Here is a 60,948-nt window from a genome sequence, read left to right on the forward strand (position 1 = left end):
CACCTCCTGCTCCATACGCCCTGTTAATCTTACCAAGGTCACCTGTTTTGAGGGCGAGGCGGATCAAAAGCCAGTGATGATGGTAGCAGGGGCAGGCACTGTTCGGCCGGACCCCACAGTTGCCCGGGTGCTCCAGCAGTGAACCAGCGACACCTGACAGGGAGAAGCTGCCGTGGTTTTGAATGGAGGGAGCTGGCAGACTTTTGTCGCCAAGGGAGAAGGAGGACTCCCCTTGTTCAATGCAAGTGCTCCCCATGTGGTTGCGATTCATGCCCTGGGAGATCTCTGTCGACTTGGGATGAAGGAACCGATAGTACAGGACAAGAGAGATCGCACCTGGAAAGGACAATAAAGATGACGCAGAAGAGATCATAGTTTGAACAATACGATACTGTTTTGGGGGAAAGCAGTTTATTTTCTTTTTAACCCTGGTTGTGTATTAAAGATAATTTGAGTGTGATAGATATGTTTTAGTTAAGCATCAGACAGCCTATGATCACAGAGAAGAGCAACAAACTCTGCCTCAAGTGTGCCTTGAGCTGAAATAAATTTTTAACCTATCATGGATTTTTTTTTCCAGCTCACAGTGACAGAGGTGTTTACACTAGCAGTTAATTCAGGATCAATTTCACCTTAAAAATGCACAATGTGAAGCCTACTAATATATTCAAATGTTCAAGGTGCCGAGGTAATTTTTCACGTCATCAATTTAGTTCCCACTATTTGTCTGTAATCAGTTCCACCGAAAAGTGAAGCCGCTCAAAATCCATTCTGACCTTTGTATTTCACCCCTGTGGGTTCATCAGCCTCATGCTGCTGAAACTATTTGACAAGCCAACATCAGTCTAATTATGATCAATGAACATCAAAACATCTGAGGAGACGCCGCCTTGATACTGCAGATATGACTCACCGAGGAGAAAGCTGCACAGCACAGAGGTGGGAAGGGTCATGTTGTCCCACGATGCTTCGGTGAGGAAGTCGGAGGCGGCCAGCAGCAGAGTGGCATTTTCGATGAACATGAACTGAAGGAAGACAGAAGGTCACACCAACAGTCATCTGTAGACAGCTTTACGTCATCGCGGGCTAAGGACACAGAGGTGACAATGACATTGAAATCTATTTGCTTGTGTATGTACAGTACATCTGTGTCTGTACCTGCTGCTCGGTGATGAGGATGGATGAGACACGTAGACACATGGAATACAAACAATGCACTAAAAATGGATGGAAACGAGTACAAGAACAACATATTTAAAGTCGCATCTTACTGCATAAAAACTGGCCATGCGGAAGCGTGAAGGTCCGTCTTTGACATTGAGGAAGAGGAAGACATGGACAAGGCCCATGATGCCATTAAAGGCGCGCCAACACCAGGGCCCGGTGCATATGTCCGGCTGCTGGGATACCAGCCAAAAAGAGGCTGTGAGCCAGTGAAAACCTGGAGGTCGACATAAAAATAGACGAGAATGTTCAAGTGCAATAGAGGAGATGCATGCCGTGTACGAAGTGGATGCAGAGGAGCGACTGTAAAGTAGATCAAGAGGACATGCTGCATCACTCTGTGGATAATTACATAACTCCTTAATCAACTTCAACTTGATAAAAATCAAGTCTCCTCAATTATTCATGAATTGAGAGCCCTTAGGAATACAACATTCAGCGCTTTAAATAGCCAATAGCCTATCTGTTGTGGCTGTACGATGCTAAACTGATGACTCAATTCCACAAGTTTTCCACTATTGAAGAGTCGTGCCAAAATAACAACAGTTTGTTTTTCTTACTCACCTGCTACTCCACAGACCCACCAGTTAAAGACCCGGGCAAAGAACATAAGACATGTCACCCTGGCACCCAACATGCCGGCCCTCCACACCAGCTGGCAGAGCAAGGCTGCTGGAGGCATGGCCAGGTGACCCGGTCGTATCAGACAGCAGGCTCGACTGTACAGTACCAGGGACCAGGATATGGACAGCACACATAAGCCACAGCAGTAGGCCACTGGGGGTAAAACAGAGGTAAATCTACATGAAAACACATCATCATCTCGTTTTCAGTCAAAGCCTGCAACAATCAACATGCCACATTGTGTCACTCAGAAGCATCAATGCTTCCGCAGGTGGGCTTACCTGGTGACATGATGCCCACATCAGTAGACACCACTACATATGCCTGCAGCAGGCTCTGGGGCAGTGTGAGGACAAGAGCCTCCAGAAGCCAAAGGGCAGAAACGTCCGCCTGCTGCATGACAGCGGCTCCCAGCTCTGCCACCGAGCCCTGCATCTGCAACACAGACCTCATGCAGTCCCATAACCTGTTGGAAGAGGGCGGTAGAGGCGCACGTCAGGGCAGAAATAAAATGTAACCTCAACAAGGCTTCAATGACACAAAAACATAATGTAAATACATCTGTTGGCAGTTATTTGAAAAAGAGGTACACAATAACAGTGCATGCTCACCTGCACACTTTAATCCAACCATAACAGCATCAGATGCATCACAAAGCCATACATTCTACTCCACATGATATCTGAGGATGCTCACCTTTTAAAGATGCCGAGGTGTAGTATGTGTATGACAGAGAGGTAGCATCGCCTGTCATCACCATCGTCATAGTACCATTTCACGCTCAGCAGTTGAACTGTCGTCCCCGGTAGAAAGAGGCCGAGTGTGAGGCCTGCCCACTGTGTTTCTTCATTCCAGAGGTAGAACCCTATACAGTAGATGACTACAACAAACACAAACAACACATATAGTGATGCGATCTGAATGACATCAATGTGACTGAAAAGAAAACCCTGCATATATGTATTGTGCTCTGACAACTGCAAAGAACTGCAAAGTCCTTGAGAAATTAAAGAGCGCATACACTTGGACCGACCCTTTAATTAAATTGAAAGCTATTCTGATAAGATCATACAGGCTGCACCAAACCCCTTCTAGCATCAATTACCTGTTAGTTACATAACCTCTATACATAAGTAGCACCAGAAAGCTTGTTGTGTCATGGCATATCATTGTTTTACATTGATAATTGTGACTAGCACCTTTTCTTTTGTCCTCTCTCTGCCATGGTGGCTGAAGCGTGCAGGGCAGGCTGTTGGCCAGTATTTATATCTGCTAAAGACAAAGTCACTCTTTGTCCACATCCAGTCATCTCTCCTGTACAGTGTCCTGACCTTGCCCCATTGATCTGCTTAGTCAGGGAATCGTCACAGTGTGCTGCACCGTGTTTTCAACACCGCATGTGCCTTCAGTGGAAAGCAGCAATAATGACAACACCGGTGATATTATCCGCCTTATTATTTCATCACTATGTTAAGTGGACAGGGGGTGGTGCAGATTAAAGGTGAAAGTTAAGCATTATTCCTGTGGCTGTTGTAAATGCTTCGACAGAGTCCGAGGTTGAAACCTTGATCTTTGTGACCCCTGAAGGACTTGGAGCCCCGGTTAGAAGTGAAATATCAAAGATTTGCTGCTCTGAACTCGCAAACCAGCCGCCAGGCTCACAGGGGCGACAGCGCATCAACGCCGCTCTCATAACGGTGCTTCTACCCTGAACTCAGGCGGATCCGGCACGAAGCACCGCGGCTGTGCAACAGCACCGATTCCTCCGTTACACCTACCCGGTGGAAAAACAACCCCCGGTTCAACCGAGCGCGTTGTTGATCAAAACGCTCCGCTTCGGAGCGAAGCAGCCCGAGGGCGGCCGGGGAGTAGTAGCGTATCCCACTTACGAGCGCTCCGTTCGGCCACGATCACCAGCGCCGACACGCCGAGCAGCGCCGCCTGGCACCAGGCGACCCAGCAGCCGCTCCGCCGGGCCGCCGCCGCCGCCGGCATCCTGCGGACCGCCGCTCCGGCGGCGTTCATCATGATGGTGGTGGCGACGCTGTCCTGGGCATCCTCCAGTCCGGCTACATCCACTCCCTGCCTGCTCTCCCTCCTCTTCTTCCTCTCCTTCTTCTTCTCCCGCTGCCTGCCCCCTGTCAAAATATGTGACGTCACCGGGAGGTTTTAAAGGGGCATCTGTTACCGAGCGACCACCGTGACTGCACGCGCCTCTTCCTCCCTCCTCCTCCGCTTCCAGGTCCCTTTTGTTTAGTCTTTTTCACCCCCCCCGAGAACCAATACCCGGCCATCTCATTCCTTAACATAATGAAAAATGTAGGTAACCAATATGATTGGTGGTAAATACAACTAGTAGATGATGTGAATGCCTTTGACCTTTGAGGTATGTTCTTCCAAATGACAGTGCTTATCTAATTTACACTAGCCGTGACTGGTTTGTATATATCTGTTTTCAAATCTATATGATTTTTTTTCATTATATGTATCTGCATTTCAGAAGATGAACAGTTTGTTGACTTTGATGTTTTCAGTTATTTTTACTTGTTTTTTCTTAGCGCAATTAAAACTATTGTATTGGTTATCTCACAATTACCGTGTTATTAATCAATTACATTTTTTATCTTTATTTAAAATGTATATGAATGCATTGCATGGAAACAATTTCCTGCAGTCCAATCAGACCTCTGCAATGTTTGTAGCACTATATCGTGTAGCCTAGTACAAAACGTTACAGTGTAACAGTACCTTATATTTGTTAAGCATCTGTTTGGCTGCTAACTTTAACAGTGGTCAGTATAGTAAGTCCTTGCACCTTGGACTATACACCTGCATAGATTTCTTGCTGAATGACCTTGCTTCCAAGCAGATTATGAAACTTGGTACACCACAGTTGAGGTCCTGTCTTGACCTGAGGTGACAAAATAATTGCAAAATATTTAAACAATTAGATACTAATTTATTAATAACATTTTCATAATTATATTTGTTCATCTTGTGTTGAGAATGGGCAGTTGTTTGCATGTTAAATCCCCATACACATCCATCTGAGCATTTCAGCATTACAGAGTTTAAAAAAAACAAGCCAAAACAAAACATAAAAGCAAAGAATTAATAGGTTTTCTTTGTGCGTGCATAATTTCTGGAGAAATTTTGTTTGAATTAAATTATACTGCTGAATTAAATGCTGTGATAATAATCTAAAAAGGGGCTTAATTTACAGAATGTTAATAAAATAACTTCCTTAAAGATCCCTTTTTTGATATGATTAAAGATACTGTCACCTGGAAATCTAAATCTGCAGGTCGAATTCACAATCCAGATTATATCTGATATTTTGGTAGACTCTATACAGAGAAATTAGCAGGACCCATTTGATCATTTAATCTTTCCTTTCATTATCAGGAGAAGCTCAATATAGTAGCTGGTAAGTAACCTGTGACATAATCAGTGGCGTGTCATTAACACAGAAGCAGCTTGTTCTGTAAGTCTCTCATCAGTCAAGGAGCACTTTAAATCTATTGACACCTTTTAATTTGTGAGGAGACTATTATAGAAGGGTAGTGTATATGGGTTGTAATATACTGTATACCATATTCATTTGTTCTGTATTGGCTATCCTGTTCTTTTGGGACATTTGGGAGTATTGCTACTCAGATAAAACAATATTGATTCAAGTCAGTTTTTTTCTCCATATCTCATCGTTTAATATAGATTCACTGCTGTCAGGTGAAATACATACTCACTGATTATCTTCAAAACTGACATAACCATTTAAACTTTGAAATTTGCTGCCAGATCATATCAATATTAAATGCTGTTTTGTATTCTGCTGTTCCATTTCCAGTGAATTTTTCTGAAGGGCTGACAATTACTGGATAACTACATCATAAATTCCCCAAATCAGCAGAGTATACTCAAACAAAGGCTTATGCTGCATACAATCAGCTGTGGTTCACAGTGTTGACACTTCAGAGGTTAGCCCACTTATACTACACAGTCATGTTTGGTCAGTGATTGTCACTTTAATCAGGAGACATAAATACACATGTGTAGGCAAACAGAAACTCTCTGTCTCACACAGTGAAACCGCAAATAAAGGCTTCTATACATAATCATACGTTCACTTGCTTTTTTTGTCAAGATGTTTCATACATAGAAAAGACAACATGTTACAAAGTGTCATGTTATGCACAATATGTAAAAATGAACAAATTAATAAATAGAAAAAAATTGATACATTAAATCAAAAATAGAAAATACTGGTCCCAGGCCATGCTGGTAAAGTCTTGATTCTTCATGAGCTGTACTCTCTTTAGAGTATAAGCTAGGCAATCCATGATTGAGATAAGGCTTTACTTCAAATAGGGCAGTAACGGACAGCTGCTGAGTTGACCTGTAAGGATTATATGGATGGATTAACAAGGCTGTCTTAGGACTCTGATATGCTGCCTGACTCCAGCTTGATGCTGGTTGGATGCAGAGGTAGAGGACTGTCATGATGCTGCAGAACACCAGAACACCCTTTTTCCGATTTGTAGCTCGTCAGCTCAGTTTCTCCTCTTCCACCCTCCAGGTGGCTGGAAACATGATTTTCTATCTTCTGTATTAGTTCGATAACAATCCCATTGTCCATCTCAACCTCTGCAGCCATGGCTTCCAGCTGCTCTGCAGTTTCACTCAGGTCAAACCTTTCGATCTCTATGTTGACCCGATGCAGCTCCTCTGGTGAGTGTCTGTGGGAGGCTGAGGGAGACAACGGGCAGAAGCCCTGGAGATGCACCTGTAGGCTGCAGTAGTGGAGATAGGCAGTTGGACAGCGAGGACAGCGATGCGGTCGCTCCCCGCTATGAAGCCGTTTGTGGAGCTTCAGGTGGATGAACTGAGTGAACCGAGCTGAGCAGAGCTTGCATTGGTAAGGCCTTTCACCTGAGTGTAACCGCTGGTGGGTCTTCAAGTTGCTAGTGCTGCTGAATCGCTTATGGCACACCTGTTTGGACGTAAAGCAGAGAAGGGCATTTCTATTACTTTCCCTTAATTTCCGGTCTCGGTCAAATTTGGTTTTGACACTTAGCATTACCAGTGAATGCTGACATCAAAAGATTTTTATGCAACACTCTTAACATTTTGAACAGCTCTACCTTGCATTCATGGGGTTTCTCTCCTGTATGAACCAGGTAGTGTTTCTGCAGGTGAGCCAACTGAGTGAAGTTCTTGTTGCAAGTCTGACACCTGAAGGGACGCTCACCACTGTGTACTCGCAGATGGACCTGTGGAAAGTACATCCCAGCGCAGTGTTAATCATTTATATATTATGATGACTCCCTCACCCCCCACCCTCCACAAAGAAGAAAAACCCATTTGAAAAATGTTAGTTAAGTATAGTTTAGTAAATGTAACTCTACTAAGTGAAACTAACCTTGAGGTTGGATAGCTGCCCAAAGATCTTTCCACAGATGTTGCACTCATACCGGATCTTCCCATTCTGCCTGATGAGTGGGTAGGACAGGGTCTTGTAGCCAATGAACTGCCCTACTCGCTTGTTCTTCCTGAGGTCCATTGCATCCTGAGTATTGCTGTGTGTGGCAGAGGTAGGTTTGGATGGTTGGCAGTCCGATGAGGTGCCTATTCCCACTGGTGGTGAGCATCCTCCAGGGGCGGGAGAAGGTAGTGCTCCTTTGCGCTCTGTTACCATGGATGAGGCACAAGATATAGCAGGTACAGTGGGGTCTGCGTGAATATGACTGGCAGAAGAGTGCTTGAAATCTCTGAAGTCATGCGAGGGGATCCTGAGATAGCTTGTCCTTTTGGACATGAGGTCATTCTTGTCGTACCCACGAGTTGGTGAAAGAATAAGGTCTTGTTTGGTATTAGAAGGAGCAAGTGTCAAGTCTTTGCATCTGTTGGACAGGGGATGTAGAAAGTGTGCATAGTTGTCAAAAGGCAGCAAATGGGACGACAGGTTAAAGTGAGGTTTCAATTGATCACTATAGAATGGGTATGAATGAGGTAGAAGGCCGAGCGAGTAGGGGGGCAGGAGATAAGGATTGTGCCTCAGAGCAGGGTGAGCGTGATCAAACACAATGGGCTCTTGATAAGCTTTGGCTGTGACAGGACTTTGACTGTGCTGTAAAGTGAAGTGCAAACCAGAGGGTCCAGGGCTATTTAATGCTGGTCTCTTGGCAGCTGTGGGGCTGCAGGATGACATAGATGGCATCGGCGGACATCGAAGGCTTTGGATAGAGTCTGTGATAGGCTGGACTGGGTAGACATGAGGACACAAAGGATAAACTGCTGAGACATTGGTTTGAGACACTGGACTACTCTCTAAATGTCTCGGAATGGTAGACAGAGATTTGGAGGGCTCTTCTCTGAGGATTTCAGAAACACTGTGTCCTCGTTTTCCTGTTGTCTTCTCAGAAGCCTGTCTTTGTTCTGTGGTAGAAAAAACAAATGGAGAAAAGATATCAGACACTGAACGTTGCATGATATAGAAATAAAGTTGTTGCAATAACTGGTCTCCTGCCATAATATTAATCCTCCATGTTTGATCTTGTTCACTTTGCATCTTAGCATCTACTCTAATCAAGACCAGCTGTTTTTTTCTTTAAACATAAGAAGATAGCAAAGCATGATTCTAGCAGGTGTGTCTCTCAGTGTCTCTCAGACCCTCGATCTCCATGAAAGTGGACACCAGAAGTAAAACAATGGGTGTCTGATCAGGATACAGATAATGAGTGAGTGGATACAGTATGTTATTTGCATTAGTTGGGCTGGCCTTGTTGGATGTGTATTTTTTTATCATAAGCAGAACAGGATACACGGGATACCTGATACAAAGAACAAACTTGTAAATGGGGACTGATGTATTACGGGACAGATCATCTTGAAAGTTGCATGATCATGTACAAATCACAAACCAAAGAAATAATTGAATCCCATGCACTGGTTGTGATTATAATATCGGATCCAAAATCTTTATTCCATAGAGGGAAAACTTTCACTTCATATTCAAAAACTTTCAAGTAAGAAATTCTACTTTGCTGACTTACCTCAGATCAGACTAAGCACTCAACCTGACAAACAGCGGAAGACAAAATACAGAGGTATGCATGCACATTTCACCTACTCTGTAACACAGTTGACATCAACGGCAAACAGAGCAGTCCTTATCTTTTGTTCACTCCTCTGTTACGTTCACCCCCACTCCCGAAGGGCCAGCTCTCAGCAAACAAACAGCCAACACTCAGTGAGATATCAATCTGTCAGCAGGTCACCTTGTCAGGAAGTTCAAGTAGTCAGTCGAGCACTTCCTACCTCTCTTCCTTCTTAAGAGCCAAATAAATAAGCATTGTGGCAAAATGCCGCCAGCCCTTCCAGTGGCCGTGTGTGCATGTGTACGTGAATAATGTTCCTTCTGCTAGTATGCACACTTTTCACGAGTGAAAGCCAAAAGTTTTGTGTTCATGTGCTGCCAGCGGTATTTCTGTGAGGATTTAAAAAGGGAAACTGAAACATTGCTTAAAATCCCGAAATTGGTGTCATCTTACTTCAGTTCTGTGGCTGCACCTGGAGACAGCCCCTCTCTGCTTTCAGTACTCCACTATCCCCCTTTGTGTTCTCCTTTAACAAAGAGGCGATGGGTGTGACTGAGTAACTTCTTAAACACCCACACAAAGAACTTGTCAGTCGCCTGGCGCTTTGACTGGGAGCCTCACTTCACAATGACAGTACACATCAGATATGTCTCATTGCATGGGCACTGGGATGGTTTCTGTTTACCCCCACCTATGCTCTGCTCCTCTGTATAATGGACAGTGCCATGACACTTACCGATATTCTCGACAACCAGTTGCCCAAGCGGGGGGTAGTTACATCGGCGGGCAAATTCGGGGCAGTACCAAACCAAAAGCTCCTGGCCCGGCTGTAGTGGTTTGATTGTGTAGAAGAAAATATCCAAGCCACTCTGGCATGCTACCAGATTCTGCTCCCCCACAGCACACGCTGGGTTCACATAGCGCATCCAGTTGCTTCGATCCTCGTTCAAACCATCCAGGATATGGTGTAAGTGCCCCCCCAAGAAGACCTACAAATGGGGAAATTCAAAACATTACTGACTATATATTTAGCACCGCCTGAAGCTGAAACCCTGATGTTATACAATCGCTGATGAATTGCAAATATGGAATTGAACAACTGGTTTACCACGTATCGTATTTGTCAAGTGAAATATCCTCCCACTTTCTGAGGTTTATTAAAGTTTACTTCATGCATTCTGAAACTTTTAAAGTCTGCTGCTGCTTGAGTCATGGCTGAGCAGATTGTGTTACGGCTGTTATTGTAAGTTTTGGTTAGAGTTGCTGGTTTCAAGGTTGCTGACACTAAACTGTAGAATTACACAGAAGTGTGTATGTAATGGAAGATGCCCTGATGCTGCTGATTTGAAACATAACAGTTCTCAGGCTTAAAGCCACTTCCTTGCTTAGTCAGTGTGAGAGTTTGTGAGCATGGAGATGTGCGGACACGTGTATGCCGTATTTACTGGCAGTGATACCGCTACTGAGCGAAGCGGGCAGAAGGGAGAAACGCTGCGTCACTGAAACCGAACAGCTGTGTGTGTGTGTGACCTCAGATGAGCTGTGCACTGAGCTGACAAACATATGATGCACAAATGATTCCTGCACATTCATACAGGTGGGCCATCTTTATCAATACCCAGCCATCAACAAGGCAGATTCATAGTTTCACAGGATGTCAGACATTTGACCACAACTGCTAACTTGTGCCACTCCACCGCCACAGCAGCCTCTCTGGCTGGAGAGACAGGATGTCAGTTCTGAAAAAAAAGTTGAATTTCACATGCATATGCATAAATCCAGCCTCGTGCAAGTCACCTACCCTCCAGAAGTACTTTCTGTCAGCGTCTTGGGGCAGGGTTTCATCTGTGTAACTCTCCCCCACCAAAGGGCCAAAACGTGTGCCCTTAGGAATTAGCTCCTTGCTGGTCACACCTAGCACCTGGTAAATAGAGAAGTCACCAAATCAATTAACCAACTATTTTCGAAACTAGAGGCTTGAGCAAGAAGCCAGATATACCCTGAGTTGAAAAAGAAAATTGGATTGGACAAGATTCTTGATACTCTAGTGCTCCTCATCAGACCGTCTACCCTTCTGTCTTCTTATTAGTGGTTAACCAAAACAATTGAGTCTATTCCATGGAGAATTGTCATTTGAGAATGGGGAGGAACAGAAAAATTAGGTCCGTTGTTCTTCTCATTACTTATTTACTTTGGTGATAAATCTTCTAGAGAAAATGAGACTTTTGCAAGGCTGTGACATAACATGTTTCTTCATTCACATGCTGAATTTTTCATAAGCCAATCAACCAAGTTCTCTTCAGTTTCTCACTACCATATTAAAATTTCACCACTACTCTTGTTCTGCTACCTCCAGGTGTGAAACTCACCCCCCTGTCTCAAGCCTCCCGGGTGGGGAAGAGTGGATAAGGTGTCACGGTCACACCCTGACCAGTTGACTGCACCTTGAGTTCCGTGTTGAAAAAGCAAAAGCCCCAAAGCAATGATAATGTATTCTCTCTTTGATCTAGGTGCACACTGACTGTGTATGGAGCTCGAGAAGCCATATTTTGCTTGTCCATACAGTCTGTTTCTAGCATATCCAGCTTGTTCTGTCCTTGCGTCTATAGCCTTGCCTTATGACTGCATCTGAGGTGTCCTTGTATCAATTGTTATGTATCCTGTCCTTTAGTGTCACTGAGACTTCAAACGAGTCTTATTTGAAGGTCAAAGTGGTAATGCAAGTATTTCTAAAACAGGCAGCCAGACTGCTTCCTCTGGTCTGACCTGATTTATAGTATTCATGAAAGAGTCTTGGTTATTTTAATATTTTGTTTTGGTTTTGTTTAAAGGAAGCACAATGTTTCCTTTTCATGACTTATTTTGTGGGGTTGAGCTTTTGTATTTTTTGTAATATCTATGATATCTGAGCACTTTTTGAACTCAGTCACAATTAACCTATCCTCTAGTCTAACTGCTACACAGCTGATCCAGATTAAATTAAGCCTATAATGGATCCCAATGCCTTGATTTGCTTTATGGTGTAATATTCAGTTGGAAGGCATGGAAATCATCATAGTAATCATTGAGCATTTGAGATTGTGCTATGGTACTTGGGCCATTGTCTCTATCTTTGCTTCTACACACATATAGCAGAGAGGAAAAGCTCAAATTAGACAACAACATGTCAAGTACTTCCTGCTTAGGGATAGATGAGTGGATGGAAGGATGTTGGAGTGACGCAAGGAGTCAGAAGTTAGTAAACAACTACTGTAAATACCTACATAAATCTAAGACATTTTTGGATTTGATTATATAAATCTTCGCATAATTGTATTGCCATCATTAAAAATAAGACATTAAACAACTTCTAAAAACTTGTGTTCCTCAGAAGATCTGAATAACCGACAAGCAAAGGAAGCCTTGGGTACCTCTCTGGAGTTGTGGCAGCGTTTCAGGACCAGGTTTCTGGGTAAGGATCTCTCCGCTTGGGTCTTTCTGTGGTTTTCAGACTCTTCTTCCAGGGGTTGGTCTTTCACGATGTAAGTGCACTTCTCTTCAAAGTCTGCTTCCCTCCATGATGCCATGTCTACATCCTCTGTCCCTGGCATTGCTGCAGTGTTGAGCACTAAGCTTTGTGATGATCTTTCTGAGGTTAGCATGGTTGTGTTGCACTCAGAGGAGGAGGCCTACAGGAAAGACAGAAGAATTCAGTAATATGCTTATACACATCAAAGTATACATCTTTCCACATCTCATTATGTTACCATGTAAATGCACTATTCTGGCTACAGGGATTACTTTGAGAAACATCTTTCACTCCTTTTCTTTTTCAGACGCGAACACAGAAAACACAAACAACAGCTGAAGGAAGTAAGGCTTTGACTAAAATCACACAGTGCGTTATGGATGAAGAATCCCATCAACTGGTTGTACCGGACAAACAAACTTCAAAGGGAGACCTCTCATGTTGGCTGCCCCATTGGCCCCACTGTCCCATACATCCTGTCACTCTCCGAATCACAACCCCTCAGCTATGAGGGAGGTTCCTGTGCACGTCAGCCCAGGAGCAGGACCACTTTCACAAGGAAACCAGCGCTCCCCGTGAATCAACCAGACTTCCTCTGAACTCAATGAGACTTGGCTCTCAGCCAGATTTGAACTTTCTTTCTCTTTTTCTCTGTCTGGTCTCGACTGTCCCTTTTCTCTTCTTGCTCACAAAGTTTATTGGCAGGTAGCTTAATCCAAACAAAAGCACAATGCCTGTACTGACTGGAAGACAGTGAAAAGGAGAAGAGGTGAAAATAAGAAAATGAAACAATTGTTTTTTTTAAGGTTTCTTCCAGTTTGGTGCTAGATATTATTTGTGATGCTCTCACTTGACCTACGATCCCCTTCTGAACAGATAAAGCTAAAAAAAAAATTACTTCATGGAAGAAGAATGAAACATTTCCAAACTGCACATTTTTTGACACTTATAAAAACGGCCATCATCAGAAATATTTGAAAACCTCATGCGGCACATTGGCATGTTTCCACAATAGTGACGCCTATTCTACAGTGAAACATTATGTCAAGCCTTTTTCAGAATAAGAAAAATGCAATTAAGAGTGCACAGTGGTGAGTTTTATAAAAGATGTTTCACTCTACTTTTCTCTGAAGTGTGTCACCACAGCTGACTAGGAATGACTGTCGCAAGTGTGACAGCTCACTTCGAAACCACCAAACCCTGTGATACAGCATAAAATAGTCTTTGAGAAATCAAGAGGTGAGTCAAAAAGCCCACAGCTGAAGCTCACAAGAAAGCATGCAACTCGTTGATTCTAGAAAGCACACTCTGCCTTGATACAAATCTGATTGCAATACAGAAAATAAATTGACCGAAAACACCACTGAGTTCCATTTTTCTGTGCTCTTTGAACCAGCTCTTTAAACGAGCTCTTTAAACTAGAATAGTTACCATTTGAATGAACTGCAGGATTGATAGAGATTGCATACTTACTGTGAAGCCTAGAGAAGAGCCACACATAAGGCAGGTTGTCTATCCCCTCCTTGAGCTTGAGTGTGTATGAGCAACCAGTAGTTGTTCTCTTGGTTCTCTCTCTCTCTCTCTCTCTCTCTCTCTCTCTCTCTCTTCCTCCTCCTCCTATGTGTGCTCTCTCTCTCTCTCTCTCTCTCTCTCTCTCTGTCTCTCTCTCTCTCTCTCTCTCTCTCTCTCTCTCTCTCTCTCTCTCTCTCTCTCTCTCTCTCTCTCTCTCTCTCTCTCTCTCTCTCTCTCTCTCCCCTCCTCCTCCTCCTCCTCGTATGTGTGGCCGACTGCACAACAGTTGCATATGTGAGTTCTTCTCTTCTCTTGCCACTCAAGACACACACCTTCAGTCCTGCTATGTACAAGAGAGATACACACTATTTTGCTCTTGTACTCTCTCTCTCCTCCTCCTCCTCCTCCTCCTCCTCCTCCTCTTTGCCCCATGACTCCTCCTTGGAAAGTGTGTGTGTGTGTGTGTGTGTGTGTGTGTGTGTGTGTGTGTGTGTGTGTGTGTGTGTGTCATTCTCTTGCCCCAGGGTGTGAGTCTTTCTCCAGGGGTGCGCACTAGCTGTCACACAGCTATGTCCGGATCAGACAAATACATCTTCATTTTCTGGCAGTCGCCCTGTCTACCTGTGGGTGAGAGAGCGGAACACCTGCCTGGTGTTTAGAATCAAGGGAGCAGCACAGAGATGTGATCATTTAGTGCACATTTATTTTCAAGTAAGATCTGAAATAAGAGTTGAACAGTCCTAAAAAAAAAAAGAAAATCAACAATTTATAATGTACTGGGCAGGATAACAAATTAGATTTTGCACGATATCAAGACATATCCGGCAGCATCATTTTTTGCTACTGTATCCTTTCCACATACAAAAAAAAAATGGTAATTTAAAGCAAACATCATTGCCTGTGTTAATGAAATGTTGTTCTTCTTAATAGTAGAATGGGTAGTTTGAAATGACTTAAATACAGAAGGTAAAGAGATACTTTGTGAAAACGAAGAAATGCAATCTTCACAATCTCCAGATATTCACAGAGGCACAGCTGCAAGCAGAAATGTTTCCACTATATGTGTATGACTCTGTGAGGAAGACACCGAATCTGAGCTCCAGAAAGTTACGAAATGAGAGACATGAAAAAGGTTACAATTCATTACATTTATCAAAATACATTTATGTCACTATAAATCAAATATTTGTCTCTCTTTTGAATCAACAAAAATTGTGTTGAAAACTTTAAATAAGTCTTACCTTAGTTGTTCGGATCATTTAGATGTGTTTTTGATTGTATCATTTTGTTTGTGGTCTATATTAAATCTCAAACCGCTAATTAACTTAAATGTTTATGCCACAAAATGCTAAACATATCAACAAGAAGGTTTGGCGATGTTTATAAACTTTTATTGACAAAGATGACGATAAAAATGACGATAAAAATGACGATAAGAATGTGAATTATTAAGTGTGTGTTCCGGTGCCTGTAGACTTGTTAACAGCTGTTTCATGCAGCTCAGTGGGAGTGAGGTCCACAATATGTTGATTCTTGGGTCACACTGTGAGTCAATCTGCAGCCTGGCTTTCACCCCATCTCCTCTCCTCTTGTTCATTTCTCCAAAAGCAACATTTGACTTGGCAGGCTGCCAGCCAGCTTCAGGAATTTTTTTTTTCAGACTTTTCAGAGTTGTCATCCACGCGCTGCACACACGCCACACTCTGAACAACATGCCTGCCTCTGAGCTTATTTCCATTCAGTGGAACAATCACCACCACTCTCAGTCACTTTCTCCGGTTTAGAGACATCCATATTGCGCAGATCTATGCCGGGAGGCTCCTGCACCTCGTGGACTCCCCTTTAGTTTTGTGCTGCTTCGTCCCTCTGTTCGTGCTTCCTGTCCCATTCACCACACCTGACCAGGCTACTAATTACGACTGCTGACATGAGCCACCGTGTAATTTAAAATCCACCTCTCTCTCACTGTTTTGCTTCTTCTCTTTGCCTCGAGTCATCTCATTCATCACCTTCTATTCAGCGCTCCTCCACCTCCTCTTCTTCCTCTCTAATGCCTCTATCTAGATCTTCCCTTCACGACATCTATTATTCATTGGCACTGTGTGAGTAATTCACATGATGACAACAAGGACCTTCAGTCTGGGGTCTTTTAACAGAGATCACACCAATAACTTTAGTTACATGTGGGTGAGTGTTCCTCAGTATGATCCTGCAAAGTTCGATGAAAGATGACCCCGAGTTGCTGTTGTTCAACTAATGTTGTTGGAATAACTGAACAATGGCCATGCTTAAGAAGAAATAAAAGACAGGTTATTTGAGAATTAGTTTCAGGAAATGTCATTTGCATGAACAGGAAATACAGGATTTCTTAGTTTGTCACCTGTTTAATTTAGTCTAAATTGAGAAGTATCTGCAACAAAGGTCACGAGCACAATGTTCCCATGTCCACCGAAGCAAGATAACACGGTAACTATATGAATTAATGCATTGCAATAGATCAAAGAAAATACGTAAAAGGCAAAGGATAGCATCGACCCATACAGTTTTTTAACAGCTTACGCAATTCTCATGGGCTCTGTGCCAAACTTCCAAGAAATAAAACAAGATGTTGCCAGAGATGAGCAACACCACTCTGGAAAAACAGTGTATCTGTTTCTACCAGTGTATTTGTGTTCACCTTAGCCTCTCAATCAACAGTTGTCTTATTCACAGTTTTTTTCCCGTTGATCTACTGGAGGATCTTTACAACTCATCTGGATGCTTATGACGTAGGATCATTCAATCTTGCACTCTTCAGGAGAATCTTTTACTTACCGGTAAACATGTCGGTTTACAACATCGTAGCAAGACTAAAGTCTTATTTTGTCTTTGCATTGACAACAGTTGCATTGGCTCCAGAATGTGTAAGAAGCTTGAAAATATGATGTTTTCGTTTCCATTTTTGAGCCTCATACAAAGTCCATATGCATCTACTCTTTCAGAAGTGATAAGGAGTTCAATAGGTAGCACCATTTCAATCAAGTGTCAAAGGTAAGTGATTTCTTTTCTTTTCACAGTCATTCTTGTAGAAAGGTAGCTTTGCTTTTAACACAAGTTGACAATGCAGTTATCCACCAGTTAAGGTTGAAAAGTGGACTGAACCTGCTTGCTTGTAAGCTAAGAACACCCTTGGGGGCCTCTGTAAATGGCGTAGGTAGTTTTAGCTCTGTAATTTCCATGCTTGAGTCTGTATCTGCCTCAGGTCATTTCTCGCAGCAGAACTAAAGGCGACCCCTCCTTCCCTGTCACTTCCCCCAAGGAGGAAGACAATGCTCTTTGGGAGAGATGGTTGAGACTGAACTCATTTTATAACCAATTACAGCTGAAATGATTGATACGGCCACCACCTCTGCAATTCTCAAGGCTTTATGGCTGACTCGAGGAGAAATATCTCGAATTCTATTACAAGTGTCTTGTTGTCAGAGCCCCGCTAATCTCACCTGTCTCCCTCATTTCATCCCGTGCCATGCTGTGCTGTTATCAGACTGTCAGTCTCTTCAGCCTTCTCATCCATTCAATATTGCATTAAGTGTTTCTCTCTGCCTTCATTTACAAGGCGCTCCATTCAACTTGAGGTTGTAAAATCAATCATAACCTTTTCTTTCAGTTTTATGACAGTTTGATTGAGGTCAGATTATTGACATGAAAGAAGTTAAAGAACTAATGTCAACTAAATGAATGGGAGAAAAATGGATATACCTTATCTTTCTCTATCATTTTTTTTCTCTTTCTTCTCAGGTGAGAATGCAAATAAGCAACAACACTGCAACACAGCCACCCACCAAGTCCACCAACCATCTCACGTCAATTGCCAGATGATCTCCTCTTGACAGGTGGAGGGTTATTATCATGGTTTTCTGGGCTGAGAGGAATGCTACTGCGCTTCATGACAGATGTCTTTTCAAATCCCGACAAACCCACCCACAGAGACGAGGAGAGAAGGGTATCACTGTACTCAGCTGACCCAAAGTCTTAACAGTTTCTATCTGTGAACGATGTCTAATGCTCGACAGACAAAAACATCAAGGACGCACGCACGTCAGCAAGGAAACCGACATGAATACAGCCCGAGGAAAACACCAGAACAGATGATAGATTTGGGGGTTCACAATATAGCATTGAACTTATAATGAATTCATCAAACTTTGACCAGCTCATGAAGGTAGAGGGAGTTCTGCTGTTGAAACTAAAATGAAAAAATAAATAAATAACTAAAACTAATACTGAAACCATGCTGGAAAAACTTTGCAAACCACACATTCTTTATTTTTGGAGCTTTCTCAATGTCAAGATGTTTTGATGCACAATTCATCATATTATTTAAGTGGTATTAAATATGAAATACTCCAGAGATGATCTGACTGAGGGAAATACATGAAGCCAAGCTTGGTCGCTAATAAGAAAGCCATCATAGGAAAATAACATACGCAGGACTCCACCACATCGATAGGTGGATAGTATTAGAAAGAAAGAAATGTGACGAAAAAATGAACTCATGAGTTTTATACTTGCTTGCAACCATGTATATTCATGCACAATCTGCAACACTACTCAAACACTGAAGTGGAAATATCAGTCCTCTTTCCTGAGAAGCCAGCTCAGTGTAGTTTACCATTTATTTGGTCATGCTGCCAAAAAATAATCTTCCTGTTTGTTTCTTTTTTCCAAAACTTAGTTTTAATTTCTATCAAGTCTGTTTCGGAGTCAGTGGATTAGTCATAGTAACTTGTCACGGATATTCATTTAAACTCACCTTGAATAAACAAACTCTTCAATGACATCATGCTGAAAACTCGCCCACAAACACTTGCTCAATGATTGGAAGCAGCATTTGCACTTTCATGACATTCCATGTCGTGTTTCCACAGAACTTGATGTGCTGCGTGAAAAACAAAAAAGGTTTCGATACATAACCTAAAAATCTGGCCTACCACCTATGGTAGCTGTGCTGCAGAGGAAGAGTGAGACCCTCAGGGATCCCACCTGGTTCTGTCAAAATGCTCCTGACATTGTTTTGACTTCCTCCTGATTACTAATCCAGACTGCAATAATGACAACACATGGACACATCATTCCGCACGGATGAACAGAAAACTTGTACACAGTTATTCACGCACTCTGAAGTTTAATATTGACATCCAACCCAAAGACAATCAGCTTGAAACACATATTTCTGAGCATTTATTGTATGTAGACAAGAGAGTTTAGTGCATTTCTTGATTTGTGTGTTGTGTGTGACTGTGATTGTTTCTGGTTCTTTTGATCATCGCTGTTCATATGTGTCCGTATCATAGGGATGGAAGGCGAGTTCAGCTCAGTCATCTTCACAGTTCTCAGATTCCTGCCATATTTCTGGATGGTCACTGAACAAACAGAGGTGAACCTGATCCATGCTGTCACACTCTGGCACCCGGTAGAGTTTCCCCCAACTCTCTCTCTCTCTCTCTCTCTCTCTCTCTCTCTCTCTCTCTCTCTCTCTCTCTCTCTCTCTCTCACTGACTGTAATTTCCCCAAAGGGGAAGCAGGCGACTCTCCCTGACCCTTGAAGCTGATGCAACATGCTTGTGTATATGTGTGTTCATGCATGCACATTCCGAACTCTGTGTGTGTGTGTGTGTGTGTGTGTGTGTGTGTGTGTGTGTGTGTGTGTGTGTGTGTGTGTGTGTGTGTGTGTGTGTGTGTGTGTGTGTGTGTGTGTGTGTGTGTGTGTGTGTGCATGCGTGAGTGTCTAGTGTGAGTGTCACCAATCCCTTACACTGCAGTAACTGATACTGACATGGATCTCACCTTGACAGTTGTTCAATAATTAACAACCCGAAAGGCCAAAAACATGTACATATTTTGTGTGAATACATTTTTGGCGAAGAATCAAGTCAAACATGTTTGCGATGCATTCACCCCATGGTGTTGGTCAATATCGACTCCATATTATTAGTGGTAAATTATATACTGTTGTACAATCTGGCAACAATAGATGGATGATCAATTCTTGATAAATATTTTAGAGTTTTAATTTGAGATCTGAAATCAGATTTGGAGTGAACATGTATAGTTGATATGTTAAAAGGAACAATATCAAACGAGTTAAAATTGGTAAAAACTGGAAAACAAAGGCATTTTTTCTTAATTGTGGTTCCTTTGTTATGAATTGAACCAAAATTAAAGTTTTAGTTTAGCAAAACGATACATAAAGGTTTATTTTACTGTGTTCTCTCCATCTTGATTGTTAAACATTTTGCAGCCGAAGGGAATGCTTTATTTGGTGGGAAGTTGTAGAAAACAGTAAATTCATTGACAATGGTCATAGATCCCTTATCTAGAGGCATGAAAACTTCTAAATAATGACTTGAAATTTAAAGTGAAGCAAAATATATGTAAAAATAGCCATTATTTATGGTAAGCTTGAGCAAGTAGAAATTAAAAGTTGTTTGAAAAGTGTATACTCAGGTAGTTGTACTTTGTTACTTCCTGCTTTTGCCAGTTTTAGATTTGTTTGATTAAAAAAACAAAAACAAACAAAAGAAATGACAGACAGCCCGCAATGGCACTATCCACGACTTCTTAAGCTCACAAATTCCTCCCGAAGATGCTGCGAATAAAGTTCAGTGGAAAGTGACAGGAGTGGCATTGACTTTGTTCTACGATCAAACAAAGGGAAACAAAACAAATGCGTCTTTCAAAATGACGCTCTCATGAATGTACACTGATAAGAGTGCCACTGAACCATTGGAATCTTTCTTGAGTAAGACCACAGGAATGGTGTCCATTATAAAAGGGGAAATTTAGTACCGCTCAGTGACAATATCAATGAGGTCACCAGGTGCCACCGTGTCTGTCGGCACATCTCAGTCTCCGTCAGACAATCTTAAAAACTCACGTTCAAACAAACACTCTCTCTCTATCTCTCTTTTAGGACCAGTCAGACGGCACTGTGCTCCACCTGTCTCCAGTGTTACCTGCCCCAGTCATTAAAAGGGTCCCGGAGCCCCACTGTAAGTGCACATGTCAACTACAAAATTACAGGGCACCCACGCACACATATTTGTTTTGCATTTTAAAAGGGTAATATCTGTCTGCACGCAAGCAATACGTTCATTTTCTTTCTCGCTCACTCCTCCTCCTTGTCTTTTAGTGACAAACCCAGTAAACAAAGGAGGTGAGGTTCAAAGACAAAACAAAGAAAAGGCCACAGATGTCTGGAGATGACGGACACACAGTGGAGGTGTGTGTCTATGTGTGTGTGTTTCTGTAATGACAAGGGGAAACTTGTTTCAGGCCTGTTTCTCTGGTCGGCTGTGGCCTTCACCTCAGTGATTACAAACCACTACTCCAACTTAAGTCAGAGCCCTATTAGACCTCGCCTTTGTTCTGCCACTCGGGTGCTTTTGACCTGACTGTCCAAGACAGAAGAAACGGGACACATCTGCAGGGCCTGATGTTTGCGTGAAGCGGGGGAAAAGTATGCTGATAAGCTTGACAAGGAGGAAAACACCGTGTCAAAATGGTTTTGACTGACAGACTGAGATTGATTTTCAGACAGTGACGTCTGCTTCTCTCTTCCCTATGTTGCTTATGTGTAAATAAGACACAGTGCACACCTGACAGTTTGGCTTCTTAAATCTGTCCTTTTATCTGCAGCTCTTTCAGCAGGTTTGCCTCGGGTAACCCGAGTACTCTCTTTTCCTCTTTTCAACCGGAACAGTGCAAACAATAACAGCCTTCTGTTTTTATTGGGGGGGGCATTCTGATGAAGGAAATCAGGCCTCTGTCTGAATAGATACTGACAGAAACTTATTAACCACTCACCGCTGTCGTCGTAAAACATACACAGGGTGACATAACTCATAGGCAACACTGGGCTTGTTTTCGCAGCTTAAAAACCAAATTAACACCGTTCTATTGTCAGTGATCAGTGTGGTATTCATCACTGTATTTTGCCCTCAACATGGCGTCACCCCTGACATGTCTAGAATTGAGAACACACTTACTATACATGCATCAAAACACTTTTATCATTGCCTATAATTTGTGCACCAATCACATCCATCTTACTTGCATGCTGTAATTTCCTCCAACTGGATCCTCAATAACATCCTGTTGTCTGAGATCTGACATCTGAGGGGACAGTTCGGACTGCCCCCCCCCCCCCCCCCCCCCCCCCCCCACCTCATCACACACTGTTATCCAGACCCCAGCTAATGACACCCATGCAGGAAGCTGGCCCCTGTGATCTCTGTTTGAAAGCATCCTTATTATTGCTTGTGTATTGTTTTGTTGCATTGGGATCCCCTGGACTACTATTATTAAGCTGAATGACTCTGACCAGGCCATCCCAGAAGATTGTATTTAAGGTACGAGAAGATATTATAAAGAGAAAATACAAACACTTCCGATATGCAATGACAACATTTGCAAAGAATAAATGAATTAGCTTTATTTATTTTATGAATAAAATGAAATATGGTTCTAACATCATAAAGTGTCATATAAATCAAACACATACTCAAAAAGGAGTTGGAGGAATTACTTATTAAATCCACCAAAAACATTGAGAGGAGGAATTACTTATTAAATCCACCAAAAACATTGAGAGCATGCATAGTTTACTTATTATTTCAATAAGCAGGTCTGTTCCATTTACTGTGAATTAGAACGCTAATAAAATGCCCAACAATTCAATATTTCTAGAAGAGTACAACCTCAATGCTAAACCAGTTGTGGCACAACATGAAATGTGAACACCAAGCCAGGGTTTGTAATCTTGAGATCCCATGATTTGTCCACGAGAGAAAAATGGACAAGAACATTTAAATTTGATGAGAACTTCAAAGCTCACAAACAACTTGGGCACAACTGCATCTTCCTTGAGTTCTACGATAACTTACCTATAAGATACACTTTGTATATCCACTAATATTATTGAGCAGTCTCTCAATGATGACTGGTTTATGATTTCTCCTCCTTCTTGGTACATTAGGCACATTAGTACCAACTTTTGTTAGATTTAATGTTTCCATCCAATTCAAAATTAATAAATGTTCTAATCAAACGTGTAAAATGGCTTACTTTCACAATTAGATGTGTTATCAGTGTACTTATCTCTGACTATGTTTTTGTTCATTTCAAACATTGGAAATTGTTTGACCTGTAAAATTGTGGTCTACCGTAATAACTTTCAGCAAAACTAGAAATTCAGTTTGAACTAAATGTAGAGACACATGACCAGGCCGAATGTGGTGGACTAACTTATGAGTGCAAAATCTGCACATGTGGAACAAAAAAGGGAACATGGGAAGTCTGGAGCTGGTTTCCACCTCGGAGACGTAAAGAATCGTAATGACTTTAAATTGAATGCGACACTGAAGCAGGAAATTAAGACTATAAAGATGCCTGATTACGATGTTCCTTCCCAGTGTGCCAATATTAGTTCACTACCAAGAAATAGTTTGTGTGTGTCTGTTTGTAAAAGGGATGGCTGATTAATCAGTAGCTCGTATCGTTCCATCTTGCTATGTTAAACTGGTTAATCCAGTCACATCATTTTACAGTTTGTTTGTTCATCTCCACAGATGAGCTTGATCAACAGCTTTAACTTTGCTTTATGGTTTAATGTACTGTAAAATCCTTCGATGAAACTAAATGTCAGCACTTTACAGGAACCACTTCCATAGTTTTTTGTTTGTTTTTTTCCCACTTGAGACATCTCGGTTACACATATCCTTAATAATGACGTCTCAGTGCAACAAGTTATCATCAATTGATTCATTCTTATTTTTTCAATATAAAAGCGACAAATGCATGTGAACATATAGATAATAGACAAAACAACCACGGCTAAAAATCCCAAACATTTGTATTGATGTACAGCTGCCACAGAATTCAGGCCCTGCAGAAGTAACAAGTCTTTGACTCTCTTCACTCAAACTTGTGTCTGAATGCTAACTAGTCAGTCGTATAACAGTGGGGTTCAAATTAAGCCTGCTCAGCATGTGCTCACTTAAATTGTTCTCAATTACATGTAGAAAGTTTGTTTCAGGGACGAGAGCTTTCAGGTAAAAGTACAAAAATATGCAACTCAAACACCACTTAGTATTAATTGTTTGGTGTTTTTTACTTGCGATGAAAATAGGAGGCTATCACTTCACTATCACTATTCATTTTATGTTTATGAAACGAGATGTATAACAGCTATGTTTCTCTGATTAAAAAAAAGAAATAAATGAATGTGCCATAAACACTTCAATTGAATGTTCAGAATTTGGATTCAAATTGTGGGTTTCTACCCATCATCCACACCCTACAACATTTCGCCCACCTTTGGGGGGAGGGGGGGGGGGGGGGTTTGCAGGAGCTGGGGCAATTGGTGAAACAAGATTGCAGTGTGAGTGAAATTGTACTTCTTACAGGAATCCCATTTAAATACAGTAATGTGAATATCTGTCACTCATTACTCTCACCCCTGTTCAAACATTTGCATATTATACAAGACAGAGAAATATATAAAAACAGGAAATACAAGAATTTGATTTATAGCCTTGTAAAGGGTGTTAAGCAACAAAGATATGAATACCTTCTAATACAATATAAATTATAGTCATAATAACTGATGATTAAGGTAATTTTGGAGGTTTTAAGTATTCTTTTAAAAAACTTTTTTCTTTTAATGGCTTCACCTTGTAGTAACCCTCTGTGCACTGAAACACAACAGGTGGTCATCCTTCTTTGTCCGCTGCAACACAGACAGGTGCTTCCGACTATGGTGGAGACAGATCACTTTTGACTGAGGACAATGGAAGTCCAAAAGAGGAAAAGGGGGTGCGATTCATGAAAGGACACCTCCCGCTTTGGCCTGGTGGTTTTGTCAAATATACAAGTGCACGGATTCAACCAGTCCATGAGTGAAAAAAGTCCATTTTGCAGTGCAAATACACTCATTCAAACTGTCAGAGGCGTCAGAATACAATAGCCTTTTGATCCATATCTGACTGCATTGTGGAGAAACAGGAAGCGACCCTCTCTGCAAAGAGGGGGGATATTTCTGACTGCAATTTAAGGAAGGGAATTAGACTTTAGTTTGAGGGGGAGGGGAGGTCGAGACCATCCTGTGACAAAAAAACATCCACCTACTCTCATAGTGTAACACAACAGACACAACCTGTCTCAAAAGAGCACAGCACAGGTGGAATGTTTCTTGTTTTTCCTCCACCTGTACACCGTTTCTCTCACTTTTTTTTTTTTTTTACACTTTCATGCATTCACCCAAGATATTGTGTCTGGGCCTGGCCCCGCAGCGTGACAGCCCTGACACACTTCGGGTCAAAATCTAAAAGTATCAACACTTGCGCATCTCGCTGAAGACATCTGACTGTCTGATCAGCGGCGGTATCCAAACAATGTGTTTCCTCTTGGACGGAAACACTGCTGTGTAATTAAACCTGTCTCGGGGCTCTTATCTGCATACCTGTCGAATGACATGCGGTCAAACTGTGGCGTCACAGAGGAGAGGAACAACATTTACAACAAGTGACAAGATCCCTTCAACAACAAAACATTCCAAAAATATACACGGCCGTAGGAAACGTGAACAATTACGTTCAGATGTGTGCTGATAAACTGAAGCAAAGAAGTAAAGTTGAAATCCCAATTTTTTGCTGGAAAGAACTCCCAACTTATCATCATATTTCATTTTGATCCATTGTGTCCCACCTTCAGGAGCCTGAACCGATCAGTCATTGTGTAAGAGAAGGTGCCAGAGATAATAATGGTCAAATCACCTCTGATTGATTAAGGCGGGAGGGGAAGAGGAGGAGGATGAGCAAAAAGAATAAAAGAGTTGACCTCGCTCCTGTGCTGTCAGATAGATAAGGCCAGTGATTGAGATTCCCAGTGGACTCAGATAACATTTAACTTGAGATGTAACATCGCTCTTAACTCTGCAGAATATTTTCTATGAGTAAAAAAAAAAGATCCATTATACTCTGCTAGTCCTTAATACTGGTCATATTCCCATTTAAATAAGTCCAAATAGATTTGAATGATTGAATGTCTCTGCATCAATGGGGTTGAAAGATAATAGATTATTATAGCCTCTAGTTAATAAACGTGTAAAGTAGCACCCTCTCATCACATGAAATTGAAGTTAAAATGAAACTTAATGGAAAAGAAAAAGTGAAACAAATTGAAATCTAAAATGTAATAAATATAAAGTATTGAATTAAAATATGGCAAAATAAAATAGTGCTTCACGTTTCATGAGATGCGCTTGAGAAAGAAAACACCAAAAAGAACTACAATAATAACAAATTGGTATTTTGGAGCTGTATTCCCCCTGGTGGTGTATCGGGTTGAGTCTTGATCCAAGGTTTTTACAAATATCTTTGGACCAGAGACTGGTGCTTTCTGAACATGGTGGAAATCTGTCAGAAAACATACACAAACAGAAGTTTATGTTATGGGAAAAACATAGAATTTTCTCTCAAAGTTGAAAAGGAACACTTTCACAGGAGTTTGACCAAATGGACTGAGTATGTAAAAATGATTAGAACTGACTTTATTTCCTAGTATTTGTGCTCTGTGTGACTCTACCTTCTAGTCCAGACCTGTTGGGCATAATGAGACCTGGCCACCATTTATGGCTCTTCTGCTCTGCATGAACTGATCTGCCACGAGGAAATCCTGAATCAAATGAAAATTACTCTATTTGAGACATACATTATCAGCAAGTTACTATCTTTGTTTATTACATTTATTATTCATTATTACATTTTTGGCTGTGTCTAGAAGCTTATAGCAGAGCTAGCAGATGTTACCTCCCAAATGTGAAAAAGATGAGGAATGTAATGAATATAATGAGGAAATATAGTTTGTATTTACTTATACCAAAAGAAAGATAATCATGATTTCTAAACAAAGACTGGGGAAGACTCTGAGAAAAAGTGATGCAGAGCAACATAAAAAAAAATTGCATTCTACTAGAAGACAATTGTTATTGAGCAAAACTGAAGTCCGCTTATGTCTTGACCTTCAATAGCAGTGTATATTTGTCATGTGGCCCGATGGGAATTTTTTTTGCCCACCCCTGCTCTAGTCTATGAGATCGTTTGAGGAGCTGTTCTGTTCTATTTTGATGTTCTTAACTTATACAATTTGTCATTAAAAGAAAATCATGTGATGGCAAAATGGACAAAATCAGCTGGATATTTTATAACCATGGTTCCCTATGTCCTTTAATGGTTGTATGTGTTGTATGTGAAAAAGAGTGTTAAAAATATTACTTGAATTTTATAACATTTGCAGCTTGAACTGCAAAATACTTTTTTATGGGGCGATGAAATAACTACTACTTCAAATACACCGTGTTGTATCCTCGGGTGTCTTCTCATGCCTGTCCCACAGGGGGCGGTGTGACATTCAACGAGGACCCCGACAGCAGCGGTTCACCCTCTTTTTTGTGAGCAGCTCCTTCCTCTCCGGCTCTTTCATTCTCGGAGCTTCACATTGATGATTTACAGGATTCACAGACTCTTCTCAAAGTCGCTGCTTCGCTCCTTCACTCAACTTCACTCGCTGCGCAGTTCACGAAAGCTGACTTCCAGAATGTCCTTCCAGTACCCGCACGCGTTCCGCGACGAGGCGGTTGTAAGTGAGCCTGCTAACTAGCCTAGCATGCTAATGACGCTTAATCATTCATTAAAACGGCCGTTTGCTTTGTTAGCTCGCTCGTTAGCTTAGCCGCATCTAACAGTCCAGGCTGACTATGTTGACAAATGAATTAAGTAATCAAGTTTTTAATCTTATCTAGCGTTTCCGGTGCTGTGTGGTGAGCTGTGTAGCCCAGATTTGAATTTGGCAGCTATTGAGGTGGAGTGTGTTTTACTGCTGCCACACCTTGGAGCCGCATCACATCTTAAATAACATTACTGTCTGCAGCTCGATGTCTATCACGGCAACAAGGTGCCGGATCCCTACAGCTGGCTGGAGGATCCGGACAGCGAAAAGACACAGGTAAGCCTTAGCATTGTTTTCATTAGGATACCCTGACTCTGTTGCCTCGTACTTTGGGTTTTATTGTGAGGTTGTGCATATTCATATCTCCATATTAAGTTTATGTTAACATTTTGAATCAGAATTCGACGCTTCGCTGTCCGTACTGCAGAAACTGTCCACTTGCACCACTTGTACTCTGGGATCACGCTTGTTCCTGCTGTTGAAGGCTAACCTCATTGATATAAGAGACAATTTCAGAAAACCTATATTGCTCTGTGCTCTTGATGTTGATGAGTAAAATCTGCAGTCTCCGCTGAAGTGGGTTTTATTGTTCACAAGTATAACTCAATGTATCTGCTTCCCAGGCAACTGATATCTACCACTGTATAAAATTACTGTGTTGGTCTCGTTTGTTTGTTTGTTTTTTCCACCAGGCCTTTGTTACTGCCCAGAACCAGCTAACGTTGCCATTTTTAGAGCGCTGCGAAGTGCGAGATCTCTTCAAGGAGCGTATGACCGAACTGTATGATTATCCGAAGTACAGCTGTCCGTTCAAGAGGGGAAGCAGGTGAGACATGCCGCCAAATCTGTTCAGGGAAGCTGGTTTTGATTTTCTGTCAATTACAAGTCCAGTTGTAGCCAACTAAAGGGTGAGGCTTTTGTGGCATTACCAACATACTGCCAGTATTGAATGTAGCCCTGTTTTTCCCTTCCTCGTTATTGCAGGTACTTTCACTTCTACAACACAGGCCTGCAGAACCAGAGTGTGATGTATGTGCAGGAGAGCCTGGATGCTGAGCCCACAGTCTTCTTAGATCCAAACACATTTTCTGATGATGGGACAGTAGCACTGCGGGGTACGTAATAACAGCGATGGCTTGTTTCACCTATGTGTTTCCCACTGTTTTTATTGAGTTTATTGTACTCCTTTTAAAAAAAATTTAAAATGTTTAAAAGAGTTTTATCTTTACAACCACATCTTATCTTAAAACACTCTCGGAGACAGATTTATAACATCAACCCCTCCTGTTAATTGGTCGATATTGACTGTATCACTTTAAGGCTATGCATTCTCTGAGGACGGGGAGTACCTGGCATATGGCACCAGTGCCAGTGGCTCCGACTGGGTGGAGATCCGCTTCCTGCGCGTGGAAGGTGCCGTGCCTTTGGAGGATCGCCTGGAGCGAGTCAAGTTCAGCTGCATGTCCTGGACTCATGATGGAAAGGGCCTTTTCTATAACTCTTATCCCGAACAGGAAGGCAAAAGTGATGGTAAGGCACTGTTGGACTGAAAAACCTGCAATGGTTTCCTGAGAAAGCAATCAAATGATTTTGTCAAATTTGGTTCTCAAGCTTGAATGTATGTTATTTAGGGATTCAATTCAGAGCTTTCCCAATTTACTTTGTCAATTCACTTCTTTACTTTGTCTCTTATAATAAAGCATTTTTAGCCAGGTTGACAGTAAACTTGTGTTGCTTCTTTCAGGGACTGAGACCTCCACCAACCTCTATCAGAAGTTGTATTTCCATGTTTTGGGGACGCCACAGTCTGAGGACATCCTGTGCGCCGAGTTTCCCGACCACCCCAAATGGATGAGTGGGGCTGAGGTATGCCTGAAGCATTTTCTTTCTTTTTTTTTGTTCCTGAAGTGGATAGTTATATCACAATGCATGCAGTGTCCTGATATTTCGTTCAGGATTTCTGAGTATGTGTGCATATTGCAGGTGTCGGATGATGGACGTTATGTGCTGCTGTCCATCAGAGAAGGCTGCGATCCTGTCAACAGGCTGTGGTATTGTGATCTCAAGATCACTCCTGGGGGCATTACAGGTATGATACCTATGTTTATGGATTACGTATGGGAACATTATGTTTCCTCTGGCAGCTTAAAAGCGGTTTTATTTATTTATATACTTTTGCATTTTGTGCTCTTTCACGTATTCCTAGGACTTTTGCCATGGGTGAAGTTAATCGACAACTTTGATGCGGAGTATGAATATGTGACCAACGAGGGCACCCTGTTCACTTTCAAGACGAATTTAGACGCCCCGCGTTACAGACTCATCAACATCGACTTTGCTTCCCCTGATCAGGGCAACTGGAAGGAGCTCATCCCTCAGCATGACAAGGATGTTATTGGTGAGCAGTTGTAGCAGTTTTGAATTATTGAGGTCGTTATTTTTACACTAAATACGAAAAATCACTTTCCTCACTCTTTCTGTTTTCTTTGTGGTGTTGTTCCCGCAGTGTTCGCCACCTGTACATTCTCCAGCTCTCTGTTTGTGTGCTTTCTTCATGACGTGAAGAATGTGTTGAAGATGTACCGTCTGAGCTCCGGAGAGGAGCTGAGGACTTTCAGTCTGGACGTCGGCTCCATTGTGGGCTTCACAGGGCGAAAACGGGACTCTGAGATCTTCTACTATTTCACCTCTTTCCTGTCCCCAGGTAACAAAACTTCAGCCTCTCGCTCCGGTTTTTCGTCTCCATGTATAAAAGATTATACGAATTTCTCGAGTCCATTAAATGCAGTTGAATCATTTACTTAAACACAAACGGTAGAATCCAACCTGACGTCACTGCCTGGTCTTCACAAATCTATCACTCAAAAGAGCACAGCGATATTTATAAGTTACCCTCAGAAATATTACAAATACTTTCTATAGGAACTACATCTGATGTTATACATGCATGCTAAGATGCATTTTTAATTTTATTTTGCTTAGATAATGAACTTAAACCATCAAATTCTAATTACATAAAGAAAACAACTTTATTTTACACTCATGCATCAGCTAAATATAGTCAAACTAGCTTTATAACTGGAAAGTTCCGTTTTTTTGACAATCAAATTATTTAAATACTCAGTAATAGGAATTAAAAAGAAAACATGGATGACTATTGGGAAAAGTCGGTTCTGTAAAGCCTGTAGAATTATGTATTAAATAAAATGCTTTCTGTCTCTCCTCCGCCCAGCCATCATCTACCATTGTGACCTAACAAAGGAGCCGCTGCAGCCCCACATCTTCAGAGAGGTCACCGTCAAGGGCTTCAACCCCTCCGACTACCAGACCACACAGGTAATTACACCTGAAGGTCAACTTCATTCTCCCTCGTGGTTGATTTTCTTTTTAATTTGTCTCGTGCCGTTGGTAGTAAACTTCAGACATGCGAGTAAGTAGTACTTGGGGGGGGTTTAACAGATTGGTCTCTTTGGGGCTTTTAGTGATGCTGACAGTGCAGATAAGCGGCGCCATTCACTTTCCCCAGTTAAATCTTTTGCCGGTGTTGAGATTTGAATCGGTGGTTTATTTGTATCTCAGGCTGGTTAATTGCTTGAAAAACTGAATTAAAATGAAAATTGAAAGTCTGAATTGGCAGAGCAAATAAGGGTTTATTGACCATGTTTGTTTATCAAGGACATTTAAATACAGCATGAGGTAAGCTACAGGACAGACGACCATCTTGGATGGGTCCTTGCTTTGCCTTCACTTCTATGGAGGAAAGAGGTTGAAAAAGCCTAATTTTTTTTAGATAGAAATGCATCTGTGTGTCTTCTGTTTGTAAGAATCCAAACTTCATGAACTTGAAAAGCCATGTCAGTAATGTAAACAGGTTCTGAAGCATTAATCACACAACAGAATTATAATGAAATTTGTTGTGAACCGTTTCAATAGTCAAGCTTTTATCATTATGTCTTCACCATTGCATCCCTGGTTTAACTTCTGATTTGGCTCTTTACAAATTGTTGTGCTTCAGTATTTGAATCTTCAACTGCCTAAATACTTTTAAGTGGCTACAATAGGTTATGTATTAAAGCCAAATCCTAATGTTTTCTTAATTATCTTGATACCACAAGTAACTCAGTCATGAGAAAAAAAACTATGGGATGTGTATGACACCAGAAAATTCTTCTCTGTGTGGAAATATCGACATACTTAAAGTCAAATATCTATTACTTTCCCAAAGTCCAAACTGCTTTTATGTTTGTTAGTACCCTAAAACTAAAATTTTTCAGATTTTATGTCCTACAGCCACACAAACTCTTAATTACCTAAGCTTATGTAAATTTTATTCATCTTGAGCTCTTTATAATAGATTTTATTTCCCTCGTTGTTCGTTGTTCCCTTTTTCTCAGATCTTCTATCCCTCCAAAGACGGCACCCAGATCCCCATGTTTGTTGTTCACAAGAAGGGCATCAAGCTGGACGGCTCCCACCCTGGTTTTCTGTACGGCTACGGGGGCTTCAACATCTCCATCACGCCGAGCTACAGCGTCTCCAGACTCATCTTCGTGCGGCACCTGGGCGGAGTTCTGGCGGTGGCCAACATCAGGGGAGGGGGCGAGTACGGCGAGACCTGGCACAAAGGTGGGAGGCGTCAAACACAATTCATGACCCGAAACACGCAAACACACACACATCAGCTCTGTTTTAACCCTCTCCATTCTGCTGTTCAGCCGGCATGCTGGCCAACAAGCAGAACTGCTTCACAGACTTCCAGTGTGCGGCGGAGTATCTCGTCAAAGAGGGATACACTTCTCCCTCCAAACTCACTATAAACGGAGGCTCCAACGGCGGCCTGCTTGTCGGTACGTAAACGACAACAACAGCAAATCAGACTGCGGGTTTTCAGTTTCCGCGGGTGAGTTGCAGTCTTGTGCCGTGTCTGACCGTGTGCTCCTCGCCCAGCCGCCTGCGTGAACCAGCGGCCCGAGCTGTTCGGCTGTGCCGTCGCTCAAGTGGGCGTCATGGACATGCTGAAGTTCCACAAGTTCACCATCGGACACGCCTGGACCACCGACTTCGGCTGCTCGGAGGACGAGGAGCAGTTGGAGTGGCTCATCAAGTGGGTGGTTTTTTTGTGACTCAGCGATTTCTAGATTTTGATGAGTGCTTCGCATCTCGATCTCTTCTGTCAAACACGGGGTTTGTTTACCTTCAGCAGCTGACTGAAAACAATCGGCACAGGTCTGTGGTATTTAGTAATGAAGAACAACACAGGGGAAGGAATCTTTCTTTGTTCAGTTACTTGAAAGATATGAAGTGCAAGATTATTTAATGGAATTGTCCAATGTGTACAATTTGACTCAGTCTTATAATTACTCAACAAGTATGATTATAACCTTTTTGGAGCTCATGTTTATTCCAACCGGGATCTGAATGTGGCGACACTATGGCTTCATTTGATTGTTTAGAACTATCAGACCAAAGAAGCCCGCTGACTCTTGTCCTACGAAGAAGAGTTTGTTTCTGACTCCTCCTCTTCGACAGATACTCCCCCCTCCATAACATCCGCATCCCAGAAGGCAACGGGGTTCAGTACCCGGCGGTCCTCCTGCTGACGGGGGACCACGACGACCGCGTCGTGCCTCTCCACTCCCTCAAATACATCGCCACCCTGCAGCACATCGTGGGCCGCAGCTCCAAGCAGACGAATCCCCTCTTCATCCTGGTGGACACGAAGTCGGGGCACGGCGCCGGGAAGCCCACCAGCAAGGTCATCCAGGAAGTGGCCGACACCTACGCCTTCATCGCCCGCTGTCTCAACATCTCCTGGGTCAAATAGGGCGCGGTGTTGAGGACGGTGGCTTCTTCTGTTCTCTTCTCCACACAGATCATCTTTAAAATGCAGCTCATCCCAGCTGGTGACATTTTCTTCACAACACCAACACTTAACAAGAGAGCGGTTTAAAACTTGTAACTTACATGGCCATTTTTCCCGTCTTTGTTTTGTAACGCACTCCGCTGTTTTGTCATCTCAGTGCAGCGAGCCTGTGACTTGATCTCGCAGCACTCGGCTCACTTGCTGTCGGCCTTGTTTGTAGTTCAGTGTAAAGGCAGGGACTGCAATGAATGAAGGGAGTAAACGAGAAATCAGCCGTTGAATTCATGAGGTGAAAATGGTTTATTTAGGGGGGGGGGGGATTGTGTGTCCAAGGATTTCCAGCTCAATGGATCTTATTTATTTCTTGTTCGTGCAGGTTGTTGGCTGGAGGTCACGTACAATTCTCACACTACTACAGTATTATGGACACGTCCACCGCATGTGGACAGTGTTGCAGGAGAAACTTGCAAAAAATAATGTTTAGTGTGTGTGAGAGTGACTGTGTGTATACGTTGGTCCCAATGTTATTTTCAGACGGAAAATTTCTACCTCTTGACTTGTTCTGATAGTTTACCTTTCGAAAGGGAGATAAACGTAATGCCACAATTACAATAAACAACTTTTTAAACAGTGACTTTGTTTCTCTGTTTGCTCACAGCCATAAAAAAAATGTCCCCATCATTGCTGTAAACCTTTTCTCTTCCGATTCTAAAAGATGTAACGAAAGAATAAAATGTCTCTCCATTGAAAGTATCTTCACAAACACTGGATTCCTCTTGCAGCCTTCGAAGCCCAACGTTATTCAATATTCAACTGGTGCAATAAGGCAAAACTTCAATAATGTGAGAAGCTGAAAGAAGAAACTGATTGTCATGCTGAACACAAATACTGTAAGTAATTCATGTATTCTCTTAATGTGGATGCATTTAATGGCACACCTTGGTTGTTTAGTTTCACATATGTTGTGTGCAGAACTGAAATGCTGAGGTAAATGTCCATTTATTCATGGGTATTTTTCCTATTGTGAAGAAAGTGACCTTGGTAACAGCAAGGTGTGATATAACTATATACTCAATTGGTTGGCAAACAAAAATGAATATAAAGTGAATGAGTATCCAGTTTTCTTATATATTCAAAAAAAAAGAAGAAGACAGGCCAGAGGATTTTGACCTTTTGGAGTGAGGAGAGTCTACAAGTGAAAAACCACACAATTTGATTTTGCTTTTATTAACGTGTTTGATTTACACAAAGCGCTTTAACGATTTACTGCATCTGCTGTTTCTGTTTTGTCCACCAGGGGGCAGTAGCGCGGACAATGGATCAACACGTGCAGAGCAGGAGCAGAAATGAGGGTGGTCTGACACAGGGCCCCATGTGGATTACTTAACATACAGGTTTCATGTTCAGGAACTTCTCTGATGCCCCCCCGTGTGTGTGTGCGTGTGTGTGTGTGCGTGTGTGTGTGTGCGTGTGTGCGTGTGTGTGTGTGCGTGTGTGTGTGTGTGTGTGTGTGTGTGTGTGTGTGTGTGTGTGTGTGTGTGTGTGTGTGTGTGTGTGTGTGTGTGTGTGGTTGTGTGTGTGTGTGTGTGTGTGTGTGGTTGTGTGTGTGTGGTTGTGTGTTTTCTAAAGAAAAATGCAGCAGAGCAGTGAACTCTTACAAGGTCTTTTCTTGAATTCAACATCATCTTGATCAGATTTTCTACTTGCTAACTTCTCTCCAGTAAATCAGTTACTTAACAAAGATAAGGTAAATGTGGAGTTTCAAAGAATCATTACCATAAAAGAATAATTATATAAAATGTATAACCTCGACTTTTATTCAATTTAATTTTTCCTACTAAAGATCAGAATGAATTAATAGAGTTTCCACCTACACTTTCGAGTTTATGTAAGAGTTTTCATTAAACATTGGCATTCTCTAATATATGTATATATATATATATATATATATATATATATAGTATAAAAGATGTATTTTATATCCAATCAAACTTTTACATGAATTAAGGTAACTGTAAAAATGCAGGCCTGAACAGTGAGCAAATCCAAATGGATTGAAAATTGAGCAGACATTATTGATGGTATATATGAGATGTTCATTCGATTATCATACATTAAATCAATGATATATCCTTCAAATCACCTCCAGTTACTGAAGTCTTTCACTTGGAGACACATTTTTGACACTGTAGGCTTCATTTGTACTCATTTTGGAGAATACATACCTCTAAGTTAGGGAAACTTGAAAGTAAGTCTTGAACAAAATACTAGAAGGAAATGTTAGAATTAAGAAAAATAAATTCAATCCATGACAAAGTGACAACTCCCATAATTAAAACATTGCAACCATTCAACTATACAAAGTAGAAAGGATAGATGTGCATAAATGTCTCTTTGATACATTTGAATAATGTTTCTTCTCAATCCTTATTCATTTGATGAAAATCAAAGTTTTGAAAACTTTTTTTTTTTTTTTAACTTCACCCTTTGACTTATGTTGCAAATTATTATTTGAATCAATAGAATACAACTGTTTTAGGACGTGCCAATCAGAATGAAAAACATTTGAGGTGAAAAAAGTATCCAACAAATAAGTGAACTTTGTCAGTTTTATCCTTCAGAAAAGATTTGATAACCTAAAACTGAAAATTGTCACTCATACCATGAGCAGAAAGTTACAAAAGTAAAAAAAAAAAATCTTACTCATATCCTCAGTGACCAAATTGATTTCAAAGTATCTCAGTGAAAAAGTTAGGATTCACAAAATATTAATTTGATCGTTTTCAGTTTAAATAAATCTAGACACAGAGCTCTTGAAAAAGCCTAAACAACCAAAGAAATCTTTGCATTCCACCTATTCTAAATGTAATCATTGGTAAGGTGCAACATTTGTACTTTTTTTTGGATTGCTCACACTTTACAAAATATGTCATATAATGAGGGGAGTAAATAATTGTTTTACCTCTTCCTACTCCTTTTTGTTGCTGCAAATGTAAATTAAGTGGATTGAGATGATTCTTTTTGGTTTGTTTGTTTAATTCATTTAAATGTTTGTTTTTTCTGTTTCTCTTTTTTCTTAATGTATGTTCAAAATAAAGGTTCACAAAGATAAAGACATATAATATAGGAGACATAGTGACATATTTGATTCCCTCTATACAATAAAGCAGTGAGGGTGTGAAGACCGACCAAAAGAGGAGTTTTTCAGCACAATCAATCACCTTGAAGCCAATTTATATTAGCAGCCTGACGCATGGGCGTGTGCACGAACGCGCACACGCACAGAGGAGGATGTTGCTCCAGCAGGTGGCGCTTAACCTCCCTGCAAAACCCGCTCCTAAAATGTATCAGAGCGCGATTATTTTCATTTTCTCTGAGCTGGGGGAAAAAAAATAACACACCATAGTGCAAATTTATTAGATCCGTCGGAACAAGAATTGTCTCAGTTGTTCGAGAAAGTTTTAAAGGCGTGGAAATAGTTTCCCCACGCGCCTTTGGAGGGTCGGGCGGGTGGAGCGGGCCCTCGTCTCTGATTGGCCGACGCGTTTGAAGACGGTATAAAACATCCAATGGCGGCACACCTGTGACCTTATTGAAATGTTAATGCGCCGCTCAGCCTCTACTGTGGAACTATCTTATCCGGCGGAAGGATTGTAACGCAAAAATTCCCATCAACTTCACTCAACTGTGGATATTAAACCGATTCATGTCCATGTTTACTAACTTAAATACCAATCTGGATTAAATGTCATCCCTCTTATTTAGATTTGTTTTTATATTTTTTGTATATAAAAATGTACATAAAACGTGAATTCTTTATCTGCAAGTCTAAATGGAAAATTAATTTTTTTAGTACATAAAACATGAACTATCTATCTATCTATCTATCTATCTATCTATCTATCTATCTATCTATCTATCTATCTATCTATCTATCTATCTATCTATAGAGGCCACATGCAATATTTTGTCTGCTTTACTCTGAACAAACGTGTGAAGTTGGTGGATTTTCTATGAGCCAATAGGTGGCGCTAGTTAAGTCCCCTCCCTGTTCGGTTCTCTGGTGGTACCAGGTCCCGATCACTGATCTGTAACCATATGACTGGGGTCGCTCTGCGGGGCTTCAAGGCACAATGAGGGAAAAAACCGCAGATCTGATCTGTTCTAAAAGTTTGGTTTTAGTCTGTTGGAGGGAATAAATTAAGTTTTCATTTTAAATGCATCGCCTGAAGGCAGTAAAACATCCATTATCAGACTCAAAGAAACCCTAATTTTAATTCCGACTTTGGAGTGGCTGGATGAGTGCAGTGAGAGCAGGCTGGGTGGGGGATGTGAGGTATGGATCTTGATCAACAAGAGAAAGGTGGGGGAGGCCACAGATGCCACATGGTTTGAGGAGCAATGCAGAATCTCTTTAAATGGCGCATTTTCACATTTTCTTTAAGCAAGCTCAATGAGGAAGGAAATCTACTTGTCTTGCATCTAAAATGTTCACATTTCTCATTTTTTCTATTTTGCTAGGAGTTGGATTTATAGATTTCACCCAACCAGGATGACTCTCAACGCATCTGAGCTGTGTGAAAAGGGAAGTGAACTGAAACATGGAGTATTTTTGAAGAGGACCTGCGCTTCACACCAATCTGTCGCCTTACTGTTGCACATTTAAGACAAATCTGCCTTGACTGTCACGTTGCTGCAGCTTGTGTTACAGAGTCACTATAAAATATTCATCCATGGAAAATCTCGTTGATTCCAGTCGGTCACTTGGTTTCACACATCGACCGTGCGCCTTGAAATATGTCATTTAAACTGCGCTGAAGCTGAAGTCCAGCGGGCTCATCTCCACTCCTGACTGAATTTGGACAATCCCAAAGGGGAAATCAAGGGAATAACATTAGGTGCCATTTCATTCATTGACGGAGAGAGGAAAGAAAAAAGAAAAAAGGATGTCCACCTCGCCTCTCACCTCTTTCACAGGTGAGTCCACTGAAATGTTCTTGCGGTGTGTTTTCTTAAACCCTCTTCCTCAAGAAAAAACAGAGAATGTGGTGTTTGGTTGCAGCTCAGTAGCCGGAGTCAAGCTGCAGAACCTGCTTTTCATTGACCTGAAATGACCGCCGTTTAGCAGCATGACAAAATGATGGATCGGTTCTTTGATCAAAAACACCAAATATAGATTTGGGGCTGAATAATGCATGCCAATGCAAATGGAAAACCTAGAATTTAGAAGATTTCCGATAAATACATGACCCCTTTATGAAGTAAACATTTGCTCTTCAGAAGGAATAAATGGGAAAAATAACATTGAAAACTGCCACATACGCAATCAACACACACACTAGTTAGTGTTAGTCACAATCTTCAAGTTATTCCGAAGATGTTCTGGTGAAATTACCTTTATCTTTCGTCAAAAATCCAACAATCCTTGTATACAAATCTGCAAGAGGCAACATTTTTCTGGTGGATTAAGTGTTGAAAAAAATGTTTGAAAGGACCCCAAAAAACTACATAAAGCGTGGTAACCCGTCGACTCCTTGCAGAAAACGAAATCGAAATTCATCGAGGAGTAAATTGTAGAGACGGAATGGGATATTTGGTGCCATTGTGCGCAGTTTTTTTTTTTTTTTTCGGGCGCACCGGCTTCAGAGGCGCTTCTTCTCCAGCCTCCCCCTTCTCTGACGTCACTCAGATTTCATTCACATATTTTCAGGCTGTTTACTGAAAAACTGCAAAAATAAACCGTCCAAAAAAAAAAAAAAAAGATCCTGCGACGAATCGATTTTCCCCCATCTAAAAGTTTCATTTCAGGAATACACTTTCTGTTGCTCTTATATACCAGAGAGGAAATGTGTGTTGCTGAATGGTTCAAGTGGTTTAAAAAGTTAACAGGTTACTGGAAAATAAATCGGATTGTAAGTGTTTTTGTCCAAACTGTCACCACCCCTCCACAAACATCAAATCTGAATTTAGAGAAGCACGTTTATTGGGTTTTCTTCCAATGAACTAAAGCAATCAAATGAGGGAGAAGTTCTTGAAGTTTTTAGCTACCTTAATAGTGAGGCATGCAACTATAAGCACATGGGTTTTCTTCCTAATGTTTTATATTTCGTTGACTCTAAATATTTCCAAACGAAATATATGAAAATATTAGAGGAAATGGTTGTTAAAATCTTAGAACTCTTGATTTATGTTATCTTACAAAGGAAGTGTGAGTGGATCTAGATTCTTGATTGAGATAAAGCCAAAACAGTAGATACAAAGAAAGAAACAAAATTGATTTAAATGATTTATTCAATGAAGGGAATCAATACGTTCTGTTTTAAAACATTTGCCATCTACATAAATTCCAAAATAGCAGTGGGAGACGAGGAGACACGTCTCCAGCACTATTTGCACTTCTCTCTGAAGATCATCAAAAAAGTGAACGATTGGTAGCTGGAATGCATGAAGTAAACGACAAAAAACAATCCCCTCACACAGGAAAAAAAAAAAAAAAAAGAAAGGAGAAAAAAGAGACGGACTCACTGAACCCTTTGAACTGCATTGACAGAAACACAGGGTAAAGGCAAATTTCCTCTGGGAGCCTACAGGGTGAGTGGTGGGGGTTGGGTAAGGTTAGCTGGGGTGAGAGAGTGTAAAGTCTGCTCAGAACGCTGGTATTCAAACAACTCAGGAATCTGCACACCCCCAAGAGCTGCTTAGATATACTACTTTTATACGTATCTCTGCAAAAACCTTTTCACATTTTGACTTTACGTCAACTCATATTTGCCAGTGGGATCAAAAAGAACATTTTAAAACACATTTCATGACATAAAAACCAACCTCATTTCCTTTTTAATTGATGTTACAGGACTTGGGTTGAGGTTTGAGGCATAGAGGGAACTTGCAATTATTTTCTTCTTGGAAAAGTTTATATTTAGAAAACTCTTATCTGAAATGTGGTGTGGACAGGTTTGAGTTCAATGGCCCACCAAAGTCTGTGAAAGTAACAAATACAAGAAGAGATGAAGCTCAATCCTCTCTTTAAAATTAAATATATATCTATATTGTGTTTTAGTGAAAAAAGTATTTAAAAATCACTATTATTAAACCAAACTCGTCAGAATGCCTGAATTCAGCTGTGGCTGCACTTGTGAAACACTGTTATTTTAGCTATTATAGTGATTATGTTAGTAACTTAAAACAATTTTTTTCTAATTTCCCAAGTAAGTTCTCAAGATAACACTGAGAACAAGTTGTGTGACACACAACCTTCAACATAAACTGGTTAAAACACGTCTGTAAAATTGTGGCATTCATAACAAAAACTAAAAAGAACTGCGAGTTTACTGTGATCATTTATGAAATGTTTTGAAAAGCTGCTTTGCTTAATGGGTGGAACACAAAAGAGAAGCAAGTAAATAGTAGTAGTAGTAGTACTTTAGCTTCATGCTTATTAACAGATCAAAAGTGACTCAAATGTTTTCTGGATCAACTATAAAATATATGTAAAATAGTAATTTTGTTCATTACTCCTCCAGCAACAGTTGAGATGAAATGACTTGTGTTTTTTTTGACAAAACCTTCATGTAGAAGTTGTTGTATTATGGTCTGGGCTGTCTTCTTTACACTATTGTGTAACAGAGGAAACTCGAACATGACAACAAAGAAATGTTGATTCGTAAACCAATGAAAAGTTACAATATTCAGGTTATTAATGTCAAATTATTAGTGTTTTTTAAAGCTACAAAAGACAAAAGTAGATTAAAAATGTTAGTTGTTACTGTATATTGTACTGTTTCACTGTAATTACAAGTAGAACATTCTATTCTGTTGCATAATTGTTTGAATCTGGAGCTATTTCAAAACTAACCAATTTAATTTTTTTTAACAAAGTGTTTCAATGTGTAGTTGCATTACAAATCTAAGCTCTTTTTTGCGAAACTTTATTGAAAAGGTATTTGCTTTACTTTGTTTTCTTTCACTAAAGAGAAAGTGAACAAAATCCTGATATCAAGTAAAAAAAGTGAACTATTTCACCTTGTCTGTTTATGTAAATCAATCAGTTAATCAATCATAAAGTCCAACCACAAATTTCTGATGGTCATAAAACAAAGTGCTAATGCAAACAAAGTTAGATTACACCTTTACATTGAAATAACATGTTGAAATTGTGAAGTTTCAACTTTTCACATATTGACAAAACTTGAAATGCACCCTTTATTTTTTAAATTCCCACGCCAGTTACATTTATCACACCATTTAAACTCTCATAAGAGAGTTTAACTAATGTGATAAACAAGTCAGTGTTTTTTTTTTTGGGTTTATTTGCAAAAGTGTACCAGAAATTGAATGAGTTGAAAGTTTTCTTTGACTTTATGCTGAACCGCCACATGTTAGTCTCACCATCTGACAAATGGGAGGTTTTCACAGACTTAAAAATAACCTCACATTGAGTGTTTTGTGTCTGGAAATCTCTGCTAATCCCCCCCCCCCCCCCCTTTTTTTTTTTTTTACCGTTTAGGGTGCCTCCTGGAAAAACAGGCACACCTAAATCCAACGTATTCCTTGTGGTCTGCTCACACAGGCCAGTGAGCTGGCTGCAGTGATTCCCACTGACTTGGCCTAATCAGAAAGGTCCTGTCAGGATATGAGTGAGTGGATAACATCTGACACTGGTATCCAATCCTGTGACCCAAACCGTAATTCTATGGCCACTGCAGAGGCCTCCACTACAAGCATCTTCAAAAACAGGCCTTTGCAATGGGTGGGGGTGGATGGATTGGGGGTAGGGGCGAAGCTTGTAAATTCCGGAGGGTGGGCTCTGTAGTGGCCGGTGGGTGGAGATAGGGCTTGTTGTTGTTTCATTCCTTTCCAACGTGTTTTTCCTCTTTACTCATACCCGCGAATAACCCCTTGAGAAATGTCCCACCATGCAGGGTCAATGTGAGATAAGGTGGGGAGTTTCTCAATGGACGTAGTATTTTTCTGGCTTGTTGTTGTCAGTCTGCCCGCCGGCTTCAGACACTCTTGTCTTTGTTGCCTGTGTGTGTGCTCAGAGTAAGGAGACACTTGTAGTGCAATTTAAACTTGAGCTTTTTCCCACTTCTTTTCTTTTGTCTTGCTTGCTTTCTTTCTTTCTTTCTTTTTTTTTTTTTTTAAGACAAGGCTTTTATTGACTGCAGCAATACAATGATAAATTTGAGACACATTCAGGGAAAAAAAATGCATCTTTAGGAAAGATTAAATCTTGTCACTAGGAAAAGGTTAGGGGAATGAGGAAATGTTAAATCACTCCATTATGTTTTTGTAGCAAAACATTTACTCAAACTTTAGTCCTTTTGCACTCTTTTTGTCAAGCTCTTATTTGCAGTATCTATTCATTGAGCAGGGGGAAAAAATTACTTCATCCAACTTTTAAACACTCCTTTCTTATTTCCGCATGTATCCCCTAAATTCCTCCACCAGACAGTGATTTGGGCTGGAAGACTGATATTCTAGTGACAAGTGAGGATTATGACTGACACTTTTCAGATTTGTTTTTCTGAGGTTTAGCCACATTCCTAAGCTGTGAGTTCAGCTCTCCTCTGGTGCCCACTATGATACTGGGAGGTTCTGCGGTATAGCAACATGAGCCCAAAGACATATGCAAGCATGGAAACCAAAATGTTACTCATCATGTTGTTTTAGGATCTTTATGGGTCCTTTAGCTTTAATCTGAGGTTAAATGAAATGATTAACTTTAGGTTATAGCCTGGTCAGTAACAAACATATGGCTGAATTGAACTAATTTAAATTAAACCTTAGAAATGTGAGATATGAGAGGTTATTATAAATAAATGCTTCAGCGTTTGTATGTAAGAAAGGCAGGCTAATGTTCTAAAATGCATAACTATTAACTCGTGTGGATTTAACATTATTTCACTCTTAAATCTGAACTTTTATTTAAGAAAAACAAACTTCACGTGCAGAGTTTAGATAAAGCTGATTTTCTACTCTTTGGTATTTTATCTCAAACCTTATGTTTCACCACTGCTGCACAAAGAAACATGTGTTTAAAACTAACAAACACTTTAAAAAAAGTTTTATCAGTGAAGACATAACACATTGCTATCTGTACACCCGATAGTAGAAAACTGTATGAAGTGGGTGCATACTTTAGTGCTGTGACTTCAGATGATTCAACTTTGATTTCTAAATCGATCGATGCCTAACTCATTTGTTTTTGCGTGTGTTTCTCTGTTGCCATGGCCAGACAATTATCTCACAGGGTTCATTAGAATATAATTGAATCCCATCTAATCTAATCTGAGTGCATAATAGCTTCACGTGGCCACGTCAAGCCCTCTGGTGATTTTAGAATCTCAAACTAAAAACGCAACACGGGAGCGATTGCGTTGCGCCGCGCGCCACACAGCTTCTGTTGCTCCCCATTGTTCAATCGTCGTGCGTCGCCTCGTGCGATCACGCAAACAGGGAGAATGCTGCTGAACGGTTGCGAGTCCAAATCCTCCCAACAAAAAAAAAAAGTTTCCTTTTTTTTGCCGCCTGTAAAATCGCAGGGGCAGAAATTGGTCGCAAGAAAGCATGTCATTGACAAAGTCACGTGTTCTCACTACGGGAACGGGCACAGCCAGCTCGTGAGCGAATGAGAGCGAAGGAGAGAGAGAGAGAGAGCGAGGCAGAGAGAGAGAGAGGGAGGGAGGGAGAGAGAGAGAGGGAGCAGTACAGAGGTGGTGTGAGTGAGGAAGGCATTGAAGGGAAGAGAGAAAGACATGACAAAAATATCAAAAGGTAGAAAGCACGCCGTACCATGCGAGCTAAATTGGTGACCGATGGGATCGAGGATGTCGGATTAATGGTGACTACCGCAACCCGTCTTCGCAGAGGAAGCTTCTCTATTGCAACTTGGGCGCAGAGGGTCCGCGGGGAAACATGGCCGAAGGTTATTCTGCAAATATTTGTTTCTATTTTTCTGCTCTTATAGGTTTTAAAAAAAAATTATTATTCTTATTTTTTTTTTCATTCTTTCTTCGTCCCGATCATGCTTGAAAGGAAAGGTTGGAGAGGGTGTGGAGGCAAGGTGCAACGTGATTGTTGTTCCAAACCTCTCCAAAACCGACCTGAACCGCCCCTGCCGAGCACCGTGTCTAACCACGTCTCGCTGCATTAAGATACATGCATTGTTAGAGCCTCTGTGCTATTCTGCCCACTAGTAAAAGCTCCGGGAACCATGTGTACACCTGCCTCCCCCCCCACCCCCCACCATCACCACCTCCACCCCCCACCCCCAGTGTACAGATGCATGAGGGAAACGATCCACAAGTTAGTGAACATGCCTGTGCACGAATCACCGTTGATCATCTGTCGAGGAGTAACAAACTACTTTTTTCCCTTCTTTTTTATTGGGGGGGGGGGGGGGGGGGGGGGGTTCTGCCTTGAAACATAGGGTCACGGCACCATGCGCCCCTGGCTGCTTGTGGGATGTGGGTGATAGTAGTATAGGAGATCTCTGAACTCCACAGTGGAGGGGAATCGGGGGAATCCCCCCTCCACCCCCACGCTCTCTTGGAGAAGTTTTGTCTTTTTACGCAACAGAGCCCAATAAACTTATATAAACCGGTGTGCGCGCAGGGAAGTGGTCGTCATGTGGTGCGGTCTCTCTGAAAACCTTCCAAACTCGTCTTGTTGTTGCAGGAGGGCCGGGTAAAGGTGGCGGAGAGGACCCCGCAAAGTCCACCGAGCCGGAGGACCGGACTCGACCTCAGGTCCAGTCCGGATCCGGCTTCTGCAAGTGGTTCAACGTCCGGATGGGCTTTGGATTTATCTCAATGACCTACAGCGAAGGGAGCCCCGTCGACCCGCCTCTGGATGTTTTCGTCCACCAAGTAAGTTCACTTAACAAAAAAAAAAAAGAAAGAAAGAAAAGAAAAGAAAATCTGAACATCTGCTTTGTGATGATTTCGTGTTGCGCATCGGACTCAGTCGGGCGACTTCTCCAAAGCGTGGAAAGTCGACGAATGATCGATTCGTTTTATTTCCTGTGTGCTCGACTTCAGATCACATCTCGGTGCCTTTATTTCACCTCCAGGTAGTTACATTGTATCATCCGTATGCTTTGTGTTGCCAAACGTGTCCACTGGTTTGAGACAAAAACAAAAAACAAAAAACAAAAACAAGTTTCCTCTTTTATTGGGCCACATGTGCACAGCTTTGCCCTCTTGAGCTTCCCTGAGCTCCGGAGAAAGGGAAAGGAAGCAGTCGTGTGGCTGACACGGTTAGTTTCACACTTTGCTCTCAAGGACAAAGAGACTTTGCTTCATTTGCAGCCAACATGTCGAAATGCATTTTTTAAAAATTGTTCTCTCGTTTCTATTATTGAAACTTTGAAACGGCACATTTTGAATGATGCTGCTGCCTGTTTGATGTATTCGAAATAAATCGTGACGTTTAAAGACACAACATCCTTTACAACGTTTATTGCACTCCAGTCTGCCTATGGTTTCCCACCGCATGCGTGTGTGTGTTGCTTTTTTTTATGAGCACGGAGTTCATTTCAGAGGCCTTGTTTTCCATTTATTCCACCGCAAACAAAGAGCCGTGGAGTCCAGCCTTCTCCCAGCTCCTCTCCCTCCACGTTAAATCAGCCTTTTTACAGTCCTGTGAAGTGCCTTTAAAATATAAGCCACAGAAGGAGGAAGAGAGGCATTTTCACCATTTCATTTGACACTCGCCGAGAAGTGTCTTCATTGTGGTGCTCAGGGGATGTAGTGCTGAACTGGTGGGAGGGAGGGAGGGAGGGAGGGAGGGGGGCAGCCATAGTAAAGGTCACATGTCAGCAGCATTGAATAAAAAGATGGGTTAGCTTATTATGAGCAGACTAATTATAAGAATTGGAAAAGTATAAAATGTGAAGTGGTAATGGCATTAGTTTATTTGCCCAGTTGTGGCTTTTAAGTACTCGGATGTGTTTCGCTGATGTTCTAAAATCAGGTCCAAAATTAGAGGGCGAGAGCACAGTTTGGCATGGATCACAGAGGAAGAACATTTTTCAACCAATTCGGTGTCTGTGTCACACACTGGGACAGATCACAGCAATCAAATCGGGTTTTTACTCCTGCGGCTGTGTTTAACGTGTGTCTGTGCCATGCTGCTTTTCACTTTGCCTGCTTTTTCAAAGTATGTACATGTTACCTTCCACATGTGTTAACAGTGGAATATGTCCGCCCGTCTATTATCAAGTAATTAATATGATTGGTAAGTTTAGATATACTGCGGTGGGATATGACATATTTCATTTAAACACCGCAGTAATCTTGCTGGATATCTTGAGTGAATTGCTATAAACATTATTTTGACCTTTGCCCCAAATGTTTCCAGCAATAGAGCCTGGACATGCATCATGGTGTATACATTAAAAGAAAACATTTGTCAGCTTTTATATACATGTGAAAACAGTTTTTTTCCCCCCCTCAGGTTATGAGTGATACTTTCACATTGCGACTCCATTGACTCATGCCATATCCATCTGGACACTCCGAGCAGGCTTTGTTTCCTGGCCAGAGATGTTTAAGAAATGAATCAGTTGAGACAGACTGAAGGAAAAGCCCGGGTCTGGGAAAGAGCCTTAAGAGCTGAACAGAAGTTAAATAAACACGGTCTGTCTCAGCAGTTTGTAATGCACAGGCTGTTGCCCTATTCTCTCGCTCTTTATGGCGGAAGATTTTCTATTCCATCTATCCACGATGCGTTAACAGCTCGGCAGGTATTCTGATAGCAGAGATGCTGAACTAAAAACGGCTGGTCGTAGCAACTGTCAAATCTGCTGTGTGACAATTATCTTTGTGCCGGCAGTTGCAAATTTACATTTATAAAAAGCAAATTGCTCTGGGAAAAAAAGAAACCGTATTTAAATAGGGCGAGAATACAATAAATCATATGTTTACACTTGTGCCTTTCCCTGCCAGCTTTCAGCATCGTGTTTACCATATTTCAACTGTCATTTAGCTTGAAAAGGGAAGACAGCATGCATGCATAAGCGCATTATGATATTGTATGCAAAACACCCCGATTCTTCGCAGGGATTTGCATTCATTCATATACACTCTCATTACATCAGTCAATCATTTTGGTTGACTTGTTCACTCGCTCTCAGTCTCTGCTAACAGCCTGAAGCCATATGGATATACTGATGCTATTTCCAGGTGTGAAGGAAATGTCCAGATTTGGGTTTATTGAATTAAAATCAGGTAGGTTATGTTATGTTTTTCAGCCATATATATATATATATATATAAAAATCCATATTTTATAAAAAGCCTGGAAGTCGGAATATGTCTCTTGAGATACACATAAGTAGCATGCTAACCTGAGAACAGACTGTTATACAAGCTGGTGAAAAAAACTTTGGCTCGACACAAAGTTCATGCAGTTATTTCGGCATTTTCTTTGACTAGTTTTTGTGCAAAGTTAAGATTAAAAAATGATTTCTCCCCCCCCCCCTGCACAGCAGTGACCCTATGTGCACGAGGGAGCACTCAGGGCAGTTTAAAGGGGAAGAGGGAGCATGAGGACAGGAGGAAGGGTGGTGGTGGTGGGGGTGGTGGGGGGACGGAGAGGAGGCGTTTCCCAAGGAGAGGGGAAAAGAGGAGGGATGTGGGAAAAATAAGTGTGGGTGAGGGGTGGAGGTGGTGCTGGGTTCGGGGAGGGGGGTACTAGTGGTAGTCGAGGAGGAAAAACATGAGTGAGAGGTTGGAAAAAGACAAGTGAGTGGAGGAGCATGGTGGGGAGAGGGGAGGGTGAGGGTGTGAGTCAGTGAGAGGGTCCCCGCCCGACCACGAGTTCTCTTCCTGGGAGGCCTCTTCATCAGAGCTCCTATCTGATCACTTCCTCCTGGAAGCTGCGAGTGTGAAAGAGTAATTAAGCACCTTCACTTCCTGATGCCTCTCCGCTCAGAGATTACACACACACACACACACACACACACACACACACACACACACACACACACACACACATGGGGGCTGATTTTTTTATCTCTGTTTGTGTGCAACGTCCCTACCTGGACCGAGTGTTTCTCAGTGTGTGTGTGTGTGTGTGTCTGCGCGTGTGCATGTGTGTAAGAGAGATCCTGCTGGGACTTTGGGGGGGGGGGGGGGGGGGGGGGGGGGGGGGGGGTGTTTCTCCTCCGGCATTCTTTAAAAGAGGAATTTCTTTAAAGACAAAAAGGCAGGAGGGTTGGGTGGCGTGAAGGGTGTGTGGCGGTGAGGTGGGGGCTGCTTGCCCTTTGTCGGTAATCAGTTTGAAATGTTGAACAGTTTGCTGCTGCTATTCCCCCGAAACCCCCAGAGTGTGTGTGTGTGTGTGTTCAATTTATGGAGCCCGTGTGTTTGCGTATCTGTGTGTGTGTGTGTGTGGGTGGCGGTCATTCTTAATTTGTGCTCTCAGCCACCAGGTTGTTGATGTCTGCATGTGAACCGTTGTAAGATGTTTCAGGTTTGGAGCGCGCGTGCGTGCGTGCTCGAGTGTGTGTGCATGTGTGTGTGTGTTTTGTGTAGTGAGGTTAAAGTGGGCCCCTAGTGAGATTAACCTCTGGTCCGTGTCACCGTTCGGCATGCAGGCCCCACCCATCTCTGCCTCCAGATAGCCAGTATCAGGCTTTGTGTCTCCTGCAGCCACACTACCACCACCCTGCTCCACCAACAACCCAGCCGTCTTCTCTGTACATCAAAAAAGAAAAAAAAAAAGAAGAAGAAGAAAGGCCAGTCATGTGACTTCCTTTTGAGGAGCTGGCCACATAGAGAGGGGATGATCGTAATTGGAAAGGTGGCGAGGTAGACAGCAGAGCCACAGCTCACTTAAAATACAAAGAGAGGTTCAACTGGTTAAGTTAATGTTTGAATGTTTTACACCTCTGACAATTACTTTGTTTTACTCAGAAATGTGCCAATTTTATAACTGACATTTTCAGAATTTTAATTATTCATTTTCATTTTGTCTAATTTGAGTTGCAGATAATAGAAATTGATTTGGTGAATGTTGTATAAACAAATAAATTGGCAAAGTCTTTGTTTTTTTTTGTTTTTTTTTTTAAAGTGCATTCATAACTTCCAATATATGGCAACAAAAAAACCAATAACATCAGGAAGGAAAATATTGTCAAATTGACTGAAAAATATAATTAAAAATTAAGTAAATTAAGTGATTATTTAATTTTTGACAAAGAAGAAATGAAGTAGACAAAAGTCTGATTTGATATGTTTGACTCAGTGCAGGTTTGTCAGAAATTGTTTTTAGAAATATATTAGGATTAAGATTTGCTTGAGAATACCTGAAAATAAAATCTATTTCACCATAAAAAAAATTCAGTTTCATATTTTATTTTTCTTATATCATTCAGGTCCTGTTGATGTCTTCTGTGTTTCTGCTTCAGTTTCTATGAAAGTGTGTCGTTATAACCATAAACATGTTCCAGACCTTGAAACAGCTTTTGTAGCTGAATCTTTCAAGACAAAAATGCTCAAAAATAACTTTTTATAAGCAGTCATTATTCCCAACAGTAGCACAACTATTATGGATGAAAAAAAAAAAAATGGAACTTCTGCTTCTGTTTTGAGTCGGTTGCAGGTATTAGTGTGTTTTATCACCGGTCACCTCACTGAGGTTCATTTCCCTTCTCATGCTGATAAATGTAGCAAGATGATCTAGTGCTTCCTCCCTCAGATCAAATATTTGCCCCAGTCATAATCGGGGGTGTTGGATGTTGTTAATTTGAAGCAGGGGAAACACGAAGGCTTTTAAGTGTTTGATGGGGGGTTGGGCCGGGTTGAAGGGTCAGGGCCACTAATGACAACGTGTTGAGGAGGGTTGGGGTGTCAGCGTCATAAGAGCGGCTCTGTTGGTGGTTTTCACTGGCATGCTCGTGTGTGTGTGTGTGTGTGTGTGTGTGTGTGTGTGTGTGTGTGTGTGTGTGTGTGTGTGTGTGTGTGTGTGTTTCTCCTCTTCACCCAGTTCTCTCCTCTCCTCTTTTTCCTCTACTTTATATAGGTCCTGTTAGGTTACATCCATCTGAGCTGATCTGGCCCAGCTTTGTCCATTTAGCATTTCCTGGGTATAAAAAGCTCCTTAATGGCACAACGCCACATGGCGACCAGCATCTCCCTCACAGGCACCTCTGCACGCTCCCTCCTAATACGAGCCTGATCCGGTGCACAGCTTCGTGTGGGCCACCTCTGATTTAAAGCGTCTCATAATTAGCCGTTCCGTGGCCGGTGGTCGCCTCGGTGGAGGATGGTGGGTCTCCTCTCTCTCTGCTTTCCCATCCCCTCACATTATAGCTTCCTGTATTGATTGCCGGGCCCGGTGATGACGAGGACCGGCTGATGAAAAGGAGGGCTATTTCTATCCAGGATGTCAGCGTCTACATTGATCGCTGGCTTCTTCCTACACACACACACACACACACACGCACACGTGCAGAACAGTTGAGAGATATTTATTACACATAAGGAGGCTTGTTGGTGTCAGAGTGTGCTGGTAGCCATTTTGTGGTATCAGTATCTCCAGTAGTCATGGTGGCAGTGACTGCTGGTGGCTCCGAGGTGAATGCTGGTGTGGTCTTCCACTTGGGCAGGGGGTGGTGCTGGGATGGTTATACCCCTGACCCCAGGATTTCTGCTCCTGACCTGTGGGGTTCCTGATCAAATGGGGGTTTTGTTCCTGGCCTCCCCCCAAGTCCAGGCACTGATCAGGAGTTGCTCCTCCATTGGAGCTGAACAGAATGCGCTGGAGGCAGTTCCATGAATCCCCCTCCTCCTCTTCCTCCAGATTCCCTCCCTTATCCACCTCCCTGCCAGGCCACTCCCCCATTTTCTCTTCGCTCCCTCTCCCTCTCACGTTCTCCTTGGCATACTCCCGTTCCCTCTTTCCAGTCGTGCCCTTTCCTGACCTCTTTGCGTAAACTGAAACGGGTCAGGACACCCGCCAGGTCACTTGAGAGGGGGCGACTCAGGTTACAGGTTTCTGATTTGAGATAGTTGATTTTTTTTTTAACACACACACACACACACACACACACACACACACACACACACACACACACACACACACACACACACACACACACACACACACACACACACACACACACACACAGTTTGTATTTTGTTATGTAATTGTGGAGCCTAAACTGTTGCAAGAGCACGCTTCAAAGCTCAAAGATCTGAACATGAGAATGATACTACATCCTATGGAGACGTGGGTGTGTGTGTAGAGTGAGAGAGAGAGAGAGAGAGAGAGAGAGAGAGAGAGAGAGAGAGAGAGAGAGAGAGTGTTTTCCTGCATTTCTGCAGAACAAAAGAGGTTGTGTGGTTTCCTCACAGATGCATTGTGGGAATTGAGGGGGTTGGAGAGGGGGGTAGAGTGCTGAGACAAACCACTCAACTTTGACCTGGAGAGACACGCTGCTTGTGGGCTGAAGACAGGAGAGGAAGAGGAAGAGCTCGTGTGCCACAGTCGAGCACAGTCCATGACTATTCAGCATCATTCTGAATTCATTGTTTCGTGGGGGAAGGGCTCAACTTTTTCTTGCTTTCCATTGATTTGTGCATGAGGGGGAAAAAAATGCAGTTCAGTCATTTGGGTGGTCTATTGATAAAGCTCATGTTTTAATTTGAATGATCTGTATTCAGAACACCTCAGAATTTTTGGTTATTTCGTCATTATGCCTTTCTGTCAGTCCATCTATGGGTTTTTGTTTAATACAAGTTAATGATTGCTAAATCCTGGTCTTCATTGTTCTTGCAGCACAGCCAACTGAGATATACAATTATCAGTTGCATTAAGCTCTAATCTCTGTTTGCACACCAGATCTATGAGAGAGGTTACCCCCCCCCCCCCCCCCCAAACCCCCCCCCCCCCCCCCCAACAAAAAACGGATGTGTCTGAGATTGATTCCTCTCACTCATTTTCATTTTGTGATCCTTGTTCCTTACTCAAAGCTAAATCCAATACCTGAACACCCAGAATGGATAGGCCCTCCATCACCTATTGACTCCCAGTAAAATGGGCTTCATTATAACAGCGCAAAGACAAAGCAAAAGACAAAGAAAATACACCAGAAACAAGTTACACTTAAGATTTCTTTTAAACTGACTTTGAAAATGTGAAAACAAAGTAAAAAAAAGAAGGAGAAATACTCAATTAAAAAGTAAAAAAACAGCTCTTTTTGTATGTGCATTTTACTTGAAATTTATCTGAACATAGACTTTATTTTAATGTTTGTTTGAATTGATCTAATTATTTTATGTGAAATCTGTTAAGGGTCATTGAAATATAATAGATTTAGATTTTAGCTGGGTTCAGATTTCAGAACAATTGTCAACTTCCTAAATCTGCCTTTGCCTAAATGAAAACAATTGAGTTAAAGTGTATAGATTTCGATTTTATTTGAAAGACTTTGTTGAAATTTTTGTTTTTAGTTTAATTTTGCTCATGTAATTGGTATGTTTTGGGGCCTTTTAATCCCTTTCCTCTCAAGCTAAAAACAAACAACATTTAAATACAGTATTTTTCTTCAGAATTTGTAGAGTTTTTTTGTTCTTACAAATGCAGGTATGTCTAAATAATTGTGCAAATACATTGATAATTTTGGAAATACTTCATTTTTGTTGACTGAATGATAAAAGGAAGCATTTAATAACAATTTTTAAATAGTTAATACTTTTAAACCCATAACTGATTTATTAACAGGAGTTTGGCAGTTTAGTTTTAAACTTGAACATTTTTTTTGTGCAAGCCCTGCAACTATTAGTAAAAGTTCTGATGAAGTTTGGTAAAAGGTCATTTTCTTTCTTTATTCATTTATTTAGCCATCCATCATTTATCCATCTGAAGGGGTGTTCAGAAATTCACCTCGAAATTGTAGTTTTTCAATCTGGCTTTCTATTAACTGGATTTCAAAAGAAGTACTAATAGAAACAAATCCATTTAATTTAATTTAATTTCATTGTTAACCTTTACATGAAATAAACTGTTTGAAATCCATTTAAATTGCTGTTACCAAATTTAAAAAAAATGCTTCTAAATGAAACAAGGTTGTGATTTGTTTATCCTCAACAGACGCCTTTCCCCGGAATCTCACATTAAGATATTTTCATGTAATTTTATCACATCAATTGAAATTCTTCTTATTTCTAAAAGTTTTTTAATCATCCACTTGTCATTGCAGAGTGATAGTCAAACGACAATCATTAGAGTGCAGTCAATTCAATGCTATTCTTAGTTTGTAATTAATTCCCACGTCTTCTGTCACTGCGTCTCTTCTCACCATTGTATACATTCTCACTTTTCACTCGTACATATTCATCTATATCTCCCAGGCAGCCACCTATAGAGCACCTTGAGCTTCCTGTGGCTGTCGTAATGGAAAATGCCACTGAGCACATTTTGTCTCCTTCCTCTATACTTTCACATTTGATTCCCTCTGATCGCTTGTTTCTTTCTCTTTCCTCTGTCTCCTACACATCTGTCTCTCCACTGCAAAGCACTGCTTGTGCAGAAAGCCGCTGTTATTTATAGGTCTTGATGTATAGTAGGTAGTAGGTTTGCTGTGTGCACTGCATGCCTGTGTGGGTGTGTTTACCTATGCCGAGATCCACAGGGTTCACTGCGATTCGTGAAGGTCATGGATTCAGTGGTCCGTTCTGTGCGATCAACAAGACATAAATCATTGTGCGGTTATGTAGTAACGAAATCAATAATTCCTATCATGTAGATAAGATGGATGGTGGATGTGTTGCGGCAAAATTATTGCACGGGTGGAGCTCCCTTGTCTTTTCGCCCTGCAGAGGGGAATAGGAAGTGGCGTCTCTGCAAAAAGTAGATAAAGAGAGTGTACCAAGGACACTCCGCGTGAGATAAGTCTTTCGGTGCACAAACTGTCATGGCAGTTGGTGCAAACCACATCGAGTCAATCCACCATGTTTGATGGGAGTTCTTTGTCTTTCTGTGCTCATTGTGTGCGGGTGGATGTTGTGTTTGCCGCATGCTGCAGTGCGCACAAGGACTGTGAACTTCTCGCTCTTAATAAGCATTAGGGCTTCTGTAACAGTCACAAAGCGGTGACTGGAGTTACTGTTGGTTCATTCACAAATCTAAAATCTTCCTCGGCTCGTCATTGATTTTTTTTTTTGAGATTCTCCTTGATAATTGCCGACTCACGTTTGATTCATGTTGAAATGGTTGCTGTGCAGATAGAAAGTTGAAAAAAGGCATCAAATTAAGTCTTCTACTTGAGAAATGGCATTTTCTGCTGGAAATGACTGCATCCTTTGTTTAGCTATTGAACATTCAGGACTATTAAAGTGCAATGGTATGGCTTATGTATGATTCAAGGTAAAAAAAAAAAAATCAAGCTGAGCCAACAGAAGTAAAATTAACCCACATATCACAGAACAGAGAGCCCTAAAGCCTCTATAGAGGAAGTATTTGAATTGCCATTAAAAGAATGTCAAATTATTCAACATTATTCAAGGTCAAAGATAATTTGAACAACTCATTTAAATTTCCCCTATGTCGGATTGTGCTCTTACCAAACATTACACCTTGTGCCCAGGAACCCTTACAGAATTACAGTCATTCAAGCTTTAAAGAAACAGGTGCGCCGCTCTGCTTCGATACTAAATTTGGAGCAATTTCATGTTAACATCAGTGCAAACATGCGTCACAGTTATAGCTCGTTACATCCTGGATGTTGCCTGACTTAAACACAGACCCTAGTGTATAAGAAGCATCTGCCACTTTTAAAGGGATAATCGCTTTTTTCTTTCTCTCCCAATAGAGTAAACTGGTGATGGAGGGTTTCCGCAGCTTAAAGGAGGGCGAGCAGGTGGAGTTCACCTATAAAAAGTCCTCAAAGGGCCTCGAGTCCCTGCGGGTGACCGGACCCGGCGGGGGACCATGTGCAGGCAGCGAGAGAAGACCCAAAGGGAAGGTCCCACTCCAGAAACGCAAACCAAAGGGAGACCGGTGAGTATTTTCACATTTTGAAAAAAATTCATTTAGAAAATAAATGAAAATGTTTGCGTCAAATTAATGATTCACAAAAATGCATGCGTGCACACCCCAGCCACCCCTGAACAAAAGCTGAATTTATGGAAGCGCGTGTGCCTTCAGAAAACAGAGCTGCTCTGTGATAAAAGAAAGCATGTCTTATATGTACGTCTCACCACAGTGAGCTATTTCTGAGTGGGCTGAAATTATAGATTAAATCTATTCAACCTGCCTGAGTACATGCCTGTTGCTATGGTTATTTTGCACCATAATAAGGAACTGAATAGGGCACTTTGCCTGCCGTTGCCGATATTTTGAATCAATTTGCCAGCTTTTACATTAGAGGCAGTGTTAGCATGGGAATAGATTGGACTTGTGTACATCTCAATGCGGCAGTAGGTCCATACATGTTTTGGTCTATTGAATTCTAAATGGTGTCAGAGGGAACCTTTAAAATACCTGGTGGTTTAAGGGAGAAGAGGATGCCTTTCCTGTTCTGTCCTTCATTTGATGGCACCGAGCCCTGCCAGGTAGAGTCGAGTCAACACTGGATCTGTACAGAAAGGCGTCACCTCAAGGTCACATTTACATTATGGAGTCCACGAGTGCTGCTCTTTGTGTTGGATGTTGCTTCAGTGGAACAATGCTGTGCTATCCTGTGTGCTCAAGTATGAAAAGATCAGCTTTGGCCAGAAAGAAGGAAACCGTATCTGAGAGAGGAGGCACCCTGATTGTTTTACACTGCTTGAATTATTCAGTTTATTTGGGATAATCGATCCAGTGTTAGGTCAAGTGTCTCTACCTTTTAGTGAGGTGGTAGAAAGGTGGTATTGGATCCAGAGATGGCAGGTAGATGTCTGTGATGTCATTTTGTCTTTGTGGCGCTCTGCTGCGGCTTGTTTGGCTCTTACGCTGCTCTGACCCCTGCTGGACGCTCTGCTGTCCAAGAACCAAACCTGATGCTCAGGAGACCCCCTCTCTGTCTGTGGAAGAATATTAACAATACAGAGAAATGCAAACAGCTAGTAGAGAAAGCCATTTTCTTGCACCAATTGTATAGATTTTTCAAATCAACAAACTAATTTATTATTTTACCTCTTTTTAAAAAAAGAAAAGGGAATTAGCTTTGGATATTTCTGCAATGACAAACAAAGATGATATTGGGAAGACTGAAATAACCCCTTAAAAACCTGAGGTAGATTAAAAGCTTTTGGACACACAGCATAAACCAATGAGTGAACCTCTGCGATAATAATATTTTTACTTGCTTACAATGCAACCCCACTCAACAGAATAAACAAAAACAAAAAAACATGTATACACGTACACCCACAAACTATTGAACTCATGAGAATATAAGGGTACATAATTTTCGATCTGAGACCTAAAGTAGGTTTGGTTTAAAAGAGTTAGTCAAAATATAGAATTGTAAATTATCACAGATTTAAATCCCATATGTTTTCTCAAGATTTGTCTCATCTGGGCGCTTTACTGTTTTCTCAATATATTCAGTATTGCATTCTATCTTTTTCAATAATTCATCAGTTCTTAAATCACCATTAACATGTTACAATAGAAATATGATTATTACAATAGTTCCACAAAACAAAAATTCAGCATGAACCAGTGAAAAAGGCCATAGATAGAACAGCTCTTGATAATGGAATTGACAAATTTAATGTTATTATATCACAATACATGAAATTTACTGCTAAATAAAAATTTCCTTGCATTTTTCACATTTTCTGAGTTTGAAATATGTTAAATTTAATGTTGTTTCAGAACTTTGCCTCAAACTAACTGAGATTCAATCTTTAGCGACAACTCTCAACAAAAAACATTTCCAAATTCTGCAACCAGTGAATATAAGTTTATTTGACTTTATGATTCCAATGGGATAAAATAGAGTTTTTCATTTGTTGAGTTAGATCAATTTATACATCACCTATACAATAAGACATTTATAAAGATACCGATGATATCCTGAATCCTGAAGTCTGTGTTTCTTGAAATAATTTGTTATTAACCTCTTGAAACCAATCAATTGTTTTGTTCTGTTAAAATTATATGACTAAATGATATATTTGAAATGAAGTAAATAGTAAAAATTACAGTTGTAAAATAAAGAGAACATTTGAGATGTTTGGTTTGATGAAGTCAAACTGCAATGATTTTGGTCTTTGCTAATTAATTAGGTTGGAGCTGTGATTGAAGCATGTTAAAAAATGATTATATGTGTTTATAGCAGAAGTTATCTCACTTAATTTAATTGTAACATGTTTGATTTGACAGCTTTTACTTGCTTATTAATCTGACAATCTGCTTTTTAATCTGACACTTTCTATTATATATTAGTACCTTAAAATGGATTTCTTCCTAGAGCAATAACTTTTTAAAATTAGAAATTAAGGAATGATGTTAAATGGAAATACAATAGACCTTGAATACAAGATAACTGAATAACAGTTTAAAAGCTGCAAAATTCATATTTTTAATAGCGAATTGCAGCTTGGTGACAATTCACAATGCTGTTATTTTGGTGCTTCAACCTGATGAACTTTGAAATGAATACAAAAGATTAGTTTAAAAAAAAAATCTTTACAAGACCTGTTCAAGGCTCTGTATATTAACTTTGTACACCAGGGAAACAATATGAATACTGAAAACAACTTGTTTCGGAGTAAAATCCTACAAGTGAAAGCTTTTCATTGTTGCGCTGAAACATAGGAAATCACTGTGAAAAGTCACAATCTGTGTCAACGTGTCCTTCACATTTTCCCATTGTGGCTCTCTCAGGCCTCTTGTGTTTCACGTCAATTTTAATAAAGTGTGGTGTGCCATGGCACAAAGTACCACTGAGACAGGGCTCAGAGCGATCATAGGTCTCACACTGCCATCTAGTGGTGAGATTGCAGTGAAAAATTCCACGGGGGTCTGAAAATGTTAGAAATAGTAAAAGACTAGATTTTATGGCAAGTTTAGTTATAGAGCACTCAAGAAGTTTTAGGTAAATTGAAAAAAAGAAAAAACATTAAGGGGGATTAACAAAGACAAATTGCGGTTCTTAGATTAAATTGTTTTTAGGTTGTTCATTAATACTGGGGTGGAGGTCATAGTTTTAAACATGTTCTCTTGTCCCTTCTCACCTGTGTTTCCTGCAGCTGTTATAACTGTGGAGGTCTGGATCACCATGCCAAGGAGTGTGGCCTGCCCCCCCAGCCAAAGAAATGCCACTACTGCCAGAGCATCACGCACATGGTGGCTCAGTGTCCCCACAAGGCGCTGGCGCCCGCCACAGGCTCTCAGGACCAACATGCGTCTACCTCGGCCTCCAGCCCAGGGACGGGGCCCTACCTCTGCCTCCCGGAGGAAGAGGAGCGCTCCGGCTCGTCTCCCCTGGAGGGCTCCTCCTCTTCCCCCGAGGAGCCCCACACACACCGCGGTTCCCGGACCCAGAGGTGGAGGAAATCCTGAAAAACTAGTCCACTAGAGGTGAACCTTTCACCACTAACCTCGTGTCCCACCCCCCCACACCCCCCCCCCCCCCACACACCCCCTCCACCCCCCTCCTTCAATCAAGGTTACCTGAACTCCCCCTCATCTACCTCACACCTGTGAAAAATGGGAGGTCTTAATTTCTTTTACTGTTATTTTGTTTTATTTTGACTTTTTTTTTTTTTTTTTTTCCCCCTAACCAGCGCAGCTATGGCAACGATCAACGGGGTACGGACGTGCGTGAATGTGTGTGACTGAGTCGCAGTCATCCGGTGCAGCTATGGCAAACACTGCTGAAAGCCGACTGCAGGGAGAGACTGTTTCTCTTGTTTCAATCTGTGCAGCTCGTGAGCGAATCAATGCGGTATGAGTCGAGGTTTCTATGACTGTTTCTTCCCTTTGTTCCCCTTGGACCTAAGTGTTGACCATTTGAATGCTTTTTCCTCTCACATGTTGCTGTTTTTAAAGCCGCAAGTTTATATCCGGTAGGCCTGATCATTCCTTTAAAAAGAAGAAAGAAAAGAGAGAAGAAAACAAACCCTGATGCATCCTTTTAAGCACACAGTAGCTCATTTTTAAAGAAGGATTAGAGGAAGACTTTTAAAAGCTCAAGACGCTCTGAGCGATAATCCAGACCCGTAGGACCTCGAGCTTCGCTTCTAAAGATCTTTAGGGAAAACTTTATGGATTCCAGAAAGATTTTTTTTGGTTCTTTTTTTTTAAGAAAGAAAAACCAACGATGAGCTGCTAGAACACACACTATAATATAGAAAACACTCAATACATACCTCTTACACGACATAGACTGGACCAACTGATTGTCAAAATGTGAGCATGTGCAAGATTGAGAGAAAATGTGTGTGCATGTGTTGAAAGAAAGCAAAACTGTCAGGAGCACCTCATCGTCATGTGTGAGCCAACACCATTAACCCCTCTGTTTCCTTTTATTATAGGTAAGCCCATCGTATGTAGGACTTTATATAATCCATCGAGAGCCTAGTTTAGATTCAAAGTAACGACTTGATCATTAGACCTCCATTTTGGTCGTTACATAATTAGTTGAAAATAACATTACAGTCTATAAATCATAGAATAAGTCATTAATATATATGTAAAGTCACAAGATATAATTGAGATTCTATTAACTTTAAGTAATTGCTATATAAGAAATTAGCTCTGACATAGGTGCATCGCCCTGTTTAAAGCATGGGAAACTGTGTTGGTGTGAAAACTCTCTCTCTCCATTTGACTTTTTCTTTTTTTGTTCACCACAATTCAAACTGACAAACATGATTGTTTTACTCCATGCCTTTCGCGCATTCATCAGTGCAAAAAAAAAAAAAGAACAACAACTGAGCAATCACCTTAAACAGAGAGCACAAAAGACTGGCCTTTTAATAATAGGTGCAGGCACGGATCATTACAGTGTCATCGTAGCTGCTTTACTTACTTGATACCTCAATAATTCTTCCTTTCAGGAAATGAATGTCAAGCTCGTTTGCTCTCCCGGCTGTACGATCCAACCACCTGTTCCTCTTCCATCTGTGCCTACTTTTATTTGTTGTTGTTTTTTTTTTTTTGTTAAGACAACACCAGCTCTGTAAATCTCACGCCCCATTTTGGGGCTCGGCGACATCGCCGCTGCTGCTCCTTTGGACTTAATGAAGAGAGAGAGAGAGATAGAGAGAGAATAGAAAGAAAGAGAAGGATGGAAAATAAGAGTGCTGCTTTTGGAATAACTTGAATCCCAAGCATGGCTTTAGTGGCACTTATTTATGACCTAACAACTCTTCTCTGACCATAATGAATGTGAAAAGAGCTTGTCTG

The 60,948-nt window shown here is 41.3% G+C and overlaps 4 protein-coding genes across 4 annotated transcripts in view; 2 read left to right on the forward strand and 2 right to left on the reverse strand.

Moving 5' to 3' along the window:
• xkr5a (XK related 5a) overlaps nucleotides 1-3,876 on the reverse strand; it is a gene marked incomplete at both ends in the record, with an annotated part of 4,484 nt that extends 608 nt beyond the window's left edge. Inside the window, 7 exons of the mRNA XM_080513848.1 lie at nucleotides 1-336; nucleotides 914-1,025; nucleotides 1,272-1,441; nucleotides 1,789-2,001; nucleotides 2,130-2,314; nucleotides 2,545-2,728; nucleotides 3,738-3,876. The exon at nucleotides 1-336 is cut by the window's left edge and continues 608 nt beyond it. Of these exons, the coding sequence (XP_080369974.1) occupies nucleotides 1-336; nucleotides 914-1,025; nucleotides 1,272-1,441; nucleotides 1,789-2,001; nucleotides 2,130-2,314; nucleotides 2,545-2,728; nucleotides 3,738-3,876 (1,339 nt within the window). The remainder of the gene's footprint in view (nucleotides 337-913; nucleotides 1,026-1,271; nucleotides 1,442-1,788; nucleotides 2,002-2,129; nucleotides 2,315-2,544; nucleotides 2,729-3,737) is intronic.
• Nucleotides 3,877-6,280: 2,404 nt separating this feature from the next.
• prdm1c (PR domain containing 1c, with ZNF domain) lies at nucleotides 6,281-13,953 on the reverse strand (the record flags this gene model as incomplete). The annotated part of the gene is made up of 7 exons (XM_080514020.1): nucleotides 6,281-6,838; nucleotides 6,990-7,118; nucleotides 7,268-8,283; nucleotides 9,682-9,934; nucleotides 10,747-10,866; nucleotides 12,356-12,613; nucleotides 13,927-13,953. 7 exons carry the CDS (start codon nucleotides 13,951-13,953, stop codon nucleotides 6,281-6,283), a joined length of 2,361 nt encoding a protein of 786 aa, XP_080370146.1.
• Nucleotides 13,954-27,471: 13,518 nt separating this feature from the next.
• Nucleotides 27,472-34,191, forward strand: prep (prolyl endopeptidase). The gene is made up of 14 exons (XM_080514543.1): nucleotides 27,472-27,642; nucleotides 27,934-28,008; nucleotides 28,425-28,558; nucleotides 28,717-28,847; nucleotides 29,053-29,262; nucleotides 29,477-29,598; nucleotides 29,716-29,821; nucleotides 29,939-30,130; nucleotides 30,239-30,436; nucleotides 30,965-31,068; nucleotides 32,127-32,358; nucleotides 32,448-32,579; nucleotides 32,680-32,836; nucleotides 33,262-34,191. The coding sequence occupies exons 1-14, from the start codon at nucleotides 27,505-27,507 to the stop codon at nucleotides 33,554-33,556; spliced, it is 2,226 nt and encodes a 741-aa protein (XP_080370669.1). The 5' UTR covers nucleotides 27,472-27,504; the 3' UTR covers nucleotides 33,557-34,191.
• A 4,350-nt stretch (nucleotides 34,192-38,541) lies between these two features.
• lin28b (lin-28 homolog B (C. elegans)) lies at nucleotides 38,542-59,100 on the forward strand (the record flags this gene model as incomplete). Its single annotated transcript, XM_080514021.1, has 4 exons — nucleotides 38,542-38,572; nucleotides 45,275-45,465; nucleotides 55,415-55,602; nucleotides 58,788-59,100. The coding sequence occupies 4 exons, from the start codon at nucleotides 38,542-38,544 to the stop codon at nucleotides 59,098-59,100; spliced, it is 723 nt and encodes a 240-aa protein (XP_080370147.1).
• Between the last annotated feature and the right edge of the window lie 1,848 nt (nucleotides 59,101-60,948).

This window comes from Blennius ocellaris, assembly GCF_963422515.1.
Source record: "Blennius ocellaris genome assembly, chromosome: 18".
Taxonomy (NCBI): Eukaryota; Metazoa; Chordata; class Actinopteri; order Blenniiformes; family Blenniidae; genus Blennius; species Blennius ocellaris.

Bases quoted from the DNA above. Each gene is read 5' to 3' on its own strand.
- prep (XM_080514543.1), top strand. From the start codon at position 27,505: ATGATTTACAGGATTCACAGACTCTTCTCAAAGTCGCTGCTTCGCTCC. The intron at 27,643-27,933 runs GTAAGTGAGCCT...TACTGTCTGCAG, and splicing joins CGTTCCGCGACGAGGCGGTT to CTCGATGTCTATCACGGCAA. The intron at 28,009-28,424 runs GTAAGCCTTAGC...TTTTTCCACCAG, and splicing joins CGGACAGCGAAAAGACACAG to GCCTTTGTTACTGCCCAGAA.